The sequence below is a fragment of the Pinus tabuliformis genome, chromosome 1_1 (genome assembly GCF_031772625.1).
Source record: "Pinus tabuliformis cultivar Carrire ecotype Pingquan chromosome 1_1, CPIR1, whole genome shotgun sequence".
NCBI lineage: Eukaryota > Viridiplantae > Streptophyta > Pinopsida > Pinales > Pinaceae > Pinus > Pinus tabuliformis.
Genome location: NC_142297.1, coordinates 398,424,174 through 398,496,262, shown reverse-complemented (window position 1 = coordinate 398,496,262; position 72,089 = coordinate 398,424,174). Strand labels below are relative to the sequence as shown.

At 37.7% G+C, this 72,089-nt stretch overlaps 2 protein-coding genes across 2 annotated transcripts; both read right to left on the bottom strand.

Moving 5' to 3' along the window:
• Positions 1-32,217: 32,217 nt before the first annotated feature.
• LOC149213319 (uncharacterized) lies at positions 32,218-36,047 on the bottom strand. The gene has a single exon (XM_089391981.1). The coding sequence runs from the start codon at positions 35,912-35,914 to the stop codon at positions 32,675-32,677; it is 3,240 nt and encodes a 1,079-aa protein (XP_089248107.1). The 5' UTR covers positions 35,915-36,047; the 3' UTR covers positions 32,218-32,674.
• A 420-nt stretch (positions 36,048-36,467) lies between these two features.
• LOC149213318 (disease resistance protein Roq1-like) lies at positions 36,468-38,632 on the bottom strand. The gene is made up of 3 exons (XM_089391982.1): positions 37,959-38,632; positions 36,766-37,853; positions 36,468-36,645 (listed from the first exon to the last, which is right to left on the bottom strand). The coding sequence occupies exons 1-3, from the start codon at positions 38,495-38,497 to the stop codon at positions 36,605-36,607; spliced, it is 1,668 nt and encodes a 555-aa protein (XP_089248108.1). The 5' UTR covers positions 38,498-38,632; the 3' UTR covers positions 36,468-36,604.
• Between the last annotated feature and the right edge of the window lie 33,457 nt (positions 38,633-72,089).

Sequence of the window (72,089 nt, the reverse complement as noted above, 5' to 3'; positions counted from 1 at the left end):
AAAGGTCGATAAGGAAGAGATGTTTACCTTGGCACAACAGGCAATGGCTTTCTGCCCCCCTACTCATAGCTATGCCTTGTTCCTCCATGAACAATATATATTCTTTTGTTTATAAAGTGTCCTCCAAGAGCTCAATCATGATATGGAAGATTTAATGCAGTTTCTGCGCATCATGAGATGCCACAATATTTTGGATTAGCATTTGATGTGCGATTTGTACATGCATGACTACTTCTCAGGCAATGATCAATCATTTAACTCAATGTCATTTGTAGTGGACATTCAATTGAGAGCCTTTACTTCCTACACAATCAACCATGTTAAATGGAAAAAGGCTTTTGATACGTTTGAAGAAAATTAGGCAAATAGGCCACTTGTCATTCAGATGGAGAATTGTCAGTCTGTGAATGTTTACAACAGACATGAAACCCTCTTGGGGATCAAGGGACGGAAAGAAAAGATGTTGGCAACTCAATAATGGTGCGTTGATATATGCACAAAAAAGATATTCACTTGTCAGGATAAGGCCCAGGACAGCTGCCAGAAATGGTGGATGCTCTCGTCATTGGCTGTTAGGATATGTGAGCTTTTTGGGGCCCCCAATTTTTCTCGCGCTCTAAACAACGTACCCCGGTATATTGCATGCATACAGCTTCGTGGGGTTTGATGGATGGGTTTGAGGTTTTGATTTCCCATCATCTGGCTGTCAGTTGATCAATACACTCCATCTTACAAGGTAAGTGAGGATTGGTGGAAAGAAGTCATCCAAATAGATGGGTATAAGCCTCCAGGAACAGAGATGTCTGCAAAATACGATCTTGCACAGCTTCATGCTCATCATCGCAGCTCTAACCCAGACTTGCGCAGGCGATGAACTGGATGAGGACATGCAGTAAGGCCAGTTTTGGGGAGATGTTTGTGGCCAGATTTGCATACTTTTACTCACCCTTTTACCCTTGTTCTTTTTATCCATTTCATGTCAATAGTGGTTAATCAATATCTTAAAATGCACAGGTATACCTCTCGTCATGTCTTTATGGATTATTGGTCAATGAAGCATAGTCGTAGGGGATTATTACCTAAGTGGCTTGCTAATTCAGTTATTTCTACATATTTAAAGGGAGAATGACCAGGACCGTGATTCACTGAACGATGTTATCAAAGCTGGCAGTGCTATCCTTGAATATTGGTTGCAACGATGAATCAACATTTCAATTGACACACTGCTATCTTTTAACATTTTATTTCATTCTGAAAACCACCATGTAATTAAGGGCAGATAGTGTCGTAATTCTAGGAGTTGTATTATTGACAAATTGTATAAAGTAGAGTTGCGGGCTGTGAAATCCATCACTGTTAAGAGTCGTTAAGGTTACAGGAGAAATACTCTAACTTTGAGTTTGTAACAACACACTTGTAATATTTCTTTTATTAATGACAAGTTGATCTTCTGAGCATATTGTGATTCGTTGATCTCGCCACAACCCTGATCAGGGAGTTGGGCCCACTCTCCTTACTAGGTGTTGTTGGATTAGATGTGTGTTAGGTTTATTTCTATGATTTTATTATTACTGTGAATGTGTATCAGTGCGTTTCTGTGAGTCCTTATTGTTGTTACTCTTATTTGTTGTTATAGTATTTCTCGTTGTTACACATTGATGAATTTATAGTTAATGTTCATTAGCACATACAATCCATGATAGCCTTGAAATAATTGGTAGAACCCAGAGTTGACAATTAAATGTGGATTGGGTGAATTGCATGCTTCATACTTTGACACCAACAACACTCGTTGTTTGAAAATTCCTACACTGAAGGAAACCCTACTGCAGAAAATCTAAATCTACTTCACCTACTTGATTTTTAAATTACATTCATCAATTTATTCTTCTGAATACTAAATAAAATTACTTCTACAACCTACACTAATTAAATATCTACTCTCATGAAACAGAAAATAGAGCAAAGAACAATATACATGGGACACACTTATTTTTGGACACAATAGTCCCCAGAAAAACCCAATTCAGGAAAACTGGTGCAACAATTTTGAGGGTTTATTATTATGCAAGAGAAATATCTGAATACAAATCTAGGATACTCACCTAGCAATCCTTTAGAGACAAAAAAATTGGCGGAAAATTTGAGTGTGTTTTACCTCACTTCACCTAGCAGAATTTTGGTTGATTCGGCAACAAGACTGGCTAACCCCGGCTACTTTTGCGTTGGCCCTGCGTAGTTCTTGCATCATCCTTTTAGGCTCTTCATTAGCCCTGCATCAGCTCTTCTGCCCTCTGCGTCAGCTAACCTGGCTTTTCCGATAGTTCCGGCTTTTGAGTGACAGGCAGCTTTACCCTCTACACTGGCCCTTTGAGCTCTACATCAAGGTTGCATGGGCACAGCCTGGCCTAGCGTTAGTTCTCCCGAATACTGCATTGCCTCCATAAGCTCTCTTTGCCTCTCTGTCAGTATTCTTAAATTCCTTCTCCCAGATTCTCTCTGCCCCTCTACTATTGAATGATCTCTTAGTTTGAATTTCTTAGCTTCCTAGCCCCAGAAATCGAACTCCAGATCAATTTGTTCTCTTCATGTGTGTTTCCAAATGAACCCCAAGCCTCCATTTTATACTTTTCCTGTTGAGTCTTCAATGGCCAAAATTAAGTCTCTAATCAATGGATAAGACTAAAACGTGACTTGATCCGCCTTCTAGATCATTCTCACCCATATTTTGATTAATAGCCATTAATATTTTAATTTCTCCAAGTTTAGACTTAGGAACTGCATTAAAAATATTAATTATTTTTATAAAATACAATCCTGGTGGAATTTTGCCAAAGGATTTATGGGTCTTCGAGATCTCATGTGTTCTAGCCCCCCCACAAAATTTTGGAACTAGAACACATCCGATGCTACCCAAAAATCAACACTCCCCCTTAGCGAGGAATGTGCTCTAGCAATACTTCCCAACAGAAGTATCACATTGATCCATGACATTGGTCCTCTGCGCTACTGATTCTCTGCTTGTTTCCACTCATCCACTACGCTGTTGTAATCTGTACTGATACCCATGACACTGCCACTGCCACTGCTACATTTTATTGCAGCTCCCTCTCAATATTTTGCATCATGTTTGCCCATAGAATTGCCACTGCTAACTGTTGCACTGCAACTCAGTTGTTGAGAAGTAAGCGACTAAAAATCCACCCAAAAGATGACATGATAGTCAGTCTGGATGCCTCGTGATGCTGAAGCTACCTCTGCTGTTAATTTTCGTTGACCCTCTAATGCTACTGTGATGTTTTTGTATCTGTTATGTGCCTCCCACACTGTTGCAACACGCCACTATGCTGCTTCAAACTTTGGCACTATAGCTCTGCCATTGTTGCTCCATCATCCCTTGCACCAATTGACTCCTGCCATTCTACTACTGTCATTAAGGGCTCCCATAGCCATATGTGCTCCAAGAGTTTTGGAAACTCAAGGATCCTACCCACATGTAGCTTCCCAACTACATCTCAAAATTGCCCCATATCCCTCCTAGAGATGCGTGGGCACTCATGGAAAACTCATCCTCATCTATCATCGTGGCTGCAACCTTTGGATCATGCTTCTCGTCCTTACCCTTTTGCTTCAAAGGAAACTGAGATGCAAGTGACCCATCTAACCACATCTTAAACATTTCACCTTCGAAATGTCCTTCTTCCGCTTCTACTTCTGTTGTCCCTTCGATGATAGAGCTACATTTTCCTCCTCCTCCTTTGTATTTTTTCCACTTCCACTACTGCCATTGAGGTTTACCTTCACTAGGTCCCTCCTTAACTCCTCCTGTCGAAGAGCCACCCACATCTCCTCTAATGAAGGTAGTTTTTCCCTGCCCAATATGCTTTGAACGAAAAATTGGCATTCATCTAAGACTCCATTCAGGGCTATCCTCACCATCACAGTTGGTTGAGGAGTGGGCCCCATTACAGAAAGTTGGTCTCTAGTGTCCCGAAGACATTGAAGATAGAGGTTCACCCATTCTCATTTCTGCATCAAGGTCCACTACAACTTGTGCTCTAAATACATCTTTCATTGTTTGGAAGAGCCTTCATACAGAGAAGACAAGGCTTCCCACATCTCTTTAGTCGTATCGTTGCCCTGCAAGTGTGAGAACACATGATATCGAACTCCATCGAGAACGAGCCTCTTTTCCTTCCCCTACTCGGCCTTGTACTTCTTCTTTCGATCGTTGTCAACAAGAAAAACTACAACACTTTTGACGTAGGCCTCGAGATCATATTCCTCTAAAACATCTAATATTTTGGTCTTCCATGTGACATAGTTGGAGGCTCCACCCAACTTGTCCTAATATTTGAGCCCATGTGTTTCCATCTCACCCAACTATCAAACTGACTCCTCTAGTCACTGCTTAGCACTACTCAGTTGCTTAGCAAGTGAGAAATTCAAAATTTCTAGCAGAAAGTTCCTTGAGGAGAAAATTCCCCTTCTACGTGTCTTCTCTCTTTTCCAGTGATTTCTTCCCCGACAGAAATTGTGCCCTTCAATCATTGCGTTGAGGCTCTGCGTCACTCCCTCTGCCTCTGTAAACTCATGAACTGGAAATCGTACTTCTTTGTCGTCTCACTCAGAGAGAGCTCCTTGTATCTGCTTCTTGGCAAGGAATGCGCAATCCCTTCAAGGGGATTCGAATTGTTGCCAAGTGCATCTTTCGACCTCACTGCTCAACACTGGATCTACTCTTCCTATTTCAAAATCAATGCTCTGATATCATGTGAAAATTCCTACACTGAAGGAACCCCTACTGCAACAAATCTGAATCTACTTCACCTACTTGATTTTTAAATTAGTTTCATCAAGTTATTCTTTTGAATATTGAAGCAAATTACTTTTGCAACCTACACTAATTAAATATTTGATCTCATGAAACAGAAAATAGAGAAAAGAACAAGATACATAGGACACACTTGTTTTTGGACACAATAGTCCCCGGAAAAAGCCAATGTGGGAAAACTGGTGCAACAGTTCTGAGGGTTTATTATTATGCAGGAGAAATATCTAAATACAAATCTAGGATGCTCATCTAGCAATCCTTTAGAGAGAAAATACTAGTTGAAAATTTGAGTGAGTTTACCTCACTTCACCCGGAAGAATTTTGGTTGATGTGGAAACAAGACTGGCTAACCCCGGCTACTTTTGCACTTGCCCTGTGTCAACCTTTCAAGCTCTACATCAGCCCTGTGTCAGCTCTTTTGCCCTCTACGTCAGTTATCCTAGTTGTTCCGGAAGTTGTGGCTTTTGCGTGACAAGAAAATTTACCGTCTTTGCTAGCCCTTCGGGCTCTGCATCAAGGTTGCGTGGGCCCAAACTAGCCCAGTGTCAGCTTTCTCGACTACTACGCTGCCTCCACAAGCTCTCTCCGCCTCTTTGTCAATATTCTCCTAAAAGTCCTCCCAGGTTCGCTCTACCCGTCTGTTACTGAATGATCACTTAGTTCAAATTTCTTAACTTCCTAGCCCCAGAAATCGAACTCCAGATCAATTTTTTCTCTTCCTGTGTGTTTCCAAATGAACCCCAAACCTCCATTTTATACTTTTTCCTGTTGAGTCTTCAACGGCCAAGATCAAGTCTCTAATCAATGGCTAAGATTAAAACATGACTTGATCCGCCTTCTAGATCATTCTCACCCATATTTTGATTAATACCCATTAATATTTTAATTTCCCTAAGTTTAGACTTAGGAACTCCATTAAAAATATTAATTATTTTAATAAAAACAATCCGGGTGGAATTTCACCAAATGATATCTGGGTCCTGGAAATCTCATGTGTTCTAGCCCCTCCACAAAATTTTGGAGCTAGAGAATATCCGATGCTACCCAAAAATCAACAATGTTGATCATGTCGATGTTTGTACTTAGCATTGGCTTTGTCCAATATGTCATGGACTTGCTTGCAGATGTGTTGAATGTGCTTAATGAAGCTACTAGCCCTGCTAGATTTGGCCTGGACATGAGCCAAATTTTCCTCAGTAGTTGCAAATGGTATGGCCACATCAATGGGACATATTGGTTGGAACTTCAACCCCACCTGAAAGGTGTTGTGGCTAGTTGAGATATGGAGAGCTCTATTATAGTTGTGTTGGACATAGGGGAGGCTTTCATCCCATATGTTTGGATGCTTTGAGTTGTACATGCACGGAATGCGTACGATCATACTGTTGACGACCTCTGTTTGGCCATTAGTTTGGGGGTGGAAAATCGTGGATTTTGTGAGCTTGGCATCTAGCATTGACCAAAATGTACTCAGGAACCTATTGTCCGGATTTGAGATAATGGACTGTGGGATCCCAAAGTGTACCCACACTCATTCAAAGTAGAGATTACCAATGGATTTTGTTGTGATACTCTTCTTACAGGGCACCAGAATGGCCATCTTATAGAATATATCAATGACCACAAAAATGCAGTCATTTCCATGCTTAGTAGAAGGAAGGCCCAACATGTAATCCATGGAGATGGATTCCCAAGACCAACTAGGAGTAGGAAGAGGAGTTTATAGGCCTTGATTCTTAATGGTTGATTTAGCAATGGCCCAGGCAGTGTAGGAGATGGTGTTCTTTCCAACATACTATTGAAGGTTTAGCCAATAAAAATACTTCTGCAACATTGTCTTTTTTTCTCTAGTCGGAAATCTCCAACAACCGACTATAGTGCGCCTCCCAAATAATCTTGGCGTGCTCGCTTGAAGGAACACAGAGGTGTCCCAGGTGGCATAACATTGCACCCTGGAGGTGAAAATTTGGAACTTTTTTGCCTTCCAAGAGCGTATGATATGTGTTGTTGAATTCTAGATCGCTCTTGTAAAGATGCGGCCACCCTAAAGTCTCGTGTCCACAAGGGTCAAGCACAGTGGTCAGCGCCATGACCAGCGATTGGTTGAGGCAATCTGCAACATTATTGGTGCTTCCCTTCTTGTACTTAACGTTCAAATGTAATTGTTGCAGGTATGTGGACCATTCCTGATGGTTATCATTCTGCAACTTTCCTTGTGTCTGCATGAATTGTAGGGGTCGGTGGTCTGTGTGGATAACAGTTTCCTTCCCCATAATGTAATATTTCCATTGTCGGTAGGCGTGAACAATGGAATACATCCCTTTGTCTAGGTGGAATGCCTTCAGACTATGTCTGAAAGTATCTCACCGTGATATGCCACTAGATGCCCCCGTTGAGTAAGAATTGCACCAATAACATAGTCGGAGGCATATGTCTCAGTCTCAAATGGTTGTTGCAAGTTTGGTAATGTGAGAATTGGTGTAGAGTAGAGGCAATGCTTCAACTCAGAAAAAGCCTTTTGTTGGGATTTGGACCAAAATAACTTTCCTTTTGCTCTACCCTTGGTGACTTGACTCAAAGGTCAAGTGATATGAGAGAACCCCAACACCAACCTGTGGTAGAAATCAACAAGACCCAGAAAGTTGCGGAGCTATGTTAGAGTGGTTGGGCTGGCCAATCCTGAATAACTTGTATCTTGGATGGGTCCACATGCACATCATGCTCATTAATGATGTACCCCAAATATTGAACCTGGGTCATACCAAAAGTGCATTTCTCTAAATTGGCTCACAATTTAGGTTGTCGCAAGGTTTGGAAGACTTGTCGAATATGGTGGAGGTTTTCTTAACAACTCTGGATGAAGATCAGGATGTCGTCCAAATGTACACCTCTTTGTCATATTTGGGAGTATATAAGGCAGATTTGCAATTATTGGAGCTTCAACAAGCCTGCTCATGTCCCGATCCACGTATAAGAAGGGTGAAAACCATGTAGGAAATAGGTTGAGGACTTCGATCAAGTGATTTGTTGATAATTGTCATTCCCAAAGAAGATATGCAAGAAAAAACACTTTTTTGTGATCCCCATGACCCCGATCTATAGAAATCGCATCATATCTCTAGAGATCAACACCCGCATGAGGTAAGAGATCCAAATTGGTGTTGTAGAGACCCGTCTCTCTGACCTCAATCTCATCTATCAGGCATATTTGCATGCATAAGCCTGCGTTTTTTTATAGTATTCCTATCGAAACCCTCATCGTCAGTGCTGCTCGTCCACTACTCGGCTTCAGCGTAACCTCCTGATCCAACCGAATCCCTCCCAATATTGATCCCTCCTTTGACACCCACCAAAACAAAGGATCGTCAATAAACAGCACGATCTAATCACCCGAGACATGAAAACACGGCATGGCTATACCTTTCTCTTCGCAAACAAGGATTAGAACTCTAGCGTTCGACTCGGTCATCGCTCCTCTGCCACGACAAAGAATGAAACCAAAAAGTGGAACAGAAATTTCTCTTCTCAATATTCTAAAAGACTAAATAGGTTACATTGTAAACATCAATAATAAATGACTGAAGTAAAACTTGACACCTATGGAGTATAACTCAAGTAAAACTAATCTTCTTATGACACCTAACAGACAATATAATTAAATTTGAAAACACCTAACCAACAACTAATTGACAATGAGATTAATATCTCAACATCCCCTCCTAATCTCTACTGTTACATGTAGTGACACTTACAATGCCTTGTTGTTCTCTTTGAAATTCAAATACATTCTTGCCCAATGGCTTTGTGAAAATATCTACTAGTTGATCTTTGGAACCACAGAAAGCAAGTACTATGTCTGCATCATTGACTAGCTGATGGATGAAATTAAAACAAGTGTCAATGTGCTTGCTCTTTTTGTGGAAAACATGATTTTTTGATAAAGAAATAGTTGAACTATTATCACATTGGAGTTGGCTCCTTATGAATATTTGAAATATCTTTCAATATTGTTCTCAACCACGTAGCTTGACAAGTTGTTGAATTTGTTGATACATATTCTGCCTTTGCAGAAGATATTGAAACGAAAGACTATTTCTTGGATGCCCATGAGATCAGATTGGTTCCAATACGAAAAAGCATACCCTGAGGTACTTTTGCGATCATCTGAACTCCTTGCATAATCGTTGTCTGTATAACCTGAAAGTGAAAAAATTTCAGAATGTGTATAGAACAAACCATATTCTATTGTCCCTGCAATATACCTTAAGATCCTTTTTGCAACCTTCCAATGAGAAATCTTAGGTGACTGCATAAACCTGGAGACAAAACTTGCTACAAACATAATATCAGGTCTAGTTGAAGTGAGATATAACAAGCTACCAACTAGACTTTTATACAGTGTGGAATCAACTGGTGGTGCTACATCTTCTTTGCTCAGTTTTGTGCCTTGAGCAATTGGTGTATCTGCAGGTTTGCAATTGGTCATTCTGAACTTTTTGATGATATCAGTGGCATATTTTTGCCGGCCGACAAAAAATCCATTAACAGATTGGTGAATTTCAATGCCTAAGAAGTATTTCATGACTCCTAGATCTGTCATGTCAAACTCTGTTTGCATTGCTACTTTGAAATCTTCTAGCATCATATTTCTTGTATAAAGAAGATCATCTACATAAAGAAATACAATCAGAATTTTACCTTCATGCATTTGGGTATACAAAGTTGGCTCATGATTTCTTCTGAAAAAACCACTTTTGATGAGATAGGTGTCAATGCGACTGTACCAAGCTCTTGGAGCTTGTTTCAAACCATACAAGGCTCTTCAATCTGTATACCTTATGTTGTTGTCTTGGAACTTCAAAACCAGGAGGCTGCTCTACATAAACTTCTTCCTGCAATATACCATTTAGGAAAGAAGATTTTACATCAAGCTAATAGACTTTCCATTTGTGTTGAGTTGTTGTGGACAAAATGGTTCTGACAGTGTCTAACCTTGCTACTGGAGAAAATGTTTCACCATAGTCGACACCAAATTGTTATGAGAATCCTTTGGCAACCAATCTTGCCTTATGTTTCTAAATTTCTCCTTTTTCATTCAGCTTGGACTTATATACCCATTTTATACACCAACTTTGGTTTTGTCTATTGGGATATTAGCTAATTCCCAAGTTTGATTCTTTTCTATGATAGCAATTTCTTGGTTCATTGCTTCTACCCAATGCTTTTCTTTAACTGCTTCTTCAAAATGAGTTGGTTATGATGAAATAAATGCAAACATATTATGTTGGTCAAACTCATGCTCTTGCTCATATATTTCTCTAACACTTCTTGTTTTCTGATTGTCTTCTGAAGATGTTGAATTGCTAGTAGATTCATTTTTTGAAGATGTACCATTTTCATAATGGTATGGCTCTTCTTCAACCTGCAATCTTGGTGGTTGTGGTGGATAAAAAGGCTGACTTGAATCTTCATCAACATGATCAGACCAAGATTTATTTTCAAAAAAATTGACATCTCTTCTTAAAACAAACTTCTTTCTAACTGGATTATAAAGTGTGTAGGCCTTTGACTACTCACTATAGCCTATGAAAATACATTTTTCACTCCTATCATCAAGCTTCTTTCTTAGCTTCTCAGGAACATGTGAAAATGCTAATGATCCAAAATTTTTGAAGTGAGATACATTTACCCTTTTACCATCCCATGCTTCTTTAGGTACTGTATCTTGGAGAGTGGTTGTTGGAGATCTGTTGAGAACATACACTACTGTCGAAATTGATTCAGCCCAATAATTGTTTGACAACTTCTTCTCACGAAGCATACATCTAGCCATATTCATGGTTGACTTATTTTTCCTTTCTGCTAATCCATTCTGTTGCGGAGTATATCTTGTTGTGTTCTGCATTATGATTCCTTGCTGTTGACAAAAGTCTTTGAAGTGATTGGAGCTGTACTTTCCTCCTCCGTCAGATATGAGTACTTTTAAAGTCTTTCCACTCTGCTTTTCTTCTTCTGCTTTGAATTATTTGAACCTTGAGAATGTATCTGATTTGTTTTTGAGAAAATACACCCATGTCTTCTTGCTATAATCACCAATTAATGATAGAAAATAAAGGCCACCACCAACAGAATGTGTCTGCATTGGGCCACATATATCTGTATGGACAAACTCTAAAGGCTATTTTTCTCTAGAGGAAGATGTGGGAAAGATGTCCCTTTTATGCCTTTCATAATTACAATCTTTTTCATTCATAGTAGGGAGTCCAATGATGATTGACTATTTCTAAAGCTGACTTAGACTTTTGAATGGTATGTGGCCATATCTAGAATGCCATAGTTGAGACTCATCTATTCTTGACACATTGTGTACAAAATACTGTGAGAGATTTCGACTTCTAAGAGTCAAAGGAAACATCCTATTCTTGGTTTTTTCAACCTTAGCTATCAGTCTTCTATTGGGAGGTTTGTTATAGATATAACATGTGTTCCCTTGAAATATTACATCATAACCATGTTCCATCAGTTGTCCTACACTAATGAGGTTATGCTTCAGATTTGGAACATAATAAACATCAAGAATGTATTTATGTTGATTCTGTTTAGTAAGAATAGGAACAATACCTTTTCCTTTAGCTTTAATGCAAGAACGATCTCCAAGAGTAATTTTTGATGTTATGGAAGCATCAAGATAAGAAAGCATATTTTTGTTACCTATCATATGATTGCTGCAACCATTGTCCAACAACCAAAGATCCTTATTGTCAGTGTCTTCAGAAATATTGCATGAAAGAAACATTGTTTCAGAGGATTATCCTTCATTGTTGGAGAGATGGACATTTCCTCTGTGTTGATCTAGCTATTTATTTTTGCATTCATGTTCATAATGCCCAAATTTCTTGCAGTAATAACACTGGACATTATATTTTCTCCAAGGTCTGCTTCTTTGAGTTTGGTTTTGTGGAGGTCTCCACTGCTCTACTGCATGATGATGATCAGATATGCCTCTGCTTCGGCCTCTGCCTCACTTGTTTTCGCCTCTATATCCTTTTCCTCTATCAAAAGAAAGTTGTGCTCTGAAAGCTTGTTCCATGGAATCTTCTGACAAGTTGAGTCTTATTTCGTGTGCTAGAAGTGATCCAGTCAACTGTTCTACTAAGAAAGTTGTAAGATCTTTGGGTTCTAAAACAACGGTTACAATCATGTCATATTTCTTGGGCAGACTTCGAAGGACTTTCTGAACAATTTTCTCATCTGAAATGGTTTCACCAATGAGCTTGATCTAATTAACTATTCCCACGACTTTAGTCATGAACTGATCCACATTTTCTATGTCAGTCATCTTTAGGGTTTCGAACTGTGATCTTGATCTGAAAATCACTCTTGAGTGATATCAGTTAAAGAATTATTACATGAAGGTATTACAGACTCATGTGCTGGTGTGTGTTTATGTTATTTTAGGCAACGGATCGATCAGATTGCAAAATACACAGACACTGGAAATATGGAAAACAGCAAGAGAAACATAGTAAGCAAATACAATAACATAACAAATTAATAAGGAGTTCACCCTATCCCCCAAGGCTACGTCTCCGGTCCAGCTTTCATGCTGGCCTTCTTTTATTGTATCTTTAAAGTAGAGAATTGCAATGAGGAGCTCAAACTGAGGTTCCTGAAACATAATTGCTTGGCGGGGTGGTTCTTGGATTCCCCATGCCACTAGAGTGCACAGATTCTTTCCTTTCCAAGTCTTGAACTTTCTAGTCTTTAATGGGAGGAGCCCACTGTGGTGCTCAATTCCTGACAGTCCCTCTCAGGGATTGCTCGATGCTGCCTTATGCTGCAGGTCAGCTTGGCTCTCTGTCTTTTCTGCTCTTTGCTTCACTGTCTCTTCTTTCTTTTGTCTTCGTCTTCTTCTCTTCGTTCTCCTTTCTCTATTTTCCTTGTGTTATGTTCTGTCTGTTTATGGCTTTAAAGCCAATCGATCTCATGACTGCTCGATTCCCCTTCCGCCTCTGTCGAATTGCCTGTTGCTGTTCACTTGGAATTCCCTGTCTTTGTGTCATCATCAATGGCTCACAGGGAGTGGCCACTTGTCCTCTCGCGAACTGCGCCAGCTCTTCCTCGTCGGTTCGATTTTCCAGTTACATTGTGGAATGAGTCATCCGCCATCTCAGTGGTCAAATCGGACCTCAAATCCTTATATATCACAGCTTAATCCCCTGTTAAATCCAGTTTCTCCATTGGGCGCGATCTCAGCCGTTAGATCTGGAGCCCCCAGATCCGACGTTATTCGCTCATTTCGTGAGATTGACTTGCTCGACCATTAGCGTGTAATGAGCAATAGCTTTCTCTCTCCTCCCCCTGCCACACATCGGGCACTGAGTGGAATAGCTCGTTTTTTTTTCAAATCTGCTTACCGCACAAGGGTTCCCCCGATATACTGCCAGTTTTGGAGTGTGGGTCCCGCCTTTAGCCTTTAGCACTTTCCCCACGGTTTTCCTGACCTCCATGTGATCGAGCGCTTCGGGGCTTTCCTTCTCGAGGGGTTTTGCCCAGCAATGTGTGATTAGTGCTAATCGCGCATCCAAAATTCCCTCTATTTCCCGATCTGGGCTTCCCAACGGCCAGTTTCGCCTCCTGCGCAGTCTCCATGGGCCTTGATCAGCGCACTTTGACCGACGTCCTCGTCATTCCTCGCTGGCTACCAACTACCACTATTCAGAGGTCTTCCTGATTGCTTTGTGCTCTTGAATTCGGAGTTTTGTCCTGATTTGATACAGTCATGGTTTTTTGATTATTCTTTGCGGATCCAATTTGGATCACGACCTTCCCACTGAAAAAGCTTTTGGACCACCAAAAGTTGGTTTTCAAGCATCAACTAAGTGAGGGTACAATTGTCTCACTTGTCTAATCTCAATCCACTTTGCACTGCTTAGCTTTGAACCTTTGAGCCCAATTCTGAGGTATTCAACATCTCCTCTGTGCGTTGTCCTCACCTTCCTGTCCAGAACTGTGTCCTCCTACAATTCATTAAGATATTCAGGTAGCAGGTCATCAATAGAAGGCAACTGACTCTTCTCTTCGGGATCCTCAATCAGTGAAGGTTCAAACAATCTCAAGCAATCTGCATTTACGACTAAGTAGATGTGCATGTAAGCTGGTAGATCAAGGTGAAAAGCATTTTCACCAATATTCTCAAGTATCTGGAAAGGTCCATACCTAATAGGCTTTAGCTTTTTACCTTCACCTTGCATCCTGTCCTTGTTGATGTACAACCAGACTTGGTCACCAACTTGAAAACTATTCTCCATCTGATGCTTGTCATGCCTTGCCTTGTATTTGGCTTGGCTCTTTTCCAGTTGTTCCTATACTGCCTGGTGGATCTCTTGGATTTGTTCAATGAACCTAGTTACCCTGTCCACATCACTATGTCCCTCAACTGTGGTATATTTACCAAAGACAAAATCCAAAGGAGACTTTGGTGTGAAACCAAAACAGGGCTGAAAAGGAGATCTCTGTGTAGAAGAATGTTTTGCTCTTTTGTAAGCATGTTGCACATAACACAAATGTTCATCCCAAAGCTTAGGATGTTTGCTACAATATCCTCCGAGTAACTAGATCACTGTCCTGTTAACTACTTATGTCTGGCTGTCAGGTTGTGGATGAAAATTTGTGCTTTTCTTCAGTTGGGTGTCCATCAGTTCCCACAGACTTGACCAAAACTTCCCCACAAATCGGGTGTCTCGATTAGATACAATGGAAGTGGGTAATCCAAAATGAACCCATACATGTTCAAAGAATAGTTTTGCAGTTTGTTCAGCTGTAATCTGTTTATTACAAGGTATCAAAATACACATTCTGCTGAACTTATCCACAACAACATATAGATAATCATGACCTTTCCTAGATTTAGGCAGTCCTCCAACAAAATCCATGGAAAAACTTTCCCAAGGGTGAGAAGGAACTGGTAATGGAGTGTACAATCCTAGTTTTCTATTGTTGGGCTTGCTTTTAGCACACATAGTACACCCTCTTACATATCTAGAAACTGTCTCATTCATTTTTGGCTAATAACAAAATCTTTGCAGTTGTGCAACTGTTTTACTTACCCCAAAGTGACCTGATATCAGAGAAGTGTGTGCTTCTTTAATTATCTTTACTCTCTCAGTTTGTGGAATGCATAACTTCCCACAATGGTATACGAATCGGTCCTTTACATGATAGTCCAATTATTCTACTCTTTTTCCTTGACTTAAAGTTGCATATACATCTTTAAAGTCTATGTCTTGAGCATATTGTTCAATGTAACTTTCATGTAACACAGAATTATGCTTAAGTATAGTAGATTCATTTATAATGGGTCTAGATAACATGTCTACAACTTTATTATGTATGCCCTTTTTATATATGATGACTAAATGAAACTGTTGTGGAAAACCCATCCATCTATAGTGTCTCGATTGCTGCAACTTAGTTTGAGAGTGTAGATATTGAAGTGGTTGATGATCAGTATGTATTACTATCTATTTGCCCATTAAGTAATTTTTCCACTTTTTCACACTCTGTACTAATGCATACAATTCTTTATCATATGTAGGATAGTTAACTACTGCGGGATTAAAAGTCTCAGAATGATAACATACGGGTTTACCATGCTTTATCAACACTACTATCATGGCATAGTCACTGGCATTTGTTTGGATCTCAAATGGTCTTTGAAGATCAGGCAGTGCTAGTACAGACGTTGTACTAATCTTTTCTTTCAAGGTGTCGAAGGCTTTCTGATGTTTGCCTCCCCACTGAAACACCTTGTTCACTCCTATCAAAGCATGTCAGGGAGTTGCAATTAAGGAAAAGTTAGAAATGAACTTCCTCCAATATTGTGCTGCTCCTAAGAAGCTTCTCACTTCTATAGCAGACTTAGGTTTAGGCCAGTTTACAGTGACTGCTACCTTAGAGGGATCTATCTTCAATTCACCACCCCCTACTATATGACCCAAATAATTTAGAGATGTTTTTCCAAATTCACATTTTGAGAGTTTAACATGAAGTTTTTCTCTTTTCAAAACATCTAGTGTCTTCTTCACATGCTTCAAGTGTTCTGCCCATGTTTTGCTAAAAATCAGAATGTCATCCAGATACACAATAACAAAATCATCAAGAAAATGTCTGATTACATCATTCATTAATCTCATGAAAGTAGTAGGAGCATTAGTTAAGCCAAGAGGCATAACCAACCACTCATACAATCCCTGCTTTGTTTTGAAAGCAGTCTTCCATGCATCTTGTTTTGCAACTCTGACCTGATGGTATCCACTGTGCAAGTCTAGCTTGGAAAAATAAACAGCTTCTTTCAATTGATCTGAAAGATCATCTATGCGAGGAAGGGGGTAACAATTTTTTATTGTTATCTTATTTAGTGCTCGGTAATCAATGCACATTCTCCATGAGCCATCTTTCTTTCTCACAAAAACGATTGGTGACCCACATGGTGATGTGCTAGGCCTGATGAACCCCTTCTCGAGCAACTCCTGCACCTGCTTCTTGATTTCAACAGTCTCTAAAGCAAACAACCTATACATTCCAATGTTAGGCAATGGAGCATCTTGTTGTAAAATAATATCATGTATTATTTCCTTTTTGGGTGGCAGACCTTTAGGTTCTTGAAACAAGATATCATACTCTAAAACAACTTTTTATAAATCATCTTGTTGTTCAGCATTACATCCCTCAAATACATTGGTTTTATCAAGTTTCTTTTCCTTTACAACCATCAGTAAGAATTGTTTACATGAATTTATCATTCATTTCATCTACCCTGAGTTTATGAGAGTATAATTATTCTTGAGCTTATGAGCTCTTACAAAGTATTTGATTCCATCTTTAACAAGTAGATACTTGTTCTTAGCTCTATAGAAAATAGCTTTTCTATCATACAAGTAAGGACTTCCTAAAACAATTCCACATATGTCCAAAGGAATTATGTCTAACTCAACCTCATCTACATATGCTGACCCAAAAGAAAACTTGAGTTTGCATTGTCTAGTCACTTGTAGTTGTGTTCTATCATTCAACCATCCTAATAGGTATGGTTTCTTGTGAGGTGTAGTTACTAATCCCAAATTTTTACAATTGCTTCAGAAATTAGATTTACTTGTGATCCACTATCAAACAAAGTATCAATCTTTTGATATTTGGTAACAACTCGAATATGGAAAAACTCATGTCTTTTTCTCTCATTTTCTTCATCAATAATAGATTGTGCAGAATTACTAGTAGATGCTTCAGAATTCTTACCTTTTATACATGTGGCTGCAATAGTTGTTTCATCTCCTGACTCTGACCCTAAATCCTTCTGAATAGCTGCAACAGTCTTCTTCTTCTTGCCCTCAAACTTCTTAGGTCTCAGCTCTGGATGCAGAATCCAACAGTGCTCATCATCATGCCCATCCTTTTTACAGTGAGTGCATGAAGCCTTGCTCTTCTGTGCAGTATTAGCCTTCCTTACTTTCCACTTCTGCTTTCTTTTCTCCTTGTTCTTGCTTTTAGTGGGTTGGGATGGTCCCCCAACTTCTGGATTTCCATTCTTTCCTCTAGCCTCTAGATGAGTAGCTTGTACAGATACCTCATCTATACTAGTGGGATTAAACATGAGGATAGTGTGCCTCATGTAGCTATGTAGACAACCAATGTACTTCAACAGAGTCTCAGGTGAGTCTAATGAGATTCCTAGAATCAATGCTCTCTTTCTAAATTCTTGAGTGTACCCTTGCACACTTTGCCCTTTCAACTGTCGAAGATTTTGCCGACTCATCATGGCTTGTTGCATGTAGGCCAATGGATAGAACTGCTTTTTGATTGCAGAAACAAATTCACTCTAGGAAGAGATAGTCTTACCATGTCTTTTTGTATCAGATTGGGTTCCGCCTTCCCACCAAACCAAGGCAGTGCCTCCAACACGTAGGCTTGCCAGCTGAATCTTGCTCTTGTCTGAATCAATACTTTGCACTCTGCAATAAACATCAATTTGTCTAATCCAATTGTCCAACTTTTCTGCATTCAACTCTCCATCATATATAGGCAAATCAAATTTAACATCTAGCTTAATCAAAGATGCCTTCTTGTTATGTATAGGGCTATTAGGAGGTGTGAGAAAGCTTTCTTCTTTCCCTTTGCCCTTTGAGTGGTCATGGAAATGTGACTCATCTTCTCCTTTGTCCTGTTTAGAGCCTAATGAATCTTCATCCTTGTGTTTTCTAAAGTCCCTATACATTTCTTCTACCATGGACTTTATGGCTAGGAAACTTTCTATGAATTGAGGGTCTGGCCCTACAGAACCTTCTTCTGACATTGTCTTCCAAGGATAGACTCTCCCAATCTTAGGATTAGTTTTGACCAACTCTCCTTCTCCTAATTTGAGCTTTGATCTAGTTAGCATTCAACAACTAAACCAACACAAGCTTGTCTAACCTTAACAGCCTAAAGCTCTGATACCACTTGATCTAAAAATCACTCTTGAGTGATCTCAGTTAAAGAATTATTATATGAAGGTATTACAGACTCATGTGCTGGTGTGTGTCTATGTTATTTTAGGCAATGGATCGATCAGATTGCAAAATACACAAACACTGAAAATATGGGAAACAACAAGAGAAACACAGTAAGCAAATACAAGAACACAACAAATTAATAAGGAGTTCACCCTATCCTCCAGGGCTACGTCTCCGATCTAGCTTTCAGTGGTGGCCTTCTTTTATTGTGTCTTTAAAGAATTTCTTGAAACAGAATTTCTTGGCAAGGTGGTTCTTGGATTCCCCAAGCCACTAGAGTGCACAAACTCTTTTCCTTTCCAAGTCTTGACCTTTCTGGTCTTTAATGGGAGGAGCCCAGTGTGGTGCTCAATTCCCGACAGTCCCTCTTAGGGATTGCTCGATGCTGCCTTATGTTGCAGGTCAGCTCGGCTCTCTATCTTTTTTGCTCTTTGCTTCATTGTCTCTTCTTTTCTCTGTCTTCGTCTTCTTCTCTCCATTCTCCTTTCTCCGTTCTCCTTGTGTTCTGTTCTGTCTGTTTATGGCTTTAAAGCCAATCGCTCTCATGACTGCTCGATTCCCCTTCCGCCTCCATCAAATTGCCTGCTGCTATTCACTTGGAATTCCCTGTCTCTGCGTCATCATCAATGGCTCACAGGGAGTGGCCACTTGTCCTCTCGCGAACTACGCCAACTCTTCCTCATCAGTTTGGTTTTCCAGTTACACTATGGAATGAGTCATCCGCCATCTCAACGGTCAAATCGGACCTCAAATCCTTATATATCACGGCTTAATCCCCTGTTAAATCCGGTTTCTCCATCAGGCACGATCTCAGCCGTTAGATTTGGAGCCCCCAGATCCAATGTTATTTGCTCATTTCGCATGGTTGACTTGCTCGACCATTAGTGCGCGATGAGCGACGATTTTCTCTCTCCTCCGCTTGCCACGCTTCGGGCGCTGAGTGGAATCACTCGTTTTTCTCCAAATCCGCTTACCGCCCAAGGGTGCCCCGATATACTACCCGTTTTAGAGCGTGGGTCCCGCCTTTAGCCTTTAGCGCTTTCCCCACAGTTTTCCCGGCTTCCATGCAACCGAGCGCTTCGGGGCTTTCCTTCTCGAGGGGTTTTGCCCAGCGATGCCCGATTATCAGAAATGCCCTCCATTTCCCAATCTGGGCTTCCCAATGGCCAGTTTCACCTCCTGCGTGGTCTCCATGGGCCTCGGTCAGCGCGCTTTGACTGAAGTCCTCGTCGTTCCTCCCTGGCTGCCAACTACCACTATTCAGAGGTCTTCCTGATCGCTTTATGCTCTTGAATTCGATGTTTTGTCGTGATTTGATACAGTCATGGTGCTTTGATTATTCTTCGCGGATCCAATTCGGATTAGATCTCAATGTCTGTAATTTCACTATCTTCACTATATCATTACCTTGATACACAACTTTCAAGATTTCCCAAGCTTCATGTGTTGTGGATGCGCCAGTTATCTTGTCGAAAATAGAGTCATCGACTGAGTTTTGAATCCAACATTTGGCTCTGTGTTCTTTCTTTTTTAGTTTAGTCGTTGCAATCCTCTAATTATTAGTCATGGTCGCCCATGCTTCTTAAGTTGGCTCTACATATGCAGTCTGAAGTGTATCCCATCACTCTTGGGCTTGCAGGAATGTCTTCATTCTCAAAAACCAAAATTCATAATTTTTGCATAACAAACCCTCCTTTGAATAATCTTTTTAATACTCCTTTTAAAGCATTACAAACCTTCATACCTTTAAAAGAAATTTAAAAAAAAAACATAACCTTATCGACTTCAAATACTATAAAAGGAGGTAATACGAATAAAGACTTAACTCTTTGACTTTTCGAAAAAAATGTTGATGCGTGCCTTTGTTTTTCAGCAACTCGTGTTGTTGTAGATGTATAATGCACTGGCCAATACCACTAACCTACCACTAACCCGCATCAATTGAAAATCGATGTAATGAAACTCGATTAATGTGCTTTCTCCTCTGACTATTTAGCATTAGTGGTGTCACTAATGCACTGATTTAACTAATGGAAAGCGTTAATCTCTTTAAAAAATTTGGGAGAATAATGTTATTCTCTTCAATGACTTCACAACAACCTTTCAACGTCTTCGCAACAACCGTCCTTTTTGCAGTACGGAGCGTCTCACAGTTGCTTCACTGATCTCTGCTCTTTTCTTGTGAATACACACATATGAAATGTTGCTCTCAACGAGTCTTATGCAACCTTACTCTAACTTTGTTGCTCTCCGATACCATGACAAAGAATGAAACCAAAAAGTGGAGCAGAGATTGCTCTTCTCAATATTCTGAAAGACTAAATAGGTTACATTGTAAACATCAATAATAAATGACTTAAATAAAACTCGACACCTATGGAGTAGAACTCAAGTAAAACTAAACTACTTATAACACTAGCGGACAATAGAATTAAATGTGATGACACCTAACCAACAACTAACTATAGTAAGATTAATATCACAACACCACAACATAATATATAATTAGTTATATAAATTCTTTATCTTTTAACACCTTCCAAACAAAAATAATTAAATTATAAACTTTCATATTGTTAACTATGAACTAAAATAACCCGGATGCGAGTGTCAACATGAGAAGTTAATGACAATACATGAGCAGATGGTAGCGGGCGAGGTGACAGGCTGCCGCAAGCGGCATAAGGTGGGCATTTATGGTTCATCAATGCTGGCACGCTATCAAGCTACGCTGAGGAAGGAAATCGGTACGAGCGACGCCGGTGTGGGCCGCCATCGTAGAGCAAGCAGGTGATTTTTGTCAGAGCATCAAGTCCCATTAATGAGGAACTGGATGAACAGCAAGTGTGGTAAGTACTTCAGGATGATATCAACATCTATATCAACTGCCCAGAGCCTAGCACTCTCTCTGGCTCATTCTAGCAGAGATATACCAGGTTGCATAGGTTCTCAGGAGTCAGATACAGAGCAAAGCATTCGGAGGCCATCAGCGCTCCACCGAAACCTGCAAAAGGTCGGCCTCATCTGCTTACCTCTTCCTGCTAGTATGGCTCGACCTCGCGGTAGTTCCCGAAGGGGAAGAATTCCAGGCACACGGGGGAGGGCCAGAGGAAGGGGAGGTCCTGCTCCTCGACGCTTCTCTCGGCGTGTCTCAGTCACACCTGCTTCTCCACCTTCTGATCACTCTGGTCCTTCCCACTCCAGTTCTCACCACACCTCCTGCTACACTTTCAAGAGCAAGCTTCACAAGCCTACTGTCTCGGCCACTATCATGGTCATCTTCTCAGAGGAAGAAGATGACCCTCCTAGCTCTGCCGAACATTCAATTGATCGAAATCTCTCCCAGAATTCCAAGGACACCCAAGGAGGCAGGGTAGAGGTTCCTCCCAATCCTCCAGAGATGCAGCAAGATGACGGGCACGAGGTGGATGAAGATCTTCAACAAATTTCCTCATGCGAGGAGGTTATTTTTTGTGGACCAGCGAAGTTCGTCGGCACGGTACTGTATCCGGTGATGCCTCCTGGGCGTAGCATTACGGACGTTGAAGACAACGTAATGATAGAGTGGGTCAGTTCTCCGGGCAAGGCCAACAGCAACGATGCAGAGTTACCATCTCGGGCGGATTCAATCAACGGCGAGGATTGATGGAGCAGATCGCACGGCGCAGGAGGATTTCGGAAGACCTTTTTTGGCGGAACTTTACGCCCCGAAAAGCTGGACTTGATGACGTCAGGCGAAAGCCACGCGTCAACAGGAGGTTTTATCGGGCTTGCCCTTACGGAAACCGCTTGTGGGTCGAAGGCGGTCCGATAGCTTGGTGGTTTTGTAACGCGGTTTTGTGTTGCCGCGGATGTCCTCGTCAGCTTTTTGCCAATGTAATGCTCTATTGTCCTCTTGTGTGTGCTTTTTGGGTGATGCTGTATTGGGATAAGGAATCTGAGGCTCTCGTTTATGTAAACAATCAGTCAAACGACGAGAGCCGGAATTTCTCAGACAGAGGGCTGGCTTTAGCCCCCTCAGAGGTTGCTACCTCTTTGTAAATATTTTTATCTTTCTTTACTTAATAGAATAGTCTTTACTCAGAAAAAAAAAAACAAAAAAAACAAAAAACAAAAAACAAAAAAACTATGAACTAAAATAAATAGTGCTTACCATATATATAATACATTTTAAAATTATTTTAAAAAATTATTAATTTTAATGAATTAATTTTATATTTAAATTTTAAATTTTTTCGTAAATCACTTTAATTTTTTTTAACCATCTTTTATACATTCAAATTTTATAATTTAAGTAATCTTTGCTTTTATTTTTTCATATATAAATAATTCTTTCCAATTTTTTATAATATAAATTCTTTTCTCGATGCAATTACTGTAAACTTGGTTCTTTCATTTTCCTATCATGAGGCTAATGTAAATTTAGTTATTTCATTTTCTTTTCCATTATGTTATTTCACCATACTAAATGGTTATTGGTTATTTCATACTCTGTTGATTGTGTTATTCCATTATTTATCACAAATTATTCGGGAAGATAATATGAAATAATAAAACAAATCGCTAACTCTTAAAAATATACAATGTAAAAGATCTTATTAAATAATAAAAAATTAAAACAGAATCAAAGATCATTCACATACTATCCAGTACAGTGATCAAATTTGAAGGTTTGCTCTTAATTTCATTTGGAAGGGCATATATTCATATAACCCTTCAAGGATGAAAGGTTATAAAAAAAATTCACTTCTACTGAAAAGTATATATTAAATAAACTTCTCAAAAAAATTCCATAATGAAATAGTGTCATTCTAAATCTTTAAAATCTTTGAAACTTAACGAGTAGCTTCAATAAAACACTATAAAATCTCAATATAACTAGTAAATAAACAAAAAAAAATTCTTAAATTCCATTAAAAATAGGTAAACATATGTTTCTTTTATTCATTCGATGATTTCAAAAGTATTTAGACTTACATAATTGAAAATATAAAATATATTTTCCCAATGGAAATGCATTTCTAGTTTTCATTTATTTCCATACATCATAAGTAGCATTCCAATCTACCTCATTTACAACATGATGTGCACTTAGAGATAAAAACATTAACATATCTAGTGTCTCCAATGAAAGTCTTTATCTATCATCATTTTTTATCCTGTGTAATTTTCAGAAGCCTCTTTCACACACTAATGTGGTTGTTGGGATAACAAGCATAACTTGCCATAATTTCATCAAATATGGAAAGTCCTCAATCCATTCATGTTCATCTCCACATAGTTCTCATGCCATACATATGTTTTTTAGGGTATGATTTACAAATAGCACAAATAAATTCATTCATTTCACCCAAACGTCTAGCAGTATCCACAATAGATGATTCCCCAACGCTAATTTTTTTACATAAACATTTCAACTATTTTTTTTTTGGACAATCTATATCATTCACTTCTTCATAATAATGTTGAGAAGTGAAAAATTAGCCACATTAAATACATGTAAATCTATGAATCTCCTATCTAAAGATTTAATCACCTTTACAATAAAACATTTTCCCAAAAGAATACAATGATATAGTAGCCCCGAATATTTTCATATTTGGAAAACTTTCGAACCTCAATGGATGTAAATGTACCATACTTGTCCTATCTGCAAATTCAAGGGTTCCTCTTTATGCTTTAACTAAAAAAGAAGACATATGCACTGCATCTACACCAAAAATGCTTTCCAAAAATCATTTACAAAGCATGCTAATAGAAACATATAAAGTAGTGTCAATATATGTAATATCAACATGATCCTCTTTGAACTTTTGATTCAACTTATTTAATTCAACGAGCATGTTTGCAAGTATATGGATGCAAATTTGCACTTGAAATATTGTTGCCAACTCATACATTTTTTTCTCCCCTAACTCCCAATCCTAACAAATAATGCATGAGTTTAACAAGCCTTTCCATGACCTTTCCTCTAGAGAACCGCCTAATTTGATGAATTTGTAAGACCACTAACTTAGTGATTTGAAATGTATACATTAGCTCTCTCAATTTTCCATGTGCTTTAGTTGATTTTCCAAGCCATGAATAAACTTTGTTTCAAATTTGTTAATATATTACAACTCTGGAAAATGAGATGAAGCCTCATTGATTGTTAATGCTTCCATGTGAGCTATGCAATGGATAACTAATAAATGAAGAGCATACAAAGCTTAGGAGATAAATCCTAATGAATACCCCTCATAGAAGATGCACCATCTGAACCAAAACCAACAAAATTCATCAAATATAAATCCATTTATGATAAAAGAGTTCTCACTAAATCATACATACATTGAGCTATTCCATTATTTATTTGAAGTAAACATATAAACTTTGTTAAACATTGACCTCTTCCTCGATTCGTCAAATATGTAATATAAACAATCAGTTGGTGTTCCATAATTTGATCAGTTCTTTCATCAACTGAAATTGAGTAAAATGACCTATGTAAAATCTTCTCTTTTAGATTGTTCCAATACACCTCTTTAGCAACTTGAAGAAAATATTTTCTTGGTGTGGTATTTGTGTATGCAGAAAATTCATCTATTAGAAGCACGCGTGGAGTGCATTTATACCAATTCAAGTCACATATTGACTTATACATTTCTAAAGATAAATCATGTATAGCAACAAAATACATGTTTTCAATCATTGATATAATTTTCTCCTTCCCAACATTTACCATTAGTTCTACATGTTTAGTGATTGGAATATTGCTTCAATCGCTTTTTCCCTCCAAAAGTTGTAAAACAAAAATTGAGCTTTTGATTTTGCATGGCCACTTATACCACTAACTTGAAGAGTGGTAGTTCCCTCTTTTGAAAATGGAGTCTCACTTTTAAATTTAACACATCAAGAACATTTTATCCTTTCATTACCATTAAATGTTTTAAAACATAAGCCCATGGAAACCTTGTATTCCATTTAGATTTGAATATTATTTTGTGTTTCTTTGATGGGTTTTCTATTTCAACAAGCTCTACACTATTTGATTCATCATATTCATGTAGATGAGCATCAACTTCATTTTGAATATTACATGGTTGATTAGAATGTTGTGTAAGACCAAATGATTCAACAATTGACAATTTCATTTTATCCTTCTTAGGACGACCAATAGGAGACATTTTTCAAGATTTACACTATTAAATAAATAAAAACAATAGAATAAGTAAATACATAAATTAAAAATCCCTTAGCAAGATTGAGATAGAAAAAATTTAACCTTAGCAAGATGCCATAGGATTTTAACATAGATTTCTTGATAGGTTATTTATTGATTTGTTGAATTATGTTTAGTAACATTAAAGGAAACTTGTAGATTTATGATAGAGAACAAACACTTCATGGAAAATGGTACTTGGACAAGTAATTTATATGGATTTAAGAAACGAAGCAAAATAAGCAAGCCTTTGAAGGAGAGCATTATAGTTGTGGATTCCAATACCCTCGATGTAATATAGATATTATTTTCATAGTTGGTATATTCATATAATTATGACAATAAAAATTTCCACAATTAACAATGTAGAAAACAACTCGACCACCCATGCCTGGAATGGAAGGATGGCAAGCAGTTGCATTCAAGGTATCTAGCCACAACGTTGATTTCTTGGGGTGTGGATTCTATGGTGCTCAAGATACATTGTGTGACCACGAAGGTTGTCATTACTTCAAGGAGTGTTGCATTAAAGAATCCATAGAATGAAAAACCAAATGTTAATGAAGATATGAGGAGGATAATGAAAAATACCTTATAGTCTAGCGTCGAATGATAACTTTCCTTCTGTGGATGATGGGTTGCAATTCAAATGAAAATGGAAAAAATGGATGTAGGGAAAGAGCACTCAAGGGCAATCATGGAGGAGTGAGAGCACATGCATAGTTGTTGAATGGTTTTTCAATGTGATATGTTGTCGTGTGCTAGGTGTAATAGTGTCATGATTGTTGCATGTTTTATTGTTGCAAGTTGCATCATGTTGGCATAAGTTGGGGGCCTTAGGGAAACATCCACAAATCATGACATAACTATTAAATTGCATGAGGTCATTTGGATTTTGACTGGTCTCTTCTACGAAATTATCACTAGTCAGAGGGATTTATGCACTAGTGTAAACTTAAAAAAGTATTGACAGGTTACTAAAAATATTTCTTTTTTTGAAATATAAAAAGTTAATCTAACCTTTATAATTGATGAGTGATTTTGATATTTTAAAATTTTTTAGAAGCGTAATTTTTTTTAGCCCTTCTAAGAAGGGACAGGAGCCTAAGGAAAGGCTAGAAAGAGTTCAATTTTGAACGCTGATCCAATACTGTACATTATTTCTTAATCAAGTGTTCCTCAAATTTGACTTATAACCCTGGTCAATTCTTCCCCTTTGACACAAGCAATTCAGATGCTTTGAATGAGAATCAACTGAGATGCTCTGAATGAGGGCGGTAACAGTGTACTAAAGTCCGCTAAATTATTGTGAATGACTCGGGAAAGAGCTTTCACCCATCAAAAACAGATTCTTGTGAACCGTTTACGTATCGTGACAGTGGTGACTATGCTTGTAATTTGGATTCCTCTTTATTTATTTGGCAAATTGTTTTTGATGTTTTAGGTTATTATGCTTTCGCTAAGGATCGTTGTGTTTAATTTTTATTTGTGAAGAGATTTCAGTTAATAAATTAATTTTTTATCAATGAATATTTGAGTATATTATCTTTCAATAACATAGTTAATTGTAGATTTTGAAAATATTTTGAAATTTAATAAATAAGAGTTTGTTTTAAACTTTACTCTATCAAATTTTTAATATTTTTGGAATCTATAATCAAGTTAAAAATAGATCAAAATGCAAGAGTGGCATTTAAAGCACCTAGAAGTTGGGGATGGCAGTGATTTGGGATCAATGTGTGTTGGGATTCAGATTCAAACTGTTATAGCTGTGAAAATGTTGTAGTGAAATTGTTTTAGAGGTTTTATAATTATTATTTTTGTTTAAATTTGTTTAAAATTGATCAATTTATCAAGATGTTGAAATCACAAGTTTGATTTGTGAACTTTATCTGATCTAAATATCTCAGAAAATTTTCAAAATGCTGAATTCATTTATACTTTGAAAAACAAATTTTAAAAACACAATGTAATCAACAATTATTTTACCAAATTCAAATTAAAAACTCCAAAACATAAAATAATTAAACAATAACTCTGAAAATTGTGGGTATGAAAATTACCTACTCCGTGTAAGCCAGTGATTTGCCGTTCCGTTATGTGTTGAGTTGGTAAAGTAGTTGAACACAACGTGTTAAAAGGCATTTCAAAGCATGGAATAGCACCAGGGCATCCAGAAAAGATGACTTAATTTTCTTATTTCATTTTGAATTCTCTTCAAATAACTCCACAAATCCGTTATCTGTGGAGTTGGTAAAGTAGTGGAACACACAACGTGTTAAAAGGCATTTCAAAGCATGAAATGGCAGCAGTGCATCCAAGACAAGATGACTTAATTTTCTTATTTCATATTGAATTCTCTTCGAATAACTCCACAAATCTTATTTCATATTGAATTCTCTTCAAATAACTCCACAAATCCGTTATGCGTTGAGTTGGTAAAGGAGTTGAACACACAACGTATTAAAAGGCATTTCTCCACAAATCTTATTTCATACTGAATTCTCTTCAAATGACTCCACAAATCCGTTATGCGTTGAGTTGGTAAAGGAGTTGAACACACAACGTGTTAAAAGGCATTTCAAAGCATGGAATGGCAGCAGCCCATCCAAGACGAGATGACTTAATTTTCTTATTTCATGTTAAATTCTCTTCAAATAACTCCACAAAATATATTTAGGTATTGTAGTTGGATCAACGGTAAGTTTATGCAGTATATAATAGATAAAGTAAAGTTTACCTTAGAAAGAACCTAGTACCTAGTTGTACACAATAATCAAAACAAAGCACTTAATTTTTCTCTAGAAAATGGGATCACAACATGCATGATGCATTCAGCCAAGGTTGTCAAATTGAAATTAGATGCACATTTAAGGTTGTTACAATTAAAGAAATACTCTGTGCTTTTAAGTATGCATTCACCAAACAAAACCCAGCCAAGTTGAAGCCACTCTTCAATGAGCCAGCGAAAAGAACACATCATCTTGACATAACCAAACTTTCAGATATAAAATTTGCATAAGCAGCCTTACAGCAATACTTATAAATAACAATCTCTCATCTGATAACCAACTTCACATTTATTTCTATTACATAACCTGAACAGCTCATACCCAATATCCAATATTGGGTTTTAATTCAACTAAAACTTTTAAATCTTCTAAGGGAAAAATGAAATGATGCATGGATTCTTGGTCTTCCAAAAAAAACGCAAGTGACTTTGACTTGCTATACACCCTTACATGGTATTGCTTCAGAGCTTGTGAATACACCCATCCCAAACTATGCTGGCTGCACATACTTTCTCAACAAGCCCTAAGGTTAATAGTGAAATTACTTTTCTCTTTTACTTTCTACAAATACAATGACTATTCAGAAAAAGGGCTTTACAAGGATAGCTAAAGCTCCCCTATTTGATTCAGTCCTCTTAGCATCGTTATACAGACAATAGTAGTGCACATTATTTATTTTGTTCCTATGTTAGAACTTGGACAGCGAAGAGCAATGTTAAAATAAGAAATCTTTATCATAGTGTGATATATAGATCCACAACTTCTGTCACTTGTATTGAGAGTTAGCTATGTTTTTTAAACCAATCCTCTTTTGAAAAGTAGCTATAAGATTTGGCACCAGACATAGGTCCTCTCTGTTTTACTTCATGTCGGAGGTAAAGAGCCTATTATATATATTACCTTTTTCATAAAGTAGATTTATCAGAGTATCCTAAAAGTGCCTATGGGAACCATCCCCATGCCCATCATTTTAATTAAGTGCTTACATAATTCTTGCATTGTCCCATCTAGAAAAGTCTATAGATGATCCCACTGAAAGTCTAAGAATCTGGAAGTAGATCATTAACTACTGTTTCCTTCCCTAGCGAGAGCCTGCATTATGCCATTTTCCTTAAAATGTTCATTTATTGTGGTGTTGTATGTCACAGAATTAAGAGACAAACTATTTTTAATCATTTTCACTAATATCTGGTCTGCTTCTTTAATGATTTCATCATATGCAATAGCATCTGACTGGCGAGGCTCATGCGCTATCCTATTAAGAAGTTTAGAAGAATCCTGCATTCTACCTTTCTTAGGCTAGCCATTATTCGAACCGTTAAAGAGAGTAGCATTGGGACTTATAAAGTGGACAAACCATTCTAGCATTGGGACTTATAAAGTGAACAAACCATTGAACTTTGCATATCACCCTCATTAGAAAGTTCAACGATCAAAGTGTTACAATTTTGTAAATTAGCAATAAAACTTTGTCCAGTAGTTCCCTCCTTCCTCATGGATTTCCTGCCGAGTCCCTGAATTAATAAATTATCAGTAAATGTATCGGATGTGATGTTGCTCTCCACCATATTATCACAAGCGCTAAACTACGGAAGCATATTGTTACCTTTCTTGCAATATCCATAGATCAGAAAATCATAAGTGAGCTGTGGTTCGATACCTTTGTCAACCATCTATGTGAAGAAATCCTTAGCTTTGTCCTTCTCCATCTAAGCCTATCCATGAGCACAATGCACATAGCCTTCCTCAATAGAAAACCTCTGTTCTTTATCTTACTGAAAAAATTAATGGCTTGCTCAATGTACCCTTCTTAAAAGAAACAATATGGGGAAACAAAGAAACAATATGGGGAAACATTGTAGCGTTTATATAAACACTGATTTCAGGCAAATTTTTGTTAAATTCTCCAAAAAGTTTGAGCAACACACTAATTTCCATGTTACAAACTGTGGCATAAGAAACCCAATTCTGGATTTTCTCAACAGAATCAATCACAGGAATCCAAGTTTTTAAACTCGTATTTACAGGGATATAATTAATTAACATAGAAGATGCCTTCCTGTACGTATGCCCTATAGTGTGTAAATATTTGTAAAGCATGTGGCAAGTCCGTATCATTCGGTCATGGTGTAATTCCTCTCTGCATCTGGCAACGCCTTCCTAGAAAAACGTTATTGGATTATATATGTCTCTCTCTTGGTTGCGCCAATACCACTCCAATCACTATTCTTTTTAATCATCCATCTGCAAATAGGTAGAAATAGGTGGTGTTAGGCCACCTGCTTGTGCGGGTTTAGATCAAAGCCAATTCTTGGGCTTCTCTCCAACTAGCCTACGAAGCAGATTGCCCGCTCGGCTAACATTCATTCTAATAGCTTGCTGATCTTGACATTGTATAGACTTTCTCTCAGATTCTTCTTTCTTTCACTCTTCACCCTTTGCTATTTATAAGACTTATTGAAGGTGATGAGTTGTAAATATATTGCAAGCATATCTCGCACATGTCTCCAATATAAACAATGACTCATGAGCTCGCTTTAACATAGAATTCCTCCGTGATATGCGTGACAGGAAAGCAGAGAAAAGAAGTAACTTTCTTTCTACAAAGTTATGTGACATCTCACTCTGACAGGAATATGTGCATACTTTGATGGCACTCAAATTATTTATCATTTTGGCCTCTATGAGGTCTCATCAGAGGCAGCTCAAAGGGTTCTTGCACATCTGTTCCCATAGTGAGTGACGAGGAGCTAGCCAGGGTTCATCAAGACTCAAGAGCTCTATAAGTACAGGAATAAGATTGTGGGATTAGAGTTTCGGAGCAGGAGATTGTCTCCTGGTCCTGGTCTTACCGGCCAGAGTTAGTGTTCAGGAAGATATCGCCAAAAACCGTTTAACCCCGATCAACGACTGGATCGAGATTAAGATAAGGAGTGGCTATTCTGGAATTTGTGGAGAGCCCATGATTTTAAAATAGTCTAAAGTCATTTGGGGTTAGCTTGAAGCCCATTACTAACCTGTGAGAAGCTCTACCCTTTTATTTGGGGTCTTCCATGGCAGGCAATCCGAAAGGCAACATGTCAAAGCTAAAAAGCTATAAAGACAATATAGTACTTACTTGTATTCATTGATCATGCAGAGCCCTTCATTCCTTCTGGTGCCCCTGGGAAACAACCAGAGAGACGAATTGATTGTTAGAAACTCCGAAGAAGAGGGTATCAATATCTTCCTCGTGGTTTGAATCGCCGGGTCGGGAGATACCTGGTTGGCAGAAATGAAGATCAGTATGAGTCAGAGGCTGGAAGAAGTCTTGGGATCCGAGTCTACGGCCGTTCACCCTGGTCAATTGGAAACTTGGCACCTGCTGACTAGGTAAAGTCTTAATAGCGAGTGTGAGTGGATTGTCATAAATGGCGGACCGAAAGTCTGATCTCACCAAAGCGTAGTAGAAAAAATCTACTGTGGATTCAGGGAGATCTCGGAGTTGAAAACCCGAAACAACACCTCCATTGTTGCATGTAACCAACAATGACCTGTGGTACCGTTCTAACAGCGGGTTGAAATAAGGTATTAATGACGTTTTCTGAAGTAAACGATCATGAAAAGTGGGTATATAAAAAATTTAAACGTATTTATCGCGCAAAATGCTCCAAATTCCAACCCTGGTTGCCACAAATATTGCATCATTATAGCTGCCTCTTACGATGAGAGCAGTAACAACGTACTAAACTAGCTAAACTGCCGGAAAGAGCTTTCACCCCATCCAAAAAAGCGGGAAAGAATTTATAAGATATTATTAAATAATTAATAAAAATTAAAACATAATCAAAGATCATTCACATACGGATAATCAGGTGTTACTCAAATTTGACTTAAAACCCTGATACAAGCAATTCACATGAATGACAATCAAGATGCTCTGAATGAAAGACGGAACAGTGCACTAAAGTCCAGCTAAATTGGGAACGACTCGTGAATGAACTTTCACCCATCATAAACAGATTCATGAGAACCCTTTACATATCAGTTGCCACATATATTGCATCATTATGGCTGCCTCTTACGATGAGAGCGGTAGCAACGTACTAAATTCAGCTAAACTGCGGGTAAGAGCTTTCACCCATCAAAAACAGATTCATACTAAGCTTTTACATATCGGTTGCACATATATTGCGTGTCATGACAGCTGCCTCTTAGAATGAATAAATTATTCCTCTCATCGCGAAACTGCTCCTGCGTACTTTGCTTTCCATCTATCTAAGTAGCATGCCTTCCATTGTCGGGAACGCCCGATCGACTACTCCCACACCGCACATAGTAGTCTGGGACAGTTCGAGACATCAAGCATCTCGAACGACGCATGTTCAACACCTTCCACCTCTTCTAACTCGAGGCACCCTACGACAACTAGCTTTCGAAGCTTTGTCGCTTGCTCGAGCCCCCTGATTCTCTTCAACTTCACACAACCGTTTGCCCATAGTTCTTCAAGACATACCAAAGCTTCCATACTTGGCAGCTCCTCTAGCTCGGAGCACCAAGAAATACTTAATATTCGAAGTCTCGTACACTGCGCCAACCCCCGTATGCTCTTCAGCTGCACACACCCCTCTGCCCACAACTCCTGCAAACATACCATTGTTTCCATACCAGGCAGCTTTTCTAACTGGGAGCATCCTGTGACACACAGCTTTTGAAGCTTTGTTGCCTGCTCCAACCCCCTGATTCTGTTCAGCTTCACACAATTGCCTGCCCATAGCTCTTCCAAACGTACCAATATTTCCATATTTGGCAGCTCTTCTAACTGGGAGCATCTTGTAACATCTAGCATTTTAAGCTTTGTCGCCTGCTCCAGCCCACTGATTCTCTTCAGCTTCACACAGCAGTCTGCCCATAGCTCTTCCAAGCATACCAATGCTTCCATACTTGGCAGCTCCTCTAACTCAGAGCACCCAGAAAGAAATATCTTTCGAAGCCTTGTACATTGCTCCAACCCCTGTAAGCTCTTCAGCTTCACACATCCGTTTGTCCACAACTCCTCTAAAGATCCCAATTTTTTCATACCCGTCAGCTCTTCTAACTGGGAGCATCCTGTGACACACAGCTTTTGAATCTTTGTTGCCTGCTCCAACCCCCTGATTCTGTTCAGCTTCACACAATTGCCTGCCCATAGCTCTTCCAAACATACCAATATTTCCATATTTGGCAGCTCTTCTAACTGGGAGCATCTTGTAACATCTAGCATTTTAAGCTTTGTGGCCTGCTCCAGCCCCCTTAGTCTCTTCAGCTTCACACAACAGTCTGCCCATAGCTCTTCCAAACATACCAATGCTTCCATACTTGGAATCTCCTCTAACTCAGAACAACCAGAAAGAAATAGTTTTCGAAGCTTTGTACAGTGCGCCAACCCCTGTAAGCTCTTCAGCTTCACACATCCGTCTGTCCACAACTCCTCCAAAGATCCCAATGTTTTCATACCCGTCAGGTCTTCTAACTTGGAGCATCCTGTTAAACATAGTTTTAGAAGCTTTGTCACCTGCTCCAGCCCCCTGATTCTCTTCAGCTTCACACAATTGCCTGCCCATAGCTCTTCCAAACATACCAATGCTTCCACACTTGGCAGCTCTTCTAACTGGGAGCATCCTGTGACATCTAGCTTTTGAAGCTTTGTCGCATGCTCCAGGCCCCTGATTCTCTTTAGCTTCACACAACCGTCTACCCATAGCTCTCCCAAACATACCAATCCTTCCATACTGGGCAGCTCCTCTAACTCAGAGCACCTAGAAAGAAATACCTTTCGAAGCCTTGTACACTGTGCCAACCCTCGTAAGCTCTTCAGCTTCATGCATCCGTCTGCCCACAACTCCTCCAAAGATCCCAATTTTTCCATACCCGTCAGCTCTTCTAACTCGGAGCACCCAGTGACACTTAGCTTTTGAAGCTTTGTCGTGAATTCCAGGCCCCTGATTCTTTTTACCTTCATACAATCAACTGCCCATAGCTCTTCCAAACATACGAATGCTCCCATACCTGGCAACTCTTCTAACTGGGAACATCCTGTGACACCTAGCTTTTGAAGCTTTGTCGCCTGCTCCAGCCCCCTGATTCTTTTCAGCTTCACACAACCGTCTGCCCGTAGCTCTTCCAAACATACCAATGTTTCCATACTTGGCAGCTCCTCTAATTGGGAACATCCAGTGACACTTAGCTTTTGAAGCTTTGTCGTCTGCTCCAAGCCCCTGATTCTGTTCAGCTTCACACAATTGCCTGCCCATAGCTCTTCCAAACACACCAATGTTTCCATATTTGGCAGCTCTTCCAACTGGGAGCATCTTGTAACATCTAGCATTTGAAGTTTTGTCGCCTGCTCCAGCCCCCTGATTCTCTTCAGCTTCACACAACAGTCTGCCCATAGCTCTTCTAAACCTACCAATGCTTCCATAATTGGCAGCTCCTCTAACTCAAGACACCCAGAAAGAAATAGCTTTCGAAGCCTTGTACACTGCGCCAACCCCGGTAAGCTCTTCAGGTTCACGCATCCCTCTGTCCGCAACTCCTCCAAAGATCCCAATTTTTCCATACCAGTCAGCTCTTCTAACTCAGAGCACCCAGTGACACTCAACTTTTGAAGCTTTGTCCCCTGCTCCAGACCCCTGATTCTCTTCAACATCACACAGCTATCTGCACATAACTCTTCTAAACATACGAACGCTTCCATACTTGGAAGTTCTTCTAACTTGGAGCATCCTGTGACATCTAGCTTTTGAAGCTTTGTAGCATGCTCCAGCCCGCTGATTCTCTTTAGCTTTTCACAATCGTCTGCCCATAGCTCTTCCAAACATGCCAATGCTTCCATGCTTGGCAGCTCCTCTAACTGAGAGCACCCAGAGAGAAATAGCTTTCGAAGGCTTATACACTGCGCCAACCCCCGTAAGCTCTTCAGCTTCACGCATCCTTCTGTCCACAACTCCTCCAAAGATCCCAATTTTTCCATACCCGTCAGCTCTTCTAACTTGGAGCACCCGGTGACACTTAGCTTTTGAAGTTTTGTCGCCAGCTCCAGCCCCCTGATTCGCTTCACACAACCACCTGCCCGTAGCTCTTCCAAACATACTAATGTTTCCATACTTGGCATCTCTTCTAACTGGGAGCATCCTGTAACACTTAGCTTTTGAAGCTTTGTCGCTTTCTCCAACCCCGTTATTCTCTTCAGCTTCACACAATTGCCTGACCATAGCTCTTCCAAACATACCAATGTTTCCATATTTGGCAGCTCTTCTAATTGGGAGCATCTTGTAACATCTAGCATTTTAAGCTTTGTCGCCTGCTCCAGCCCCCTGATTCTCTTCAGCTTCACACAACAGTCTGCCCATAGATCTTCCAAACATACCAATGCTTCCATACTTGGAAGCTCCTCTAACTCAGAGCACCCAGAAAGAAATAGCTGTCGAAGCCTTGTACACTGCTCCAACCCCAGTAAGCTTTTCAGCTTCACGCATCCCTGTGTCCGCAACTCCTCCAAAGACCCCAATTTTTCCATACCCGTCAACTCTTCTAACTCGGAGCACCCAGTGACACTTAACTTTTGAAGCTGTCGCCTGATGTAGCCCCCTGATTCTCTTCAGCTTCACACAACCGTCTGCCCGTACCTCTTCCAAACATACCAGTGCTTCCATACTTGGCAGCTCCTCTAACTCAGAGCACCCAGAAAGAAATAGCTTTCGAAGCCTTGTACACTGCGCCAATCCCTCTAAGCTCTTCAGCTTCACACATCTGATTGCCCACAACTCCTCCAAGCATCTGGGCAACTGCTGCGAAACAGAAATGTTCACGTGTTTGAACCACAAGAAAAATATTTATATGTGGATCATGATTCTCATCTATATAACCTTTCTAATTCATTGTGACAAAATCTTAATAGCGGTTAAATATACAATGTTGACACAACAAATTCCTATTTACCTGTATTTCACCTTGCCATTCCCACAATGTGTTTAATAAGCTGTAGGACACTTCCAGAAATTTTAGATTCTTCAGCGAAACCCAGGAAGGCAGGGTCGAGTGGGGACACTTAGTCCATGTAAGCCATGAGAGATTTGGTAACTCCACCGTCCTCAAAATGCATTCCAAGAGATCAGTATCAGTATCAAGAATTTTCAAATTCCTGAAAATCCTTTCTAAAACAGCTTTTTCGGTAGCATCAATGCCATATACATCATCCTCATCATGTTCACCATGAACCACCCGAATTCCCCGCACATACCTTATTTCCTGTCCATTGTTAAAAGAAGAAACGCTATTACTGATTCATTCAAGAATCGATCCAAAAGTCAACATGTATAAAGGAATTGAATAACTGAAACTGAACACTTACAGAATATAACAAATTACCAACGATGTTCTTAGTCCGACGCCAAAGTCGACGCGGAGACGCAGACTCAGCAAATTCTATTCTCAAATCCCTAACGTGGTCATGCATACGTATCATGTTGAAACTGTCCACTTCTATCAAACATTTGTTTTGCAGAGTTTGAAACCCCCTCCTTCCTCTCCAACCTGAGCTGTTCCATATTCCTATGGCCGTCTCTCTGTCTGTTCCTATGAAGTAGCAAGCAATATCTAAGAATATTTGTTTTTCCTCTTTATTAAGTTTATTATAGCTTATTTTAAACGCATTATGAATTTCGTCTGGAAGTATGTGCTCCAGACTCCCCAATTCGTCTTCCCAGTCAGATTTGTCTCTTCCATAAAGAAGTGCCCCAAATACTTTTAAAGAGAGGGGCAATCCCTTACAAGCTTCTAAGAACTGATCTACTAAAGATTCAAATCCTGGCTTTGGATACGGCTGGCTGAAGGCGTAGGAGCAGAAGAGAACTCGTGAGTGTTCTGGGTTAAGCTCTGTTAACCGATAAATTGATGAGTTTTCAACTTTTGAGCTTATGAGAATGTGTTTATCTCTGGATGTAATCAATATTAAGCTATGTGATTGGAGATCACTGATTTGAACTGGCAAAAGTGCATCTACTTGATTCACATCATCTATATCATCTAATACCACTAAGGCGTTACAAAATTTGAGAGGTTCTTTGAGCATCTCTGTACCTTTATCAACACTGTTTACTGGCTCATCTTTTGACGTCAAGCTTCTAAACAGTTCTCTCTGCATCAAATTCAATGTCCCTTTAGCCACATTATCTTTGACGTCATGCAAAAAACAGGATCTGTGATAATCTGATTTCCTCCTATTGTAGAATTCTTTAGCCAAAGTGGTCTTTCCAATGCCACCTAAACCCCAGATCCCCAAGATCTGAGATCTCCTACTCTGTTGTTGCTGCAATCTGACTGTATCTTCAAAATCTTTCAGTTTCTCATCTAAACCTGTTGGAAACTTAGCGACGTGCAAATCTGGCTTTTGCTTTTTCAGTATCTCCAATAGACATTTAGCCACGTTATCTAGCAGCTCCACTTCCACCTCCTCGCTATTTATTCAGAAAAACATAAATAGAATTGTGAGAAACCGACGTTTATTTCTATTTATTAAACATAAAATACTACCAGATCTAAAGCGAAGTTTGAGTTCTTACCCAATATTGCACGCCTCCAGCTCAAAACCGCTGATGTCTGCGACCTGAGAAAGTGCATTTCTCCAATTTTCAATGAGGGTGGATTCATATCGCGGCTTCTCCTCCTGGGTTTGAGGGTCTAAAGTTTTCTTATTTGCCAGGTTTTGTAGGTCTTGAGCATATTTACCGCGCGTCCACCGAACCTCAGAGGGCGGGACACCGTAAAATACAGGGATGATAGGAAACCCTGTTTCCAACATCTGTAGGAGCTCATCTAAGCACCAATTTGATTCAGCATATCCACGGGAGAAAATCGCCACATGGACAGAGGCGGTGCTGATAGCTTGCTTTATTTGAGAGGGAAAATTGTATCCCTGTTGCATCTCCTCCTGATCCAGAAAGGCACTCACCCCGTTTGAGAGAAGGCGAACGTAGAGAGACCTGGCGAAGGTTTTCTTCGTATCGGGACCTCGGTGGTTTATAAACACTTCGTACCACTGATTGTTGCTCGAATGAGGAGCTATGGAGGCAGAGGCAGCGATGGAAGACGATTCAGCCATTGCAAAATCGAAAACAGAAGTAAAAATAGTAAGGGGTTGTCGATGCTATGGACGCAATTTGCAGAGCAGGAAATAAGTCATAGTTTCAGAAGCGTTGTGAGGATTGACCTTAACCCTACCACTCGACTATATGCGGAGTGATTCCCTTTCTATTCTTTATAATTCACAACCCACAAGTCCCATATCGACCAACAAATTATATTTACCTAAACCATACGCTGACCGTCAACGACTCCTGGCCAATCTATTTGGCTGTATAGGCCAAGCACCATTTGACCTTCCAATGCGATGCTAACCCGCCGTACAGACTTCATTTCTATTACTTTTTTATTTATTTTGATTTTTACATACTTTTAATAAAAAAGTCGTCTAACAAGGAATTGCCCGGAGGTAGTGTTTTAATTATGTTTTTGATGATAGAAATAGATTCAACACCATTAAAAATGTGTAAGACAACTGAAATTTTAAAGTTTAACAACTATAATTTACTAAAATTTCCATAACTTTCCGGGCAACTTTCTAATAATTCCTTTGCCTCCTTATACTACTCGTTTTAGTAATAGTAAACAAAGGGACGGTCGTTATCAAAAAATTATCATCGAATTATAGTAATAATAAAATTCATTATTTTATGGGTTGGAATTAAATTTTAGGTTATACTATAACAAACATTTTAACATAAATTAACTGTGTAAAAATATTTTAATAAAGACTTATATGCAAAGCAAATACGGCTGTTTGAGCATAGTCTTGCTTCTGAATGGACGGTGGTGGAATTCTGGTCCGCGTGCATGCTGCGTCTTTTTCTTTTCACTGTCACGTTGCGTGTATGGGGCGGCAGCACAATTGATGGCTAGGCAAGAGTCAAGCTTGGGGCGGCAGCACAATTGATGGCTAGGCAAAGAGTCAAGCTTGGGGCGGCGGCACAATTGATGGCCGTCACTACCACTTTGAACGTAAAGAGGCGTAATGGAAATTTCGGCAGGATTTTGAAAAAAATACTGCCAGAATATTTTGGAAATTTAGTTTAGAGTTATTAAATTTTAAAATTTTGGATGTTTTAATAATTTTCGTTTTTAATGGTGTTAAATTTTAGGTTTTTTAGGTGTTAATTTATTTTATTATTTAAAATAGAATTTAAATATTTCTATTATCAAAATTTTAAAAAAAAATCAATAACTGGCCAAACCAAAATTGACACCTTAGTAAACAATAACCAGATAAAACGCATCGAAACTTGACTCAAAAGGCGAAGTGCCCCCTGACGGGCCTGTGGGACAATAAACGAGAACCAATTACTCCAGAAAAAAACAAAGGTGTCCATATCGGTGAGTGGTGGGAGAATAAACATGGGCCTAAAAATTGACACCTTAGTAAACAATAACTAGATAAAACGCATCGAAACTTGACTCGAAAGGCGCAGTGGCCCCGTGACTCTGGCCTGTGGGACAATAAACTAGAACCAATTACTCCCCCACCCAAAAAAAAGAAAGAAAGACAAACAAAAAACAAAGGTGTCCATATTGGTGAGTGGTGGGACAATAAACATGGACCAGCTACTCCAAAATGTAAAAGTGTCCATTCAACTTCTTCTTTTTTTGTGGGGCGAGTACAGCGGTGTGACCAGTGGTAGGGAATACATCGGGGAGCCATATACTCCCAAGTCCCAACTAGCAATGCAATAGTGTATACAACTGTTTGAGCGATTTGTGTGATACTTGGTGGGAACATAAAAGTAAAGCGTAGTCTATATTTCCTTGAAAATTTCATGAATTTTATCCCAATTTGGTTAAATTTTTTAGAAATTGGAGTTATAGCTTTTCAATTTCAAGAAATTGGATATACATTATTAAGTTTTAAGATTTAAAATGTTTTAGAAATTTTTAATGATATTAAACACATTCTTACTATTAATTTTTTTAATAAAAATAACGGCATCCCAATTACTTTTAGCCATACCAACAAAATTAACATGAAGTAAAATAACCGGATCCCAATTACTATGAGCCATCCCAACAAAATTAACATGAAGTTAAAAAAAAGCTTAAATGTAAACGCACTCTTACTATTATTTTTTTTAATAAAAATAACCAAATCCCAGCTATTTTTAGCCATCCCGACAAATTTAACGTGAGTAGAGAACTCCTCAAAAGTAAACTGAATACTACAAATGGGAGTGGGCCCCATTCAAATGTTTTTTTTTCTCAAGGGGAGGGCAAGAGCTAACCAGCTTGCCATAGGGCATTAAATGTCCGCTTAGCTGCAAGCTCGATAGCCCGATAACACACCCGCTTATTTTTTATTTATCTACTCACCCCGTGGGTGTGTTATCGGGTTATCGAGCTTGCAGCTAAACGGGCATTTAATGCCTTATGGCAAGCTAGTTAGCTCTTGCCGAGGGGGAGTACCGCTGATTGAGCCTCTTGTCCGGGTTTCTAATCTAGACTCTGACCATCTTGGCTTTCGAATGGACGGTGGTGGAATTATAGTCCGTGTGCAGTTTTTACTTTTTCTTTTGGGAATTGTTTTTAGTGATTTTTTGGATTTTCCAGTGTCGGAATCTAGTGGAAAAATTTGAGGTGAAATATTTATTTGTGTTATTTAAATTAGTTTTTTTTAGTATATATGGATTCAACGCCTTGGAAAACTCATAGGGCACTTCAATTGCACAAGATTACCCATCAAACTTGTGATTTCAATAAATTCCTGCCAGATTTTTGAAAAAATTGACCGCTAAAAAGTCACACCAACTCCCTTCTTTTTATTTTTTATTTAGCGACACACAAAGACAACAATTTTTAAAAACAAATCGTTAAACCAATGATTGGGTTAATGAATAGCAACATCAGCAACATCAAAATGTCCATCCATCACCATGGTTTCTCCAGCAAGTTTCACGGCTCGACTCCGGCAGCGTCATTATTGCAATTTGATTTACACTGCACCGGTAGAACTTGGCAACCAATAAATTCTATCCTATTGGGTATTTAATATCTTTAAAACAGTGTTTGACCGTACTGGGTGCCATGCTGACCATTCCCACTATACATAAAACCATGCTATGCATTCGGAGATGCGACGAGCCGAGCATGCATAGTACTCAGTGTTTTCTGATGGTTCCATTTTTCGGAGCAGGTAGACCCTGTAAATATGGATGACAGACACATTTGAATTTATATTTACCGCTCAAAATTTGAAATTATATTTACCGCTTAACCAATATTTTCTTGCAGGTGCTGCTTATTCGTTTCCTTTACGCATCAGGTCGAGCCGTGAGACGTCGACAGGAAAAGTTTGCTGAGATTGAAAATGGCACACTGGAACTGGCCGGAAAAAAAAAATTGGTGCTCAGATTCAGAGTCCTGAGGTCGGATAACAATTGAATTTTACTCTGCTAAGTTCCTTGTTGGAGAGATCAGGGAGAGCAATGCATGTCAGCGCTGCTACTGCCATGGCCAAAGTTAGCGGGGTTGTCCACGGAGCAGAAGGTCTATGCAGGTTATTGCCTCTACAAACAAACTTCGGAAGATCAGTTCATGAGACGTCACAAGCTAATTCCCAAATTCAATATAGGATCATCTTGAAAAGAACTGCTGTTAAAGCTGCCAGATCTAGTGACAACCAATTTGGCTCAGGTACTTTGATCAGATCATCTGGAATTTTCCACTTTTCATAAATAAATATCTAACTAAGCATTACTTCTATGTCTAGCCGTATGTGGGTATGAAATCCAGATTATAGTTTAATGTTTATTTTCAAAAACACTTCCATTGCAGGTGATCGAAGTAGAGTGGACGTGGAGAAAATGGATTCAGGAGTTGACACTGTAAGAAACAAATTACTTGCCTCCACAGCACTGGATGAAGTGAGAGGAGTGGTCCATTATGGTTGCAGAACATGTTGATTAACACCAGACCCGTCTTTGCCATCGTTGCTTTGGCTTTGATATTGAGCCTCCTTGTATTTCTGTTGCTTCTCCTCTTTCTAGTCCTTCGAGTATCAGCGCCTTTGATCGCATTGGCTTTGGAGTTTGTGACCAAATTATTGGATGTGTAACACTGTATATACAAACACGTATATACATCATTCATATGTTTTGTGAACACCTGTTATTGGTATTGATCTAAATTAGCCGGCCACAATGGTTTTGTCTTTGCAAAATACTGCCTATTATGGAAGTTACAGGAATACCGAGAGACTCATGATAGGGCTCGTATTTTTTAATATTATGGAAAAATTTCGGATGGATGACATACAATCTCTGCCTAACGACTGGAGAATATCTTAATTCTGAATTTATAAAAAGATTGAACGATGAAATCAATTGACGATGGATGCACGGTTATAATCTTTGTATATCATTGTACAATCTGTCTGATATATTTTAATACGATGTGGACTAAATCTTTCGGTATATTAGCTGAATTCTGAATTTATAAAGTTTAACGATCAAACCCATTGACGATTGATGCAGGTTTGTAATTTCTACATATCAATGTTATGTGCCTATGCACAATCATGCAATACTTACTATATTTTCCTTTGATAATATTTGTTTTTATTTTCATTTAAAACAATTTCACATGAGATACTTCATTGCTTTTCTATAAACAAAATAGAGACGTAGATAAAGATTTCAACACCATACATACTTTATGCTGTTGAATATTATAAAGATATTTTTGGAGGATAAGGGTACTTCAATTTTGCATTGACACCATTGCCTTAATCCCTTAACACTTGCTATATTGGGTTTTTAAAGTGGAGGAATTGTATAGCATGAAATTTGAAGAGAAAGTTCACATTTCAAATTAAAAGATTAATTATATTTTGGATTTTTAATATTCACAAATTAAAATAAATTATTATTTTCATCTAAAAGAGAAAATAACTTAAAATTTTATGTATATTTCACACATCACAATTTTTGTTGTATTAAGTTGTGAAGATCTACAAATCTTCCTTAAAATATGAACCTTAAGTACATTTCAAGGATCTTTAAAATATAAAATTTAAGTGCATTTCATGGAGTGTATATAGATGACATTGGTTCACCTGTATTACAATTCATATAGAAATCATATATATTTACTTAACCTCTACACATGAATCAAATGGGGAGAATTTCATTGGATCATTTACTTATAATATATATAGGAACCAAATGGAGGAAATTCAGTAGAATCATTTACCTTTTCATTTAATATGGATATCATTTTTCAATACAATGAAATTATTTTTCTTTCTTACAAGACTCAATTATTCACATAAGAGTTAAAAAAAATAAAAATAAAGATAGAGTATTATTTTATAGATATCATTGTAATTTCCAATAAATAAAAAAAACAACTATTTAAAACCAAACCAACAACAACAAAATTTTCCATAAAATAAATATAACTTACAAGAATATTTTTTCATAAGAATTATGGAGTCAATGATTAGTGCACACGTGCATTCCTATGCATGACACCATTTGTAAAAGAATATAGAACTGACATTATTTTTAATCAACAAAAAATGAATGAACACTGAAAATGGGATAATAAGGAATCATAGCTCGATTTAATCAATTTTAATCTCAAGTGTTTGTTGTCATGTCTTCAAAATAAATAGGCATAAACAAAACATGGAATCATAGCTGGATTTAATCAATTTTAATCTCAAGTGTTTGTTGTCATGTCTTCAAAATAAATAGGCATAAACAAAACATGGAATCATAGCTCGATTTAATCAATTTTAATCTCAAGTGTTTGTTGTCATGTCTTCAAAATAAATAGGCATAAACAAAACATGTTGGTGATATTCATAAATGCAAGAAAGCTAAGAAAGTAGTAAATGCAATCAAAGAGTAGGATGTAAGACAATTTGCATTTTTAAATCCAAACACTAAGAGGCTAAGGTGTTGATTCAAATTGAAATTGTTTTTATCTACGAATAACAAAAGATTTCACCACAACCAAAGTTTTGATCTTCATTTCCCATTACTAAGACACAACTGTAATAAATTATCAAGATGTGGAGTGAAATTGTTAGAATTCAAATTTCTAATTGTTTATATATATAATACAAAAATAACAACGGGTAAAACATATTATAAAGTAAATTTTATGGGTCAAGTGAAAAAATTAGAAATGGTTTTCTTTGCAAATTTGATAAGCAACTTTTTATTTTAATTTGATTTATATGGGAAAAATTGTATACGGTTGTATACCCCTCTATCAAAGGCTAAAGGGTTCTTAGAGGGTAATGATGAATTCAAATTTGAACCCTATATACATACAAACTCGAGTTTAACTAAAATCCGTTGCTAGTGAGATAAACTAGAATTACTCTAAAGGGGAAAAAATTGTGCAGAGGAGTTTAGAATCTAGAAATATTTATGGTTGAGGTATTGAAGTATCTCAAGGTTGAGCACAAAAGAAATTATACATTTTCCTCATACTAGCCTATTGAATGTGTGTCTCGGTGCAATAAAACAATACATGTCAACTAAAGGTTGAACACCCAAAGAATTACACATGTAGCTCATAATAAAATTAATTGTAATTTATTTCTTATTTGTAATTATTTTCTTTCTAAGTACAAGTTTTTTCATTATTTCTAATAACTATAATAAATTGAAATATGTCTTGGTCTTCCAGTAGGGAAACTAGGCCAGGCATAAAATTTCATTTTCTTTAAGAGCCACACAAAATTTTTGGTAATAGTGTACCAAAAAGCCAAAAACTTTGTTTGAAATAAGTGGCCTCTAGGGTTATACTCAAGCAAAAAAACAAAGTAACTAGGACTTGATAGTAAATAACCAGAGAACATAGTTAACATTCAATATTTTCTAGAGCATGAGGCTTCCACATGGATAGGATCCCCATAATCTCTTGGAGAACAATCTAGAGCAGGGGCAAGTCAAGGCAACCTTTAATTTTCTCTAGTCTTTGGTCCATCGAGTGCACTAACACCTATAATTCATTCAATTAAAGAAGCATCTCTTCTTTGGAAGTGTTCCTATCCACCAACACATACCTGAACAACAACTTGAGGTGTTAGTAAAGAATAACTATAATGATTGAGGTGACCCCAAGAGTGGCCTATGTTTGGAACTTGTCTTGCTACTTTGGCAAGCACCTTAGAGTTAGTAATGCATGTTTTCTCATGTGAAATGTCACAATCAACATGGGAAATTTCTTCTTGAAGGCTTGCATTATTAAAAAAAAAATGTATTATATTGTTTAATTTTTTTTGAAAGTTTGGTAGTGGTGAGGCTATATCGTGGTCATATCCAAGAATAACATTCGAATAGAGTGGGGAATTGAATCATTGTCTTAAACATCTAGGAGTACCTTAACAACACAGTCATCACCATCTATCGAAAACCCGTCAACATTTTTATTGTTTATTTTTAAATTAATTTATAATTTTTAATAAAATTTTATTAAATATTTCTTAAATTATCATAAAATATAAATAATACAAAATCTAATTATTAATAATTTTTAGTTAAAAATATTCTTAACTTTATTAAAACTATGTTAAAATATTATTTAAAAAAATCAATTTATTATAATGAAGGATATATATTAAACAACCTAATTATCATATAGATGTGATCATTTAATATTTATGAATAATATATATATAATTATGTTTAAATATAAAATATTGGCGTAATTAACTATTTTATAGTGTAGCTCACACAGTATAGCTTAATTAGTGATCATTCTATTCAAAAGTATTATATAAATTACTATATTATAGGGTCAAAGTCCCTATGGAATAAGCCAAAAAAATAAAAAATAAAAATCATTATTTTAATTTTTATTTTTTTGGTATATTTTCTAATCAATTTTTCTTAAGTATTTGATAGGGATTTATTAGTATAGAAACAAAAATAATTCCTCAAGTAAGAGATCTAAATCTAGAGGAAGATATAATCTCCAGGAAAATTTGTAAAGGTATGTTGGAGATGCAAAAAAGAAGACATAAAGAAAAGGATCTTATGATACTGCTTCTATAGAAGAAAAAACCTTTAGATGAAGTAGGGGATGTGTACTTTCTCTTTTCAAGCACACATGTAGATCTTGAGGCATGGTTGGTTAACTCAATTGAATCTTCTCATATGACTCGTCACAAGGAGTGGTTTGTGCGTATGAAAGGTACGTTGGAAATGACATTTTCCTAGGAGATTTATCGACAACCAAAACCATAAGACGAGGAAAATTCACATTGAATCTCACGGGTGGAAGGATTAAAACACTCTTTGGTGTTCTACACATCAAAGTATTGACCATATATTTGATTTCAATCATCAAGATGAGTGATGTAGGTGTAAAAACAATGTTTGAAAATAAAATGTATAGAATAGTTCAAGGAGCAATGGTATTACCAAGAGGAGTTAAGCTTTGAACTCTATGTAAGATATTGAGAAGGACTATTAGTGATGGGTGCAACAATCCCTTTGTTCGTCATAATGGAACTGAAGAAGGAAAAAATCCTATAGTGTTTAGAAATAAGACTATGCTATGGAATAAAAAACTAGGACATATCAGAAAGAAGAGCGTACAAGCATTACATGGTAAAGGTATGGTAGAATGTATGTATAATTACTCTCTATATTTTGATTTATATGAGAATTTCCTATACAAGAAACATAATTAGGTAATTATATCCTCTAGTAGTATGGCGAAAAAATAAATATTGTAGTGGATGCATAATTATGTGTTTGGAAATGTGTTGGTTCAATCACTATGAAACTATATGCATTATGTCTCATTTAAAGATGAATTCTCAACAAATACGTAAATTTATTTTGTCAGGAATAAATCTGAAGTGTTTGACAAATTTAAAACTTTAAGGCTCTTGTGGATAATTAGACAAAAAGGAAACTAAAGGCAATGAGGATGGATAACAATGGAGAATTATTTGGGAATGAATTTGAGGAGTTCTAAAAGAAGTGTGATATAACAACACATAAGACTACTCCATATACACCTTATCACAAGAAGAAAATCTGTTTTGGGCCACAAATCTAAGAAGCAAACTTTAGTGAATATTAAAGGATCCGTGGGTGATCTCTAGTGATTGTTGAGGGTCGTGTTTGATCTGTGGAGGAGGCAAAAACTTGAGGGATAATTTTGGGTCTATTTGTGTATAGATTTGGTGGCATTTCTTATTTTGAGGGGTTGAGATACTCTATGTGCAATCCAAGGTAATTTTTGGCAAATTGGTATGATATTTGTGTGTGGGCATATCTCTAAAAGGAGTTGCAGTCTTGTACAATAGTTAGATAGGAGGGTCATAGCCTTGTACCTCAGTTAGAAGGTGGTCAAAAGGCCTAAACAATGGATGGAAGGACCTTAGATAGAAAAATATGGCAGTAATAGCACAAGGGAGAAAGTTCACAGTATTTAGGAGGTTGTTAAAGCATTTTGGAGAGGGATAATAGGTTGTTGGAAGCCCTAAATAGGAGCAGAGGCTATAGCAGAGAGACACCAACCCTAAGGTATGTATTGATGATATGTTTAAGGATGATTTGTTACTAGAGGACAGAGTCTAGATTGGGCATTTGTATTGGATGCTCATATATTATTGGAGGGCAATGTGAGAGTGGACCAAGTGTGGCCTAGAGTAGCACCTTGATTGACTGAGGTGGCTGCTAGAAGAAGTAGAATTGGAGTAGCATAAGAATCAACTTATGGAGGGTTGTAGAGGGTTGCTTCAATCCCTAATGAACAATTCTCTTGAAGGACTAATATATTATTAGAAGTGGCAAAAGAAGAGATCACAAATTTGATCAGTTAGGCGCAGTTTGTAGCCCTAGATTTGTCTTGTGGAGAAGGACATCTACAACAAAAGTTGGTCAGTTCTCCATGCCCTATGTTCATTTCTAGAGAAGTACATTCGGTAGTGATAGAGGGAAGTCCCCCAGTGCTAAGTGTGTCTTCATCGGGCAACACAAAAAGGCACTAGTGGGAAGAAATTCCGAAAATAACTTAGGAGTAGCAGTGAGAAGTTGAGAGTTGTTCTCAAATGGAGTTGTGAACAACTCGAGAGGAGTATCAATGTGTTGATGCATTGAAGGATTAAAAATCAAGTAGAGAGCATTTGGTGTTGAGTTCATTGACCTAATGGAGTTGGTTCATTGATAGAAGCAGATTAGAGTTGTTGCAGATCGAGATTTAAAGGACTAAGAAGATGTGTACAAGGTATGAATAAGGGAGTTGTGAGGAGTTGTACATTAGCTAGACAGTCATAGTACTTTGTAAGGGTAGATTGGTTGTCAAAGGACTAACACCAAGCCCTAGTTGTTGTTTTCTTATATCAGTGGATGTATGAGGGCAATTATCACTGGCACATGAACCATAGACTATTGTATTATTAGTTTGTTAATATAACAAAGTTGGATTGTAAAAATTTGTAAAAAGTTGTCTATATTTGTCCATGTGTTGATTTACTATTGTATATTATTATACTATGCAAAGTAGCCTTGTTGTGATACTTGGATTGGTAACATCAATGATTTAAGATTCTATCCTAGACTCTAGTATCACATAAAAACAACATAGTATCAGAGTGACTTTGAAGAGCCAGTGAATTAGAGTGTGCATTGTGAAGCAGCTCAAAGGGAGCTATATTATCTAAAGCATCGAGCAAAGGGTTCAAATGAAGTCATGGAGATGTGGTCTTGAATAGCATGGAAGTGAGATTGACTGGGAGTTTTGGTGGATTAGTGGAGAACCTGGTGAAAAACAATTTTTTGTAGGGTAGGTGGTTGATCATGAACTTCCTCTGACTTTCCATGGATTTTTGGGAAAGCTCGAGGATTTATTTGACATGGATGATATTGGTTTGATCGAGATTGCTTCATGTGATGGAATGGAGATTGGCAGACTAGTTTCTTCATTAGATCGTGATGTTGCATATCTGAGAGTGGAGGGTGTGCACAAGTGGTGTTTGATCCAGGAGGATGAGTGCTAGTAGGATTGAGTTGGGTTGATGATGGAACATGTTCCACCGCAACTTAGACTGGCCTTGTAAGACAAGAGGTTAGTAGTAGATTAAGTCATTGGAGACCGTGTAAACTTAGAGGGAGCCTCGCTTTAGAGGGAGTAGCCCTATGGAATTGTTTAGGTCTTCAGGTTAAGATGAGATGATGTAAAGGAACTATCGATATTACAAGGTTAATTCTACAAAGTATATTGCAGTGATGGATGCCATATGGGCTAGTGTCGTTGGTGATGAAGTTCATGGAGACTTCCTAGTGTTGGAGGTACCTCCCTCGCTAAGACGAAGTGTTGATATTTGTAGCTTGAGAGGTACTCCAAAAGCTAGGATAGTGGGTTTTGGAAGAACTAGCACATAGAAGTGACTTGTGGATAAAGAACCCAAGTCTGTGGGCTTTGTACCCAAGCTTGTGGGTGTGAAACCACCAAGAGAAACCATGGTTTGACACAAGGAGGTGAAGGGGCAGCCATAGAGGAGCTAGAGGCCACTTCAAGCACTTAAAAAGGACATATCAAAATGGAGTTTTGAATTTTTATATGTGATTGTGGGTTAATTTGTCAAGGAGAGCAAGTTGGCTAGGGATAGATTAGCCCTCTTGATAATTCATTGGGAGCCACATGTTCACGGCGCTCCTAACAAAACTGTAAAGATTTAAAATATTAGTATATACAAAGACCTCATTAAAGAGAAGAAGCAGTCATATATTAATAAGAGACAAGAGCATCTTATTCACCTTTCTAAAGTTGCACCCAAAAAAATTTGGCGGATGGTGCTTGTTCGTATATCTAAAGATAATCATTCGATCCCCTTAGAAAAGTGGGACATATTTCTTAAGACATTGTTTGACTCCCGGACACCATAGGCAACATCGTTAACCCTCCTATTAAGGAAGATATCTTTTCTCATGAGGACTCAAGAAAAGTAGGACATCTATCTTAAGACGTTGTATGATTCCCCGGACACCATGGGAAACATTGCTATCACTCCTATTAAGGAAGATATCTTTTCTCTTGAGGACGTTGAGTCTGGGATTAATAATCTTGCTAGGGGGAAGCTAAAGACATTTAAGGATACCAAGATGAGATCTTAAAGTTTGTAAGATCTATCCTCATTCCTCATCTCCACAAGCTTCTCAATTTGGTTGTAAAGCATGGCTTCCCTAAACCTTGGACATAAAGCCTTATTGTGCCTATCTTTAAAAATGGGGACAAAACCTTTCTCACTAATTACATGACCATTATGATTAGCCACATAATAGCTTAGATTTATGGTCTCATTTTGGAAAAGAAAATTAGTCATTGGCTTGAAAGGAACAGTAAAAGAGCTAAAGGGAAAGCTGGGTTTAGGAGATACCACTCGACTATAGACCACCTCGTCACTCAGGATCATTGCCGAGGAATGTTGCAATAGTAAAGCTGATATATTTTGTTACTTTGTGGACTTTAGAAAATCCTTCGACATTGTTCCTCAATATAAGATTTGGAAAAGACTTGATGAGATCATAATTATTCCTCCTAAGTTGAAGATTGTTATGATTCGCCTCTACGAGATGGTTGTTGCCAATATTAAAATCACCGAAGGGTGGTATAAAGATATTAAAAGAAATATCTGGGTTAAGCAAGGGTGCCCCCTTTCCCTACCCTTTTTTTTATTCACATCGATAGGTTAGAGGAGTGTTTGGAAATCGAGGGGTGCAAAGGAACTAAGCTTGCTAGTATTACCATCACTCTTCTCCTCTACGCCGATGATATCGTTCTTCTTGCTAGAAGCCATTAGGAACTAAAAAATAAACTTGAGACTCTTCATTACTATTTCTCTAAGATGGCTATGATAGTTAATACTAACTCTATTATATTACAATCATATGCAATGTTTAAAAGAAGGTGGTTTTATACGACCCAGAAAAATTGAGGAATAGTTGAATTCATCCAAGTGCAGAGCTAACCAAATCCAAAATGAAGATTGTGTGCCTGATGAAAAGAGTAACAAAAATTATTAGGTTCGTAGCCAAAATAAGAATACTTGTGATATTTGGTACAATGTCATATATAAAGATTCCAATCTACACTTCTGTAATTGCAAGTGGGCCCTAAATGGAAATGTCTGTAAACATGTATTGAAAGTTGAGATGTTGGTGAGTAACATTAGTTTGGGTGAAAATGTATTGCCTAATGTCACTAATCCTACTACAGAAATTCCTAGAATTTTATTTGATTTGAATGAATCACCTATATTGGGCCCAAAAATCCAAACAGAGCTTCTACCATGCTTTGATTCTCCTCCCAATCTAAATTATCATAATGAAACAAGCATTGATGATTTAGATAATTTCTCATATAATGTTGAATCAACCAATGTACGACTAGATAGTGCATTATTTGAATATGATGAGATGAAACGTGTTAACTCATCAACTCATGAGAAATTGAGATCCATAATACCTACAAATTTGGAACAGTAATATGCATTAAACAACTTGGTAGCAAAGCATGTCAAGAATACAATAGAATGTTTTTCAATACTATAACTCCATCCAAGATCACTACCAAGAGAAAACATAGTTTCTAGAGCCCAGTGAATAAGAAAAGGCGTTGTGGTCGTAAGTCAAAAGCAGGGAAAGCTAAACTACAATTTGAAAGGGTTAGATGAGTTCGTGCAAAAAAAAAGAGCATGAATGAACAACTGGAGTTATCTTCTCAACAACAAAGAAATGTGGACCACATGCCTGAGTTAGTGCAACATTCTATTATACACAAAAATGGTTCTTTTAACTTATAGGTCCTTTGGTACTAATTTTCTTTTAATTTTATAAATATTCCCCCCCTTTACAATTAGTTTTATATATTTATTTTATTATAAGGTCCTTTACATAACTAATTTTCCAATTAAATTCTAATCAACTTATACTTTTTGTATTTTTCTAACTAACCTAGCATCCTTTTGATATTATTTTATTTTATTCTGATATTATAATGCCCTTTATATAACTACTTAACTTATAATAATTCTTTTAAGTAAAATTATTTTATATTTATTCAATTTATTCATATATTATAAGGTCCTTTATTTAACTAGATTTCCTTTAAATACTAATTAACTTAATTTTTTTTATAATTTTTAACTAAATACCCATTAGAATTTTATATATTTATCCCAGAGATTACTTATTAAATTAATAAAATAATTTTGACCCCGGTCCTAGAGTCAAACTAGCCGTTGGTCAAGTTAGCCGTTGGAGGCTCTCCTCAGACTATTTAACTTGCTACGCTGGATCTGTTTCTTCAACCTGTCCCGACGATGAACCACACTAGTTGGTTCGAAACGCGTCGACAAATGATATTCCATGTGATTTTCGCCGAAAAATCTCTCACAAACTTGATATGGATCACAGAAGCCTAAACTCTATAAATATGATGTTATGCATTTTTTCATGTGAAATATGGTATACTATCATTTGCAATGCATAGGCATAAACTATATGAACTTTTTTTGTTGTTACAGTTGGCGGGACAACTTGTCAACTCCAATTATTTAATGAGCATGTCGATGAAAGAAACTATATCATTGGGAACACTTCTCTAATCAATACCATCCAAATCCCCCCCCCCGAGGGTGCTTCTGCCTATTGTACAGCCAATGTGGATGTATTATTGGCCACATCCACCACCTTTTTCCTTCATAAATTCTCCCATGCCTATAACCGCCTCCCCAAAACCTTCCCAATTCCCATCCCCACCCTTTAACCATCCACCCTTCTCATTGTTCCAATCATCCACCCTTAACATTATAATTTCCCCGCCTAGGGTGATCCCTCGCCCTAAGGTTATTCCCACTATCGTACAACTAATGGGGATGTCTCATCGCCCAAAACCACTAACTTTTTCCTATTTTTCTTCCACCATGCCTTTATCAATCACCCCAAAACCATGCCTATATCCATCACCAAGTGCTCCACCATCTACTTAGGAAGAGCAATCTTCTCCATTGCCTTAGATCTTCATGGGGAGAATGAGTAGTTGATAAAAAACTTATCATTAATTAACGAAATTGGTTATATGAATTTTGGATTTTACAACTAATTGGTTATTGAATTTTTGCAGCAATACCAATTTGGAAATGCACTTGGGAGTGCCAAGAGTGGCGATGGTGAATTATACACCCAATTTCTAAATCAGTCGTGAGGCCGCTTTTTGATAATGTCATTCATGGGCATGAACTTCCATTACCTATGTTGGGAATGAAGTTCCATTTTGTAGAAAAGAAAAATGTATAGCTAGACAAATTTGGAATACAAATACATGAATTTGAACTTGTGTGTGTGACAATGTCTTCATTGACATTTAAATTCATGATGTGGATTTGATGTTATATTCTATCAATGTTACATTAGTTCTAATGAATGTAGTTAGAATGGATTTATTTGTTTCATTTACAAGTTATCAAGTTTGCAAGTTAAGTTACTTTTATATTTATATCTTACTCAATGTTGCATGCATGAACAAACATATCATTACCAAGGAACTTTGCTTAGTTATAATAATAGATGTATCATGTACATGAAGAGAGCATATATATGGATTTAGATTTATTTTAATTTTTAATTTATGAAAAAGAAAACTAAAGTTGAATTTTTGAAAAAGAAAAGTACACTATACATGCCTTATAAGAAAATCTGCAAAAATAGTTAAATATTTGAGCCTTTACCACTTCAATACTAACATTTAAAGATGAAAACTTTATTGATAAGTGATTTAGATTTGAGCCTCGGAACCTGATGGCTTCAATACAGAATTCTTTCGAGTGGCCTGGCCTATTTTGGGTAAGGATATCTTGGAAGTGGTTGAAGAATCTCGGCTATCTCATAAGGTACATCCCTCTCTGAACTCTACTTTTATAGCCCTGATTCCAAAAACAACTCATTTTGAAGACCCTCAGGGATTCATACCTATTTCTCTATGTAATATCATATATAAAATTATCTCCACCATTATGGTCAATCATCTTAAACCCTTTCTTCCTGCCCTGATTTCTCCTGAGCAAACCGGTTTTGTCCAAGGCCGCCAAATTATGGATGGCATTGTCACTACCCAGGAGGCAATTCACTCTCTCAAGAGCCTTAAATCAAAGGGTATGATGATAAAATTAGACTTATCCAAAGCCTATGATCACCTGAGTTGGTCCTTTTTTATGAACATAGTGAAAGCCTTTAGATTTGACCAACGATGGATCCAATGGATTTCTTCTCTCATTTCCTCCCCAGTATTATCGATCCTCATTAATGGCTCTCCCTCCCACACCTTCAATGCATCCAGAGGCCTCCGTTAAGGTGACCCTATTTCACCCTTCCTCTTCATTCTGGCTGCAGAAGGGCTGGGAAGATATATAAAATCAGTTATTCAAGTTGGCCATTTAAAAGGAATTCATCTATGGGGCAATGATCTTCCCTTATCCCACCAACAATTTGTGGATGATATAATGTTATTATGTCAAGTCTCCCTTCAAGAATCCAAGGCTCTAAAAGCCATACTGCAAGACTTTATGCAAGATTCTGGTACTTGGATCAGTAATGAGAAATCCAATATCTTTTTCTTCAACACCCTGATTCCTTCCCAATCTTTCATGGCCAGGATTTTGGGATTTCGCATTGGCTCCCTTCTGTCCAAATACCTGGGAATTCCCCTAGTGACTAACTTTCTTAGGACTTCCTGTTGGAAAACCATCCTTGAGCGAATCTAATCTCGGCTTCAAAACTGGTCTTTCTGATCCCTAAACATTGTTGGGAGGGTGGTTTTACTAAAGGTTGTGCTACAATCAATCCCAATATGTCAAATTTCGGGTCTTGCTACTCCTAAAACTGCTTGCTCTGATATGACAACTATCTTCAAAAACTTCCTATGGCAAGGGACTCAGGAAGCTCAAAAATGGGCACTCCTTTCATGCAATCAGTTGACTAAAGCTAAAATGGCAAGGGGGTTAGGTCTTCAGGATCCCTTTCTACTAAACCAAGTGATGGGGGGCGGGTGGGTGTGCCACCGCGAGGGGGGACTCTAGTGGTGATGGATTCAAGGTGTAACTGATCTTTGGAAGGTCATCTGGGGCCATAAATATAACATGCCTTCAACTACAGAGACTGAGAATGCAGGGAACTCCAAGAGGATCATGAATTTGGAACTTAGCTTTTGATAATAAAGAGTTAATTTGCAACCATACATTCCGGGAAAGCAGAGATGGGAGGAGTGCTCTATTCTGGCAGATTCGTGGCAACAATGGGAAAAACTATTGAGTCGCCAAGATTTTGCGAAGATCTTCCTTTTCACTAATAAACCCCACAACTTGATGGTTAATAATTTTTGGGACCCGACCCCCAGGAATCAATGGAGATAGTGGAAAACAAAACAAGACTGGAACAACCCTCCTGACTCAAATAAATGGGATGTGTTTGATTCTGAGTTTCACACTAGAAGAATTGCATAGTTAGAAGGACAAAACATTCTCAGGTGGGGCTATAAAACTAAAGTTATGTTCACCATAAAAGAAGCTTACCAACTGGCATCAGAGGAGCATCTGGATCAGTACAATCCACTCTGGAGGAAAATATGGATGGGACAATTTTGGCCGAAAGTAATGTATTTCCTATGGCTAGTGTGCAGTGGCAGGATTCTCACCTAAGACGAATTACAGAAGAGAGAAATCCATGGGCCCTCTTTTTGCAATATGTGTGCCTCTCAGACTGAAACCATAGAGCATCTCCTGAATATATGCCGCTTTGTACTCTGGCTCTAGCAGAATATAAATACTCTTTTTGGTCATCTAGACCGGGATAATACCAGTATCCAATCCACCATTGGGAGTTGGAGGAAAATATCTCTTCTAATCTGATAGTAAATCAAGCTTGGTGTCTATCTCTCGGCTTTCTTTTATGGGCAATACGGAAGGAAAGGAACATAAGGATTTTCAAGGACCAGAAACTGTCACGCTTGGAAATCTGGAAAGGAATACTCCAAAATGTAAGAGAATCTATACTAGTAGAGAAATGGCATTCTGATGATTGGAAGGTCAACCCCCAAGAAGTGCGAATATTTTCTACTCTCAACTTATCCCAACAAATGCTTGCACCTTCATATTGGAACTTAAATTTGCCTCTCAGCGAATCTCCTTCTCACTTCTCATGACCCTTGAGGGTTTTCTCAAGCTAAACTTTGATGGGGCATCCAAAGGTAACCCTAGGGATGCGGGTTTTAGAGGGGTCATCAGGGATTCGTGGGGCCAGGATGTCCAAATATAAGCTTCGGATTGTGGCATGGAAAGTAACAAAGAAGATGAATTCGATGTTGTTAAACATGGTTTAATAATAGCCAAAAGGGAAGGGTTAAGAAAAATGGTGGTGGAAGGCAACTCTTCTCTGGTCATTAATACTATTAAAAATCTTAACCAGGGGTCCCAGTGGGAAAATATTAGTAAAAGTTGGAGGACTGCTCACTTGATCTAGGATATCAGTGAACTTATCCAATATTTCGAATATATCATCCCCTCGCATGTCTCTCGCAATGGAAACAAAGCTACATATTTCTTAGCAAACTAGGGCTATCTTCAGCCGAAAGTGAATATAGATAAGCCTTGGATAAGGGAGATTGGGGAAGAAGGAATGGAACAATTGACTCTGATTTTGAACCAGGACCTGGCTCTTAATCAGAACCCTTGATCGGGGTGTGAGATAGCCGAAGGCCTGCTTGATCTTGATTGATATGACAGAGCTTTTATTGTTTTGGGACGGTGGGTAGTATCCTCACACCCTCACATGTGTATTCACTGTGATAATATGAAGCGTTGCAGATCTTGGCAGATCCACGACGTGAAGGTTGGTAATCCTTGGCACCTATAGGTAGTGGGAGCAAAGGTGATGTTAAGACCATATATCTTGCATATAAACCCAGGTCCTCAGTTTCTTAAGGAGCCTAAGTTTGTAGGTTACAGGTTCGCGACAACGGGAACACGAGAGGAGTACCCTACTGCTACATGTCTCTACTTGAGTTTGGCGTATAAATTCTGGTTTGCCTATGTTGTCTTTACTCTTGGCCTCTATATAGTGGCTTGGGTCATGAGCGCGGGAAAGTGGGAGAAAGGTGAAGAAAGGGGGCCCGACCTTGGTAGATATGGTGAAGTCTCAACCTCACAGTGGAGCCTCGGGTCAAGGTGGAAGAAGTAGAAGACACTAGGAAGATAAAGGAAAAGATGTAGATCCATCTTTCGATCAGATTGAGCAATAGACGACTGCATGACAAAGAACTGAAAAACAGGAGACTACGCGACAGGTGATTGCGAGGTAGGTGACTGCGTGGTAGATGACTACATGGTAGGGGACTGCATGACAGGGGACTGCGTGATGAGGGATAGCGTGCCATGGGACTGCATGACAAGGGATTGCGCGACGGGGGATAGCATGGCATGGGACTGTGTGGAAGATGGGTTGAAAAAAATTATGAGAATCTTCAGGCCACGATCAAGGCTTACTGCAAAAGGACCCCAACACAGGTGAAACAATTGATTGCGAACTAGGAGGCAGAGTTGAATTCGCAAGCTAAGTTGGAACTTCCAGTCGAAGACTGGGGGGAACTAATCACAGACCCTAGGTACACAAGTGACCATCTCACCTTATTCATACAGTCCATTCATCTTTACTGGTTAATGAAGTGCATAGTGGCCAAAGCAATGGCTGCGACCACCAAAGGAGTGGTGCACAATGACATTGAGTCGGGTCTACAAGACATTCAAAATGAGCTCCAACTTATCCAACGTCAATTGCATAACCAGAACGACGCTCTGGGTCGCATCAAGCGACATATCCCATGTCTGCCACAAACTGAATTACCAGGATCAAGTGCTAAAGATCCTGGTCAAGTGGAATAGTTGGATGATTAGTGGATCAAAGTTATGATTGTTAATTTTAGATTTTTTTGGATGTTTATGTCGGGTAACATTTATGTTTTCAGTCTGATGTTTATTAGTTGGTTTCTAGACTATCGACCTTATAAGGCTTGGTTAAAAAGGCTCAAACTATTTATGTTTTGGATGGCTTATAATGCAATTTAGTGGCCAACAAATCTGGTTTCCCACTGGGTAGGTTGAGGCCACCGAACGACTCATATATTTGTAACCTACCTATTTATAGATGAATGAATGAAAGGTACTGCTAAGCTTACAAAAAAAATACTAAAATATAATATTAATTAATTTATATCAATATAAAAATATATTATATAATAACAATTTATTGTTTAATTTTATTTTTTTTAATAATAATATTCATGTTAAGAAAATGTATATAGCAATTATTTAGTTTAGTTCATTCAATTTTTTATTTTTTTATTTTTTTTTAATGATATAAATTATTTTTATATACGAGGCATGTACTAAACAACAATGTTGCATATTATATTTGTTTATATTTTTATTGATAAAATTTACCAAATATTGCAACATTTTTGTCCAATCATCCTATTGTAAATGGATGCCCATACAATAGAAGATAATTCATAATTTTGAAAACTTATATTCATGTCACAAGATTGTGCATATTTTTTAATAACTTCTTTTACTTATTAGGTGTAAAATAAATTTTTACTTTTATTTATTATTATATCAATATAAATTTATTATTTACCTCATATATAAATATTACACTATCTCATATAAATTATGAAAAACTTAAAATATTTATTTCAAACTTAGAAACTATTATATAAATATACATATTTCATATTACACAATTTTTAAAATTTTATTATTAGAAGATAATTCATAATTTTGGAAGTTTTAATTTATGAAGAAAAAAAAATAGAGATTTTTTTTACTTACTACTAATTAATCATGTAAATTAAATAATTTGGTAAATATCCATAAATATTAAAACACTTATATTATAAACATCTTATATTACTAAAATTTAAAAATAAAATAAAAACTAAGTAAATTATAACTTTATTTTAAATTACATTAATATTGATTATAAAAAGAATTAATATAATATTAAACATATATACAAGTAAAAAAAAATGTAATAATATTTTTATCCATCTAGATTTATTCTCATTTTACTATAGATATTTTTATCTATCTTGATCTACTCTCAATTTACTATGGAGATTTTTAATTTGTAAATAAGTTTTGTTACAATATTATGGGTCAATACCATCATTTATCAATATCAAATGCAGAAAAATAACAAATAACTCTATATAACACTTGTTCATATAACATTTTTTTAAATTAATCAATTTAATTAAAATAGCAAAAAAGACATGACTACTTTGAAATAAATCTTAATCTTTGATTTGTGTATACATCTAAAAATATTTTAAAATATTCATGGAAAGTAAATTTCTACCATCCACATTATTAATAATTAAATTAAAATTATAAAAACAAATAAACATATCTATTAATATAATTATTATATAAATTTGTAAATTAATTTTCAATTATTATTATATAAATTTAAATGTATAAATAAAACATAAAATTTCTCAATCAAAATTACAAATGAAAATCAAATAAAAATACACGAAATAATTTGTATTTATCTTTCGGCTCCTAAAACGAAATAAATTAAATACAATCCACATATACTAGCATTTGCACCTAATGTTGCAAAGGAAACGCCATAAGGCATAGTGTGTGGAAGAATATTGAAATGTGAATGGGCTTTTTTGAAAGCAAGGGTCGATGATTTTGAGTTTTAATTTGAGGAAGCCATGGGGAAAACCGTATTTGGGGGTTAAAGTGGCTATGAAATGGAATACAAGTAGTCATAAATATCCACTGAACTTGTTTAGACACCTTCGTATCTGGATAAAAATTGTGTATTTGAAGGTGAAGGTAAACGAATGAATTCAGGCAAATAACAATTGGGTATCCATATCGATCTGGATAGGGTTATTTAAGAAATCATTATTCAAATGGGAAATTTAACTAATATCAAGATATATTTAAAACATGTATTATATTCATTAAAATAAATTGATTTTGTTAACAAAATATGTTAAAACCCATTGATAATGAATTGGTTGTGAAGACATAAACTATCAAAATGGTATTTGATCTTGAAACATCCTTTTTCAAGTTTCAATTGGAAAATACAACTAGTGAATTGTAACAGAAGAGGTTAGAGAAGCAATATAATATTCTAAAGAACATTGTGGTTGTCATTCCATATTTGAAGTTGCATAAAAAATTGTTGGAGGCATCGAAGACCTGAAGAAGCAGTAATGAACCTGCAAAATGTATATTTTGTTAGAATTTGTAATATGTAAATCAATTGTGGAAATTTATTAGTAATACTTTGCATGTGAGTTGTGTTAAAATGAATTTGGAATGAATGGAAATGAAGTTACCTTTGCCATGGGGATTTATATATTGTTAGTCGAAGATGCATGGTGAATGATGGCATACTGAACACCATTGGAGATTTATGCGTAGTTGGAGACGCATATTTCTTGCTTGCCATTCTGCTCGTCTTTTTCGCATTTTGTCACGTTGATGAATGTGGTTTATGTGTTTCAGGGAAGATTTTATTTGTTTTAATAATTGTATAGTTGGACGCAGGCGATATAATGGTACTGCTGGATTTGGTACCGGAAGAAATCTGTTTTGTATATGTTGCAGTGTAAGTATTGATGCCTCGATTTCGTCCCAATAGTTACATAGTTGTGCTATTTCTGAGTCCATATGTCCTGTTGCAAAAGAAAGAAAATGTTAGAATGAAATGTATAGATAATATAAAGAAATTCTACTATTTGCATAATTATTAATAATGATTAAATTTGATTGTTTTTGAAAGATATGAAAGGTATATTATGAAATAGAATGAGCTAAATAAATAGAGAAAACCTTTTGGTGATGTTAAAGTATGGATTGGAGCAGATTATCTGGAGGTGGCATTGAACGAAGAATTTCTTTCGCGTGTTTTCTGCGAGTAATTTTTTTGTTGTCCTTCATTTTATTGTAACGAACGAAACTAAATGCGGGGCTAATTCGGAGATCTTGTAGAGAAGGTACTCTTGAAATTGTTGTGAATGTCAGATCTTGACGTTCAGTTTTCCCAATGTCAATTGTTGCTTTTGGAAGTGTCATACCTTGAGATTTATGTATGGTTAAAGCCCAAGCCATCTTCAGTGGAATTTGTGTACATCCATTTCTTTTTACTGCTAGAATAGGCAAGTGAGTGGGGTTTCTTTCATCCCAAGGAGGCTCGATGTATTTGGGAAAAGCTACGACAAAAAATGTTGGAATTTGTGGTGGTGCAGTTGATTCTTTGTAAAAGATGGTTACAATTTCTCCGAGGGAACCATTAACAAGTCCGGCTAAAACCCAAAGGTTGGAAGTTAACATAACTTTTTCGCCATTGGATAGTAACACAATTCGCTCAAGTTGCTCGTCTTCTGAGGAAATGTTGGAATATGTGTTGTCATCTTCAACAATGGATCTTGCGATTGGAGTGTTTAGAGATTTTATCATTTGCTTATTATGGACCATTGTTTGAGCATTTGTTGGAAATAGATGCATGGAATCATGGAAGGAATGTATTTCATCTTCTGATAAAAAGGAATCTGTGCATGACATGAGTATGTTGTAGTCATCGATTGTTGGATTTGCATCTCTAATGTTCTGGAGGATGTTCCTGAAAGTAACCTGGGCGATGTTGTCGCCTTGTTGACGAAATATTGTGTCTAATGTGATGACTGTGTTGAAGGTGTTCCATAGTGCACTTCCGTGGCTCGTCCCTGCATATAGAGGTATGTCTTTGACGGGTGGTAACTGACCGAGATCACCAACCAATATAATGGAACAACCACCGAAAGGAGTGTTTCTTTGCTGTGGAAATGCCTCTCAAAGACGTTCATCAATATGGTTGAGAAGCTTTGGCCCAATGAAGCTCATTTCATCGATTAGTATGTACCTTATATGCCTGAATTCTTCTTGGAATTTTGCAAGAGCATTACCTTTTAAGGGCGTAAGATCCTTTATAGGAAGGTGCAGAGCAGAATGGTTTGTCGATGCTTATATGTTGAAGGCAACAACCCCTGTAGGGGCGAGGAGCATAATTGGTGAAGGTTCTGGGCTTGCAAGGGTTATGAGCATATATTTGATGCAATTGAAAAGGAGGGATTTTCCTGTACCAACAGTGCCTTGTATTATCATTCTGAGAGCGACTAAACAATCCTTCTTAGCAAAATGATTAGAAATAATATTTAGAGCTTTTCTTTGCATTGGAGATAATGAAGTAAGGGTTGATGTGTTTGAAGAATGCATTGGATGGAGCGGATATTCTTAATGAATTGTATGGCATTATTTTGTAGATCTAATGGGATAGTGGTATGATTCCAGTTATGGTTGGCATCAAAGCCACGAAGGCCAAGCATGTAAAGGTCATTTATGAGGAGCTCATTTGTAGGGTGTAATTGGGAAAGTAATTCCCATTCATTTATTTCCATGTTGTCTGGAGGATTGTTCATGAATAGTCGAGTTATCATTTGCGACAGATTCAATATCAGATAGTGTGCTGTGTTGATGCCAAGGTTTGTAGAATGGACGAAATGTTTGCCAATTTGTGATGAATTCTGCAGCAGAATCTCCTATATATTGTACGATATGGCGAAAGGGTTTGTATAGCATAAGTTCAACTTTGCAAAAGTCAGCGTAGCAAGGTTCAGTTGTGGATGGTATGGAGGAGTAACGTGGTATGACCCGAACAATTGCTTTTGTAGGTCTTTGTTTCCATTTTTTTGTTTTGTGATGAGGATCATATGACCAAGATCTTGCTACTTCTGTAAGTGATTGTGATTCTAAGGTAGAAGGGCGTTGGATATATGTATCTATGATGTGTGGGGATGTAGTGGAGGTGGTGTTCGTTTGTGGAAGGTGCATAAGAATTTTTTTGTTTACGTTTAAAGAAAAGAATGGTCGACTACACAATGTCAATGGTAATTTTTGCAGCATATGGCAGGTTTCTTGTGCACCAATGTCACGATCAACAAGGGTTTCTACAAGAAATTTTCGAAATGCATTTGTTGCTGGGTCAGCATTGGATGAAGCCAGGATAATTCTACGTAGCATGTGGTGGAAGCTTTCAGATTTTTTTCTGCTTTGGATGCATATTTGGCGATATATTTTTGTACAGTGTGTATGGAGAGTACTAGTTGGCAGTCAACATTTGCACGCCAAATAGATAGGATGGTAGGGTTATGGGTATTGAGTCGATCGTCGTTGCGAGTAGGGGTGTATGTTTTTTGGCCATTGGAGTCAATGAATAAGGCTAATTTTGGATGTAATTCCCATGGTGCTTTATAACGACATTGGAATGAGGATCCATTCTTTCTTAGGCATGTGCTTTCGGTGCATTTTGTGTGACGTTCAACACAATTGATGAGTTGTTCATAGTCATTGAAAGGATTGGTTCTGAAGATTTGCGGTGTGGACAATAGACAAGGGTCTTCGGGATTTGTCCGAGCAATTGGTTGGTTTGAAATCGAAGGAGTACGAGGGTTCCAAGTGGAAATATATTTGTCGAAGAACTGCCTAGTAATATCAACTGCTTCTGTGTCTTCCCAGTTGAGGCTTTCCATATCAGGTGCATTTTCTATCCAAAGGAAACCATGGATGTGTGCAGATCCCCTATGTTTCCATTCATACCTGTCAAGTATGCATTTCTGTAAGATAATTTTGTAATAGGTGAGGTATGATGTTTAGAGTCTTTCGAAAAAAATGCGGTAGAATGCGTACCTGTACCAGTAGTCTTTTGTCTGCAAGTGTTTCTCTAAGATAACCTCACGAAATGCTGTGAATCTATGGTGCATATATAGTGATGTTAAATGTGGGTTAGAGATAATGTTATCATTTCTCCACTTTTGTTGTTTTGCAATATCAGAAGGTTGACATCCGAGCATGATTGCATGAAGATCAGGCCATTTTGTATCAGCTGCACTTAATGTGAAGAAGAACGTTGGGCAACCGAGTTGAGATATCATATCTATTAGTTCATTTTTAGCTTTGTGCCAAAATGATCTTGTTCCACGTAAAGAGAAACCGAATTGCATGACTTGCTCTACCAATTGCTCATCTGGAAATTGTTCTAATTGGATGTTCAGATCTTGAATAGATATTGGAAAGTTATCTGCGATGTTCTTTTTCACAAAAATCGAGCCTGTTGCTTGACTGTGATGTCGCATCATGAGATTATATATGTAACAATGAAAGCGTGGGTGCTTTCCAAATCTGTTATCGTAGTAACGTATGAGATGAAGTGCATATTCATGTAATTGCACTGCTTTCATTCTTGCCTAATTTGGCATTGCAGCTCTTGTGGGGAAAAGTGTGGGGAAAGCCATAGAGAGTAGACCTTTTGTGTTGTATTCATTGATTGGAGATAAGCCAATTGTTGGCCATTCAATTGTAGTATCATATTGGTGGTTGTAAGCATGTAAATAATGGTGGATTTCTTGGATTTCTGTATTTGTATTAGGAATAATGGGTACGAATGATGATGTTTGGTTTACGGACGGGTTTGCGGAATCTTCAGTGAGTTCATGTGGTGGTTCAAGTGAAATGTGGACAGTTGTTTCTGTAGTATTGGAATGGCGAAGGGAGGAAGAGACATCGGTGGAGATTACTGGTAAGGATGCCAGTGTGTTTTTATCAATATGAGCATTCTTCTAGTATGGGTCATTTGCCAATTTGTATTCCAATGCAGTGAGAACGTGATGTCTACTGACAATGAAATCATAAGCCTTATGGTTATTACTATGATGAGTGACAATTAGAATGTCCAAGTTTTCAACATGTTGTGGCAGCATGTTTGCGATTTTTGTAATGTCTTGAGGAAAACAAATTGTGTGGCCACTGTATTTATATTGGCCACCATGTACATGTGTTACCTGCAGTATAAGGTTAACCCTAGCAATGAGCATTTCTTCTATTTGTGAAAGATATGTAAGGACAACTGGTTGAGGACCAGGGTCCATGTTGTTCGATAATGAGAAGCGATGACCCTTTGTTTCAGAGATGCATATGGAGCAGTAATACATTTGGTTGGAATTGTGGATATGTATTCCAGGATATGATTCAAGACAAATGGAGCATGGGCATTTAGGTAGAAGTTTATCAATCTTTGCATGGAAATCTCGATGTGCTTCATTAGTATAGACGTTGTTGAAAGCATGTGCGAAGGAGGGGTTAGGGCAATGAGGTATGGATGTATTTGTTTGAGAGGTTTGCTGAGAAGATAAAGAGTTTGATAATTGCAAAGGAGGATTGTTTTCGGGGTGGGTCGTTTCAAATGAAGAATGTTGGTTTTCCTTCTGTTTTTTGTGTTTTTGACATTCTCTGATGCCTTTTTTTGCCTGATAAAGCTCATAGCGACGTGCATTTATTTGTTCTTTATTTGTTGCATAGTATCTTCAGGCACGTTCATCATTACAAGAAGAAGACATTCGCAAAATTTATGGTACCTATAAGCAAGAGAGGGGAAAACAGGAATGTTATTTGGAGAGAACAACCATGTTATTGTATAAAAGCGAAAGAAGGGAAAGAAATTTAAGTTTTGAATAGTTTTATGTGAATTTTTTATTTGAATAATGTGTTTGAAAGAACATTTTAGTATTTTTCCTTTATACATGTAGATAGTTTCATGTGTAATGTAGCAAGTTACCTCATTTTTTAAAAGAAAAAAGATAATAAGAATGTGAATTTGTCTACACACATAATGCTAGATACAATGGAGGACGAAAACTTATTTTAATGGTATATAAAAAAAATCGTGAGAAGGCATGCAATAGTATATCATGTAAAATTGTATTTATAAAATTTGATAATAGGAATTGTCAAAAAGCGAGGAATACATTTTGCGATATCTATCTACGATATCGAGATGTTCTGAATTTCTTGAAGGATGTTGTTGCATTCTGTCGTGAAATGCAAGTTTTCTTCTTTTATGATAACACATTTCAACCGTGGTATTCCTTTAAAAGTTTCTGTCTTCACTGATAGTGTGAAGATATGATATGTCCATAGAGCTTTGGAGATAATTTCCTTGATTAGATCTAGATCTGAGGATAATAAATAGAAGTCTTTGGCATTATTCCCAAGAATTGTAGATCCCGTGTCTTCGAAAGAAACAATTGAAGCTAATTCACCAGTGTGATCTAGTATGTCAATTTTCAGTAAGTATCTGTAATCACAGTCACTTACTTCAGCGTTGCATTTTGGGCAGAACCACATCCCTGTATTTTGTGGAATAAGCTTTTTCATGCATTTTTTCCCATCAACAATGGATGGGCAAGAAATGTAGTAAAACTGTCCATCCCAATTTTTGTTATTGTGCCCTTTAATTGGAAGAATGTTGGTTTCTCTAAGGAATCCATACTGTAAATATCAGCAATTGTTATTTTTTTTTGTTGATGGCCAAAAGGAGATCTTGTTGTCAAAGATGTAGAAGCTACAGTTGAACCTTCTTTTTTAAACCATGACTTTAGCGTGTGGGCCTCTTCAATGTCAGGATCTACAAGAATAATGGATCTCGTTGTAGTGCCGACATTTTTTCCATTAAATTCTCCAACATGGGCAGATTTGATTGCAATGATGGGGTTATTTCCTGCAGCACATAGGGAGGAGATTTCTTGTGATACAGCATCAAAATTATCTCCCCAAAAGATTGCATCTATGTTATACCCAGACATGTATTGAAGTTGTAGTGTTTGTTTAGTAACTTCAAAGCCGTCTTTTCTACGTATAGTGCACACACTGGAAATGTCTGTGACAATACCAAGAATATCAACAATGGAGTTGACGTTTGTTGTTCTGATATCGTTGATTGATTTTATATTGAATTGCACTGTTGGATTATGTTTTTTCTTGCTGGCAACATGTTCTATGGTAGATGTTGCATTCAACAAAATTTCCCAGTCATTGTTCAAGTGGTTGTATTGCTTATTAGCCATTTTCACATTCCCTTTAGAGACAATGTAGACATTTCCATGTTGGATTTTGTCGAAAAAATAATCTGCGACATTGTTGAAACATGTAATATGTATTTCTCCACCCTATGTATCGAACAGGTCAAAACCAAACACTTTACCGGGTCCGTATTGATTGTGAAATTGTCGAAGAGCTATTTTCCTTTGGACGTATCCTTTTATGCACCAATTTTTTTTGTGTAAATAAACATTTTATATTAAGATAGAAATACATATTTACAAAAGGTCTGCTCGTGCAGACAGAAAACTGCTTCCCTGATTCTAATACACATCTTCATGACCAAAAAAACCTCCTACAATACCCCAGGGCACACCACGCAGGGCGGCAACGACAGTCAGGGGTTGACCAAAAAACAGACAGTGAGCAAACAGAGACCCACATGGAGCCATGGACAATAAAAGTGGAAAACAAAAAAAAACATATAAGACAGATAAATTCCCCGGCCAACGATCGCATATGCAGATCATGTCCCAAGAACTCATCCAAAGCTTGCAGCAGAGACCATTTACTTCTCGAGAACCACATAATTCTTGGGGGAATTCTGCCCAGTCGGAGCCTTGGTTGAACCCGCCTGAGGAGGTGCTGACAGCGTGCTCTTACTGTTGCTCGTAATCCCCTCTTCCCTTTCCCCCGCATTGACAACTTCCTGACATATGGAGTGTTGTAGAAGACTGATCAGGACAATCAGTTTTTTAGAGATGTTGTCGAACTGCTACTCCAGGCCGCTGATTTTGAAATCCAATCCTTCCAGTATCGTCGCATGCTCAGCAGAAGTGACAAAAATAGCATGCTGAGCCTGTCGAGCTTGGCTTATGTAGTCACCCTGCATACTTATGGCCTTTGATAAACCCTGGCATAGTTTTCCAAATGAGGTTGACCAATTGATTGCTGGAGAAATTGCCTCGCCAATTTTCGATGGTTGCTTGAATGGACTCTCTTATTCTGTCCATTTGTTGCAAAATGGTTTCCGCCCAATTCCACAGGCGGTTTGCTACCTCACAAGTGTTGAAGAGATGATTCATTGTTTCTTCTTCCTTTTCGCACATTGGGCATCTAGAAGGACCACAGAACCCTTTCTTGCGAAGATTCTCCCAAGTGAGAGTTTTCCTGTGCATTAGGAGCCAAAGGAAAGTTTTAATTTTCGGCCAGAATTGAGAATCCCAAACCTTATTGCTCCATTTAACCTTTTCTTCTTGCTCTAAATCTTCAATACAGTTTCTGGCTTCTTTGAGTGTTAAATTTCCCCCTCCTCGCTTACCCCATCTTAGTTGATCGTTGTCTTCCGCCATTCTAATTCTTCTTTTGTTTAGCAGTGTTTGTAGATCTTTGATGTCATTGTTTGCTTCGGCCATGTTCCATGTTTCATTGAATGTCCAATGTCTCATTCCAGGTCCCTATTATTAGGAGCCCAATAGTGATTCACCGTTATTTTCCCCAGCTCCTGGTAATTTCGTTGCACATCTGCAAATTCAGGCCTTTCTAGCTTGGGGACTTGTTTCCAGGCATCTTCCCAAAAATGGGCCATTTCTCCATTGCGAATTTCCCAGAAGCTATTCTCCTGTATAATGTGTCGATTATTCCTTGCAAGTTTCTAGATCGGAGATCCTTCTGGATTCTCTTGCATTCTAATCAGGTGCTGTGTACTATGCATTGGAGCATATTTTTCCTTCCAATGTCTAGCCCACAGAAGATTGGGTTCCTTCAGCCATTTCCACCATAGCTTGGCCCCGCAGGCCCTATTGATAGTTAAGGGGTCTAGCAGATTTAACCCTCCCAATTGTTTGGGTTTACATAATTTGTTCCATGCCACTAGTGCCCACTTTTTCTTCTCTGTGTTTCTCGACCATAAGAAATTTCTCTGAATTACCCTCATTTGCTGCAGGACTCCTTTCGGAGCAGGAATTATAGAAAGCAAGTATTGCGGAATAGCTTGCAAGACTGCTTTGGTTAAGACTAGTCTACCAGCAAAATTGAGGGCCCTGTGGGTCCAATGTTGGCATCTTTTCTCCATGCTAGTTAAGACTTTCTCCCAATGAATTTTTTTCCAAGGTTTATCCAATAGAGGAGCTCCTAGGTACCTAGAGGGCAGGTTGCTTCTCCAGAAGCCTAGAATGGTAGAGAGATTTTTTTGCACTACTAAATGAGTATTAAAAAAAAGATGGTGGATTTAGATAGGTTAACTTCCATACCTGAAGCTTTGCTGAAAAGATTGAGGATCCTTTTATAGCTCAAGGCTTCTTTGACTATTGGAGTGCCATGTAACATTGTGTCATCAACAAATTGTTGGTGAGTGGTCGCTGGGATGGAAGGCAGGGGCTGCAATCCTTTGATATTTCCTTTCTCTTTGGCGCTGCGAATGAGTCTACTTAATCCTTCCATCAGGATTACAAAAAGGAAGGGTGATAATGGGTCACCTTGCCTGAGTCCTCGAGAGGGAGAAAATTGATCGGCAGGGGCACCATTTACCAGAATAGAAAACTTAGTTGATTTGATCAGGGCTAGAATCCACATTATCCATTGATTGGCGAAACCGAAAGCTTTTAAAATTGCTTCAAGGTAATTCCAGTTGACTTTATCATAAGCCTTCGATAAGTCAAGTTGCATCATCATACCTGCAATTTTCCTGGAGTGAAGTGTATGAATCATTTCTTGAGCTAGTAAAATGTTGTCCAGAATTTGTCTCCCCTCAACATATCCCGATTTCTCTTCAGAGATGAGGCCCGGAAGAATAGGTTTCATCCTGTTAGCTATGACTTTAGAGATGATTTTATATATAACATTACACAAAGCAATAGGCCAAAATTTTGCCGGGGTATTGGCCTCCTCTTATTTTGGTATCAAGGTGAGGAAAGTAGAATTTAGGGACTTGAGGATTGAGGCAGAACGCCGAGAGTCTTCCACCACTTCCAAGACCTCTGTTTTAACAATGTTCCAGCAAGCCTTGTAGAAGTTGATGGTAAACCCATCAGGCCCATGGGCTTTATCATTTGGCATGCCCTTCACCACTTCTTCCACCTCTTCCAAAGAAATTTCTTGAGTTAGTGCTAGATTTTGCTCATTGGTGATTGTCTTGGGAATGGATTTGATGAGTTCCTTAATTGCTTCTTTCCTGTCCACCTCTGGCTCTTTAGCTATACTGCTGAAATGCGAAGTGAGCAGGGTTGAGACTTCTTGATGTGTCTGAAGAATGGCTCCCTGTTCATTTTTGAGATTGAGGATTTTGTTCGCTCCCCTGTGGTCGATTGCTGATCTATGGAAGAATTTTGTATTCTGTTCCCCTTCCTTGAGCCACTGAATTCGAGACTTTTGTTTCCAAAGGGTCTCCTCTTGCTGGCAACGAAGATGCCATTGCTGCAACATAATTTTTTCTTTGTCTTATGTTTCTGGGTTAATGTCTCCCGTGATCCATCCTTTGTGTATCTGCTCCAATTGCTCCTCTAATTTGGCTTTTTCTTTGAATATGTTCCCAAAAACTGTTTTATTCCATACTTTGATTTTGTTTTTTATATGTCTCACTTTACCTTGTAATCTGTACATTTTTGTGCCTCTGATGTCCACCAGTTCATGCCACCATTTTTCAATAAGTTGAATGAAATCCGGATGGGTGAGCCAGAATTTCTCAAATCTAAATGGCTTGTTTCTTGGAGTTCCTTGGATAGCCGCATTCAGAGAAATGGGCCAATGGTCTGATCCACCACTTGGGAGTATATCTGATTCTACTGTAACTCCCTCCAGCAGAATGCTCTCAGAGATAAGAAATCTGTCTAGTCGAGAGGCATTTTGTCTTTCACCTCCCCTTCTGTTATTCCAGGTGTAAGTTCCACTCTTGGAGTGGACATCCACTAGTTTAGCAGAATTGATGAACTCTGAGAAGGCTTCAGAATCTTTGTTGAGTTTTCTTATCCCTCCTTTTTTTTTCCATTAGTGTAGTTATCATATTGAAATCTCCTCCTATGACTGCCTTCGCTCTGGGATATCTTAGCTTCATATTTAGTAGAGTTCTCAAAAAAAAAAACTTCTCTTCTAGCTTCTGAGGCCCATAGACATTAGTACATAGATAAGTTTCTGAATTTCCTATCATCTGTGCTTCTATGGCTATGAAGGATCTGGTAGCTTCAGAGGAGAGGATTTTGATAACTCGCGGATCCCACAGTGTGATTAAACCTCCCTCCCATCCATGGCTGGCGGTTTCCATGTATTCCATATGTTTTCCTAATTTCTTGCTTATATTATGACTAGTGCTACTTGTACATTTGGTTTCTTGCACAAAAATAATGTATGGATTTTCCTTTTGGACCTTCTTCTTTAAAAGTCGTTGTTTTAATTGGGTGTTAAGCCCTCTAGCATTCCAAGAGATAACTTTCATTTTAAAACAATATTTAGTAGTTAAGAGAAAAATCTTCTAGAGCTTTCATCTTACCAGAGTTTAAGAGCATTTGTCCCAATTCCTGCAGTGCCTCATTATTTGTTCTGCGCCCTCTCTTTTTCCTTTGTTTGGAGCTTGTGGAGGTTTGAAGTAGACCTTTTGTTCGGTGTCCCATTCCTTTTGCTACGCCCAGGTTCT

What these genes read in the sequence shown, in the direction of transcription:
- LOC149213318 (XM_089391982.1), bottom strand. Translation starts at nt 38,497, where the DNA reads ATGGCTGAATCGTCTTCCATCGCTGCCTCTGCCTCCATAGCTCCTCAT. An exon ending in CTGGAGGCGTGCAATATTGG is followed by an intron (nt 37,854 to 37,958) that starts GTAAGAACTCAA and finishes CTGAATAAATAG; the next exon opens with CGAGGAGGTGGAAGTGGAGC. An exon ending in TCGGACTAAGAACATCGTTG is followed by an intron (nt 36,646 to 36,765) that starts GTAATTTGTTAT and finishes AACAATGGACAG; the next exon opens with GAAATAAGGTATGTGCGGGG.
- LOC149213319 (XM_089391981.1), bottom strand. Translation starts at nt 35,914, where the DNA reads ATGGAAAAATTGGGGTCTTTGGAGGAGTTGCGGACACAGGGATGCGTG.